This window comes from Mugil cephalus, chromosome 10 (genome assembly GCF_022458985.1).
Source record: "Mugil cephalus isolate CIBA_MC_2020 chromosome 10, CIBA_Mcephalus_1.1, whole genome shotgun sequence".
Classification (NCBI taxonomy): domain Eukaryota; kingdom Metazoa; phylum Chordata; class Actinopteri; order Mugiliformes; family Mugilidae; genus Mugil; species Mugil cephalus.
In genome coordinates, this window is record NC_061779.1 from 14,081,314 (window position 1) to 14,153,191 (window position 71,878).

Consider the following 71,878-nt stretch of genomic DNA (forward strand, 5'->3'; position numbering starts at 1 on the left):
ACAAAGACAGAGACTGATTTTTGTGTTTTTCTTTACGCCTTCAGATGTGTTCACTCATCCCTTGACTTCTAATCACCATCTCGTCTTGTCAAGATTTACCCTGGAATCTGTGGTCGTGACCTGGGGAGTCTGCTGTCCTCGGAAAATACGGTCTACCTCCCACAGGCCTTGGTTGACATAGAAATGCTGCCTTCAGGTACTGTCGGAAGTTAGTAAACTCCCAGTACATTGAATATATGTTCAGGTGTGAAATGTGAGAATTTAACTGGGAACACATACAGGACCATGAAATAATGCACTGCAAAACCATTGCGTTCTTTAAAAATAACATAACAGTGCATTTAAGACCAAATTTGAACTATCTATAACACAATTTTGATGTCTTTAAATGATGTCTGTTAAAGCGGGCTGTTACAAATTAAATCTGAACAGTTACGTGATTACAATATAAAGAAGAAAGCAACAAAAAATACATTTATTTATTAAAAATAAAGATTTATTTTGGTGGCAAGCCAAAACTTCAAGTAGGAAATCTGAAACATAATGTATAGCCACGAATTTAAATCAAAGTATTTGATTAAAGGTGTTGCTGCTTTAAAGACACTTTAAGGCAGATTAAAAAGTAAACAAGCACAAACCTAAAAACATGAACACAATTATAGATACAAGCATCCCAAAATAGATGCCACTTGAAAAAGCTACTATATAATTAATTACGCACGTGATAGTACCTATACTATATATAGTATAATACTTATTTCCGTAATATTGTATGTAAGGCACGTCCAACATTAGCCAAGCAACACACTCGACATAAAATGCAACATCCATTTCTAAATGGCGGCAGATTTGTTGGGATTAGGAAAATCCTAGATTGCCGTGAAGGCAGCACAAGCCCACATAATGCTGTTCTTCAGCACCGGGATCGCAGGGCCAGGCTGCAGAGCTCTTCCGGAGGCGGATAATCCCCCATCTCTACCGCGAAGCCCCGACACGATCAGGAAGGAGTCGCTCTCGCTCATCTCAGGAGAGACACGCGTTTTGGGAACAGATGCGAGATCCGACCGAGACGTCCACCTCCGAGAAAAGCCCGGACGAGTAGAGAAATGGATATTGGCGCATGTCGCTGTGTTTATTTTGCAAACAGGAAAGTCTGAGCATTGATAAGGCGACTCCGTATAATGTGACAGCTGCTGTCGCATCTCGTCTACTCGGGAGAAACTACTGAAGCTTGTGTTTTGATTATTCCAGCACCATGCTGACATACAGCCTGGCTTTAACTTTTATTGCTGCGGCTCTCTGGCGGGTCAGCGGCGAACCACTGACTCCTTCATCCGCGACGCAGTTAAACTCAACATCATTGTCATCATCATCATCATCATCCATCGTCAGCCAGGATGAACTGAGAAGTAATGAGACAGATGAGGCCGTGGGCTCCAGGATTTCGTCTCTCATGACGCATCTCCCAACTCTGAAAAACATTGTTATCCTCATCTGCGTGTTAACAGCTGCTCTCATCACATGCCTGGTCATCAAAGTGATCAGGTAGGTAGGCACACAGGCGAGCATATGTTTCTCTGGCACGGTTATGAAACGACACGGATTCACAAGTGTGTGTTGCTGTGTGAAATCTATTCTAAATTAAAGGGTAATAGGTGAGGAGAGTGTGGTGGTTGTCCAGGCTCCATGTGTCCTTCGAGGCCAGGAGGAAAGGTGCGGGGGGCCTATTAATCATTATCCTATAGGGATTTCTGAAGTGGAGGCACCTGACTAAGCGCTAGTCAAACATAATAGGCTATTGCTTCGTGCAGGCTATTTTTAATCACAGATGCCTGTGACCTGAATCTAATCAAGCCATTACAGATTCCCTTAAAATGTCCATATGTCACGGTGAAGTTGGTATATCTGCAACTAAACTCTGTTTCATTGGTGGCGTCTATTATTTTTCTTAGTGATCAAATTATTTATTCCATAGGTAAGTGGTGAGAAATTGCCACTATAGATTTTGCTGTCTACAAATTCCTTTACTGTGACTTAAACGTGAAAGACAGTGACACACATTTAACAAACTGGAACACTAAACACTGTAAATAAATCTGAAAACATAACCAGTTAGTATCTTCTCATTCTTAGCGTAAACCTCTAAATTTCCTCATCTGGGAAAACAAGAAGTAAGATAACAGCTACAGTTGAAGTGTGATTTTGTTTTCCCTCATGCAGATCTGGCAGACGAATCAGAAAAACCCGTAAATATGACATTATAACTACACCTGCGGAGCGAGTGGAGATGGCCCCCCTCAACGAGGAGAACGACGACGAGGACGACTCGACCCTCTTTGACGTCAAATACAGGTTGGTCGCCTTTTTTTTTTGGAGAACATGAGCAGTCAGTAGTTCATGCGGCACATATTCATTCAGCTTCGTCAATTTATTTCAGGCCGAATTAGAACGTACGGATGTCTAGACGGTACGCCGATAATAGTGGATACTGTGGAGATACTGACCACTGCCAAGTGCGATAAGGGCACTATAAACTACTCAAACAGTGGCCCTTTGTTTCTACGGGAGCGTATCTGCGCTGTACACGTCCCCAAAGAAAGATTCCAGTGTTTCTGTGTACTCTTTGGCTCTATGCAGCTTGGCAAATTTAAAAGATGAATGTCGTTTTGGTTATTTTTAAAACAGAAACCTCTTTTCAGTATTTTTGCTCGTTTTACCTTTCCCTCCGTGCCGCTGTTAACCTTATTTCTCACCACTTAGTCGTACGGTGTTTCATCCTTCATTTGCCTGTATGTAAAGCAACTTGTAACTCTCTTTTTTTTGGTTGTGAAAAGTTGTGGCAGCGATAAACGACCAGCTGTTACTGAAGCAGCTGTAGCTCTTCCTGCTTTTAATGGATATTTGCTCCACTTAATTTAAAGTACCCAGAGTATTTAATTACTGAGATGGCTTACCAAACCACAATGGAAGAACTGGACTATTTGAGTGTGCATGTAAAGGGGCTTGTTTGTCTAACAGAAACCTGCTGTTTTAGTCCAAATCCAATGTTGACATTAGGTTTCACCCTTCCGTGAATTCAATTGTTCTTTGACACACAACCACTTCCTTAAAGGAAGACGTGACGTGCTCTTAACCTGACATTCCTGACTTCCAAGTCCAACAGCATATTTCCCCACCGCCACTCAGTCAGATTAAACATTGTGAGATAACTCTGCGTTTCCTTTGCTTTCTTCGCAGGTGAATCCCAACCCGGATACTTTTTTATAGCTCCTGCGTTGCCCAGGACGACTCAAGTGATTTCCTGTATTTGTTGTGTTGCCAAGTCTTAGCATATCAGCAGCTGCTTGTGCATGGCGTTCAAACAATGGATTGAATATTATTATTTTCTGCTCCGCTGATGCCCAAATAACTTGAACAATTACTTCTAATATTAGACACGTGGAGCCACTCAACTCGGCGAGCGGTTGCACTTGGGTATAAAACGCGCTGCGGGGGTTAGGGAGTTGGTTGTAGGTCTGCTACAAAGCCAGGGCGTTCCATTATTATAATGCAGAGTACAACATGGATTCACTTGATACTTAAAATATCTGTGAGCAAGAAATATTGTGCAGGAGATTTTTATTTTTAAATGTAAAAGTGAAAAAAGTATATAAATTGTGAAAAACACTAAATCATATTTTTCAACTATACCAAATATCATCACTATCTACTAACCACTTTATTGTGCATATATACTGTTAAAGGCTTTCTACCCTTTTACCCTTTTACAGTGTGTATGAAGTGGCAGTGTATATATACACATATATATATATATATATTTGAACGTGTGTTTTATTTTTGCTGCTATCTCAGCTTCAAATCAGACTAAAATCTCAAAGGTTTTTATCAGGATTTTATTTGTAAGATATTTGCTATGAATGTGAGCGCTGTGGCCAAGTGCGTCGAAATCATGTGACAATTTAATTAAGTAACCACTGGGCGGCATCAGCAGCGGGGTCGAAGGAAGGCGGGAGTCATGCAGTTCATAGCGTCTTGTTTTTGAATCAAGGCCCAGTAACTTTGTTAAAGAAGTTCCAAAAATGGACGCCCCTTGCGTAACATAGAGAATCTACTCATACTGTAAAGTCTTCCACAATAATACACATTCATGGCAAGACGAATCCGTGCCAGCCAAGTGTCTTGATGTGTATTTCTCTTGGAGTAAAGGCAATTTTGTGCAAACACTGATGGGCCGAGTGGTAAAAAAAAAACAAAATCACCACTAAAGCAAGACAAAATCACTTGTTTTTTTTTTAAAATAATTTATTAATTTAAATAACAAATACACAATAATTTACCAAAAGTTGATGAAGTTAAAAGAAAAGGAACAGCGTAGAGATTTGTAAACCTTCCTTCCTTCTCTCCGTCTGCACAATAGCGGTAATTACAGTTTTGAGAAGAACGAGGCAGCGTGGACACGGACTAGGTTTCTGCAGCGAGTGTGGGGGGTTGTAGGTGACCTTCTGTTTTAATCCAAACTGTTATTCGATAGCGCACCGTGGCCCACAGGTGCAGCTGTTCCCAAATGACCTCCATCCATGGTTTAATAAGAAAAGAAAGAAAGAAAGAAAGAAAAAAACAACAACCAATCTTGTGCAACCTATTCAACATCTTCTTTCCAGGAGAAAGAACCTTGTACGTTTTATTTTTTCCTTTGTTAAAAGTTATTTTATTACACTGGAGGATGTAGGAGAGAGTGTGGATGTCTGATAGAACCGTTCTCTGAATCTTATGTGAATCAAACGTATTTTTATATGGTGTTATTTAGTACAGTGTTGGCTACTACACGTGTTTTCCACCAGACTGACTGACTAATTTCTGTACCATGTCACGTTTCACTGTAAATGCAGAAAGCAGCATATCTGTTTTTATGTCTCTGCTCACTTTGTCTCAGGCGAGTATATATGTCCCCCAGCTGACAATGTCTCTCATTTTATGTGTGTGTAAAGTTGCTAATTGTGGATTTTTATTAGAAGTGAATCATCCGCTGCAGAAAGCCACTGTTGTAAAATAAATCAAAGTGGCAGCTACGACGTCTCGACCTAATTTGTCTCATCCCACATTTTAAACCGAGAGATGCTCGAATCGTTTCGGGAGCTTATGGAAAACGAGCGCTCGCTTTGGTTTTGTGACGCAGATGTTATTTGTATCCACGTCTGTTTCCTCAGTTTCCACTTCTTTGAAACACTACTGAAATAAAACTGCTTCGTTTGAAGTGTTCAACTGTTTTAAGGGACGAATTTTTGTTTTTTTTGTGTGTTTTCCACTACATTCACACTGTCGTAACTGTAAAATGTAAGAGTCCAGTGGTCATACTAAGTATTTCAAAAACAAAAGTTTAAATACACTCAAGTTTATATGAGACGCGACAGACATGCAGGAGCTAGCAGTTGTTTGCTAGGTGTTTCGGACGGAAGTTAGCACACGTTACACATGAGCGAAATCTAAACCTACGCAACACAACCGTCTCCAGACCAGGAACGACATGTCGACGAGTCTTCGAAACGGTGGCAAATTCCTGGTTCTGGGTAAAATAACTTAATAGTGTTGGTCACAGAATGCTTCTATTTTTTGCCAGGCTCAGACGAGCCCTCACAAATAAACCCTTTCATTGCCTCAGACTGCTGACGTCTCTGGTACAACTTTCATGTCTATTCTTAACTTAATTGGCGGCGTGATAAGGCCGACATGCGAGTCAACATCCTGTCAGAACAACACTTTTATGGGCGAATCACATGGCTGGGAGCACATGAGAGGCTGCTTGTTTACCTGCGGAATATTTCAAATGCTTCTGTTAAATTTTGTTAACGGAGACATATTGAATTTTTTGAAAATTTTCTGAAAAATTACCCAGCCTGGCCTAACGCCCGGAGTCGACCGCTAAAATCACTTTTACTTGGAAGTATAAAAATATAATTGGTTGTAACCACTGGTACGCTATTGGCCTTAAAATTAATATTGAAAAAGTTTCTTCCCTGAACACTTATACTTAAAGACAAGTCTGCAGCCTAGTTTTTTTTTTTGTTTTTGTTTTTTTTTGCACATTCTGATTATACTGTATAGTGTTTACATCGTTTATAGTGTATAATTAATAACTGGTTTTCAGAAGTGACAACATTAAATCAAACCTGTCACTCTTATTCCATCGTTCTGGGCATGTGAACGGAGATTTATTAGGCACAAAATAGCATCGAATCCACTAATACTTCTCAATCTACTACATCGTTTTAATTCAAAAAAACTCCCTTTACAAGTACAATTCATACATCAGTTCAAGTTATAAAGGTGTAAGAGTTTCCAGCGCGTCCTCCTCTCAGAGTTGCTGCACTGAAACGGTTATTAATTGTGACCAGGAATTCGTTTAAAGCACATTACGAGGTGCATTTCACACAGCGTTTGTAAGAAAATCACCAGTACATTCATTTTAAAAAGAGCTTTTACAGCTGTCTGACCACAGAGCCGACATTTCCAGTGCAGAAACGGGGCTGGTGCTCTTTGAGGAAAGTCTGCAGAGTGAGTTTACCGTTGGCTGAGTCTGAGTAAACATTCGCATGTGAACAGCTGTCACACTCCTTTATCTTCACAGCCGTTAAAGTACAATCCAAAGCCCTCCCATTCCTTCATTTTGGTTCTCTAGGTGACCTCACAGGACGTTTTGAGTGTTTGCTTGTAAATGACCCGTCCTGGCGCGGCTTAAGGTACTTCACAAGAAAGCACAAAATGTTCTCCGTTACAGGATATGTCGAACATCCTATCACGTATGTTAGAAGCAAAAGTGTTTATCATTTTGAAAACAAATGTCGGTGAGCTTTTGTCATCAGTCTCCCTGATTAGTAAGTGCTTCCATCTTGTGGCACAACCAATGACTTGCAGGAGCCATGGATTCAGCAGCCCTTCATGTTGTCGGTTGATATTTTACAGCTTTAAAGGAGCCCTATTATGTGGGAATATTAACAATCCTCCCATTTCTAAAAAAAAAAAAAGTTTTAACCCTCTCTTGCCTCAATCATTGTTTTTATTATTAGTTTATTATTATTATTATTATTATTTTAATAGTGCTTTAATAACGGATCCTTCACTGTATATAAAAAATGTTAAATTGAGCACTGTAAGATGCGTACCACATTTTTTTTCAGCAGATTACAGATATTAAAAATGTAAAATGGGATTTCCCTTTTTTTCCCCCCCAACAGAAAAGTCTATGTGTTTGCTTCCCTCAAACCCGTAGCCTCAGGTAATAATGAGCCCAGAGGGTAAACAGTTGCCATAGAAATCTCATTAAGGTAAAACACACCAGTGAAATGACTCACTCTCAGAGCTTGAAATAGAAAACGTTCATTCCCGTCGCTGAAAATAAGTTAATTCAAGTTTCATGAAAGCAAAAAGAAAACTGTTTGTTCTAGGTCTGCTCAGTCAAGTATGCGGGTTTCCATGGAGATCTCCCAGCCAGCTATTTGCTCTGGAGATCCTCCCGCTTCGGTCTCTGCTCCGCTTCGCAGGTGCCAGTGTGGAGCCGGAGCGCCCCCTGTCTGTGCAACGTGCTCAATGTCCTGAACTCCAGGGGCATGGTGTGTGGACTGGAGCTGGACGTGTACTCGTACTTCAGAGTGTCGTAGTAGTGGTATTTGACGGGTTTGCCCTGCGGGTCGAGAGGGAAGGGCCAGAAGCCGTAAAGGTGGATCTCCTCACAGAAGCGAGTGGCCATCGTATACATGAGGAGGCCGGTGGTCGGACGCTTGATGTGGACGTTGTTCGTGAGCCAGTACCTGTTGGCGAAGACGCACAGCGTGCCATTAGATGCATTCAATGACACAGCAGCAGGCGCTCTGATTGTAAGTCGAGCCAAAAGGGGAGAATACTATCAAGGTGATCGTCAGCTCACGCTGAAGTTTAGTCAGTCTTCACGCGACAGCAGCAGATTTCCCCTTCAGTAAAACCTTCCTACTGCTGGGTTTTGACATCAAGCCAGATGTGTTGAAGCATACAGAGAGGGAAATAAGCCATGCCGTTAAAAAACAGAGCTTGCCAGATAAGCCTCTGTTCTGTGGCCCATTAAGAACTGTATTTTGGAAGCAGAAAAATGGATAAATAAGAACAAAAACACAGAGGACTCTCTGGTTACAGCTTCTCGGCAGCAGAATTTGCCACTTCTCTGTTTCGTATCTTTGTAAAAATGACTATTTTTGGATCCTCCGCTGCTTGCCGTACCAGATACAGAAACCGAGCACGCCGTTTTAGGAAGTAACAGGAAGGGGCATTTTCTAGCATTTAGATTTATATTTTTAACCTAATGACTAATCAACAGATTGATACTGAAATAATCACTTCTTCACAGTCGAACCATATTCTTCCCAGATTTATTTTAAAACAAACTGCCTTGATACCAGTGCCATCTGCAGAGGAAACAAATCATTTCCATGTGTTTGGAGACAATGACACTCCTAAAATAATAAACTATTACATTAATAACCAACTGCACTGTGGAAAACAGAGCATTTTCTCAGCGCAGTGACAGAGACTTCAGTCTGTGTTTTAAGTTGGACATGAAATCCCTTGCTCAGGGAGTGGCTGCTGAGCACATGTTGTTTTACTGCATCTTTAACACAGCTGTCCAACTGCACAACAGTCTTCCTCTTTCTCTTTAGGTGACCTGGGAGCTACTGTGACAGTGACACACCTCGAGAGAAGCTCCAGGGACAGACGGCCAGACGTTGCTTGCCCCTACTTCGTTTTCGTTTCCACTTACTGGCCGATTTGTCCGGCCTCGAGGCTACCACTTCCTCCTCTGACACCCTCCGCGGTTAATGTGGAAGGTTATGCCGAGATGCAGAGGTTGTGCTATTTAAAGCCGTTCCTTTGTGCCACGCGGTCCAGCAGGTGATGCGCAGGCAGGGAAGAGGGTCTAATTATCAATGAAATCTGAGGTGACATTTGGTTACAGTCAATGTGAACAGATCCTTTGTCCTCTACGTCACACTACTATGAGGATTTAAAGTTCAGCTTAACAGGGAAAAAGGTCAGAGGAAGAATTGTCAGAGCCCAAGTTAAAAAGACAAAGTCTACGTTTGATTTCAAATAAATGTTATGGCAAATGCTATTATTTTGTAACAGACTGATCTTACAAAAAAAAAAAAAAAAAAAAAGCATAGCCAGCTCTAACCCCTCTGCAATACCGAGAGTTTGTTGAGGCATACAAAATGGCATAATTTGGTCACTGACCAGCAGTGGTTGTTGGGCTTTTAACGAGGCAGAAAAGATCCAAGCGAGAGTCTGGATGAGATGAGAGAGGGGCGGACAGCCAAACAAATTGCACGGAGGGATTTTAAATAAGCCCCAAGGCAGCTGAGGATGTTTCTGACAGATATGCAAAAATAATTCTCCAAAATAAATCAATACAAATAAAATTATTATTTATAATATGATTACAAACACGCTAAAGAAGTTTTGTTGTGCCTCAGCTCAGCAGTTCTCCCCGATTATCTATGCAGCTCCAGAGCTCCTGCAAAGGCTCCTGCTAACATTTTGCACATAATTTAAGCAAAGCGATCTCTACACCAGCTCATATTTTCCACAAAAAAAAAAAAAAAACTCTGGAAAATACTGACTGTAAATCAGTGTCAGCACAGAGGAGCTAAGAATAAACACGGTGATGCGACTCTGACTAAAACCTCAATTAAAGGAGCAGCTCAACAAATCGGGATATGCGCTTGTTTGCTTTCTTGCCGAGAGGAGTGACATCAAGAGCAACATGAGGCCCGTCCACCCGTCACTTCTGTACAGCTGGTTGCCTGGCAATCTCCTGGTGAGGACAGGTCTCACCGCTCCCTGCTGTTTTCCGTCATAAAATCAAAGCGTGCGAGCGCTGAGACTCTAGGGAAATGTCAGTCTGTCCTTTGCCCCTCACGTTTGTCCAGACTGAAATATCACTACAAACGCTTGATTGATTTCCAAGACGTTTTTCACAGACTTTCATCTCCCTCAGAGGAAGCACCCTACTGACTCTAACTCCACGACTTTCCCCACTTAATTCCACCGTAAAGTTTATACCTGTCATTCCATTTGGACTGAAATTCAATTATTTCCCCCAGTACGTTGGTTTTACGACGAAACACATGCAAAACTACAACCAGTCCTGTCAACCTAGCACGCTTAGCTAAGATGGAATACACCTGCTAAACATCGGCATGTGACATTAAGGGTTGAATTTTTTAACGTCAACTAATATGTGGTGAAAGTCGAGTCGACGCCGACTAGTTGATGACATCACATATAAAAACACTGTAGAAAGTAATGCTTTGCAACAATCAAATCTATGTTCTGTGTTCATTCATATTGTAGCGTCTCACACAAAATAAGCTATGGAGGCTTGTTGTTATACTAAAGCATGAACGCAGGCTACTGTCAGTCATGGGCCACGTCAACACCATGAACACGTCATATGTGCAACTCTTGCTGGCAAACTCTCACTCTCGCATCATGGTGCATTAACTGACATCAAGGACAAAAAACGCACTCTCCAACCACAGCAACAACGTCAATGTTTAGTGTATATAAATCAGCACCACCATATAAGATAATATAATGTAGTCAGGATAAAAAAAAAAAAGTGGTTTATCTCCAAAGGCCGTTACAAGTATAACAGCAAATGGTCTAATCACTTTGGACAATGAAATTCACAATCAAGCTGTTGATTTTCAGCTTCCTTTGTCAGTTGTTAACTGACTGTTGTTGAGAGGATTTGGACCATTCCTCGGTTAGCATCAGCTTTGTACATTTGTTGTATTTCAGGACTGACTTACATATACTGCCTGCATGTCACTGTGAAATAGGCTTCATCTTTAGTGAAGTATTTCCACACACTTGATGAACCACTGCTAGTTTGCTGCAATGACCCACTGGGCTCCTCACCTCCCCTCACCTAGTGACCGGTGACTAGTCGACTTCATGCTTAAAGCGTCAAGGCACAGCAATAAAGTTGAGTAATCGGTACATCCCCTACGTGACACTGTATTGATGTCTAAATACAGCTGTAAAGTGTCAGTAGCACCTTTTGCAAACAAGTTACAGCATGTTAACCGCTCGGGGTTGAGATGTGTTGGCATGGTATATGTTTTGAGGTTGGACAGACACCGTGTGAGCTGGTCCCCTTTGCTCCAAGTCTTTAAGCTAATTGCCTTGTGGTTCCATCGATTTTCTCATCTAACTGTCAGCAAGAGAGAAAATTAGTGTGTTTTTCAACATGTCAGACGCTGTTTTCAAGTGGCAGAGACGTTAATAATTGAACCTAGAAAACAAATAAAACATTTCAGATAGGAAACTGTTTTTAAACCTAAATTTGATCATTAGACGCGAGGCATGCGCGAATGAATTGGGACAGAGTGTCGTTCTCACATAGACTGCCCACGGTGATCAGCTGTAATGCTCTGTTTAAAAATATCCCCCTGGGTAGCAGATTAGAGTTTGCCAACCCCTTGATTATGTTGCTCACAGGTGTCCCTGTGAGAAGCAGCGCACGATGAGCAGCAGCTGCGTCTTACCCTCTGACAGCGTGAAGAAGGCGCAGTGACGGGAAGGCGGTGCGTACGTCCACGGTGTGCAGCAGGATGAGGCGGAGAGCCCACTCCACGCGCTCCTCTCCCCCCTTGGCCATGAAGGCCGGGATCCACAGCACGCTGCCGCTGAGGCTTCGAAGGCGCTGCAGGAAGCGCTCCTTCCACTCGTCGCTGACCAGGTCCTGGAAGGCCCGCTGCACCACCGAAGGGTTCATGGTCACCAGGTTGGTCCGCCACCCGACATCCTGAGAGTAGCCCTCCACTGGCGCCAGGTTACACCTTAAATCAGGAGATGGGTCAATCAAATTTAGTCAAAATTAACCACTTGTCACGAAAATGAAGCAATTAAGTGTAATAACAGGATGAGCCTTTACAAGTATAAGTAAGGGAAAAGCCATTTATAAGAGCTAGTCACGTATAAAGCCAGGACTTCACAAATTGAACCTTCTTCTAAGGGGTTTCATTTTACTTAGACACATTGAAGAAGCCAGAGTCTGTAATATCTGTTTTTTTTTTTTTTTTTGGACTGCTTTTCTCATCTTCCACTACTGCTTATCCTCTCCACTAGGGTTACAGGGGCTGCTGGAGTCTATCCCAGCTGTCATCAGGCGAGAAGGGTAGACCCTGGACAGGTCGGCAGTCTACTGCCGGGCATGTGGACTGCTTTTAATAATTTAATTCTATATGCACACAGCGAATGGACCTTTAACAAATGGCTTCACTCGCAGCATGGTCAAAGATGTATAAAAGTCTGAGATGGCTATAGTGTGCACAAAGGATCCCAGAAGCAGTTCTGGTTGGACACAGCGTCCCGACACCTTACTGAGACATTTCTATTTTCCTAGTTTTCCTCCTGTAATTTATCACCCATCTGAATGTCCCCGAGGCTAGACAAACCGTTCTGCACTGCTGAGGAGTGAAACAGAGCAGAAATCAAAGTGGAATCCAGCGGGAAGGCAGGATGGCATTTTGTTTATTGGCGTTAACCTCCGCCTTTACGAAAATGCCATAAAACATAAAAATTGTAATTATCTTCACGTTGAAACCACCTCTGTTCTGCAAAGGGAAGCTGGTGAAAGCCATCAAGTGTGCCGTGTTGTTAATCATTTTCTTCTCCCAATTTACACGTTGGTAATGGTGTCCACCCAGTGCAGAGAGAGGTTAAATTGCAGTTAATTCTTCAGTTTATCACCAAAACACGAACTGTTTTTCAATTACTACTTTGTGGTGTGTCTGCCGCATATTTTAGGAAGAGATATTCATTCGTCCTCCGCTGCATTTATTTGACAGCTTTAGCTACCAGCTACTTAACTAATTAATAAAACTAAATATGATCAACAACAAAATTATTATGTTTTATCAGCATTTATGAATTTTTCATGAGTGAGTTCCCCAGCAGCAAATAAGCTCTGATTTATTCATTGAATTGGTTTAGGTATTATTCATAATGTATTATTTATATTAGTGATAACTCACTTAATTCTAATTACAGCTTGAAGAACTGGTCAGAGATAAGAGACGAAGATGAACTCATGAGGTAGGTTTGAATTATCTTTTCCTTTTTTTTTTTCCTCGCCTTCACTCCTGACTGTCATTTCACTGGGATATGCAGCACATGAAGTCGTTGTAAGGTGTATAATAATAAGTGCCCATCTTCCATAGATTCTTGATGACACTTATTCCCTCGGCGGAAACTGACACATAAGTGGGCTGAATGGAAAGGATGTGCGGGCTGGCAGACTGGCAGTTGAATAAAATCATGCTAATTAACCACTTTTGTAGTCATGTCAAGACAAAGTTAAATGCGGCAATATTTTCATGATTCCATATCCAGTCGCTTTTAATTGATTAGTTCGGAGACCAGTAGAGCAGAAGTGAAAAGCCAATTATTTCTGTTCCACTTCTAAATGTTTCCTCACTTGTCTAAGTTCCCCATGGTTTACCAGTCCTGTAATGCTGCCCACCACTCTGTTCTGTTCCACCAGAAAAGTCTTTCTTTCAGTGACATGTGCTGTGTACTACTTGTTCTACCCTCCCTCAATACGGCAGCTACTTCTCAATTTAATAGAAATAGGAGCGTCTATGAGAATGCCCTGGTTTATCGCTGAGCACAGTCTAAAATGAATAAATGACTTCATGAAACATTTATAGCATTGTGCACAAAGAGTACTTGTATTTTAGGTGCCTTAAAAGTGAACTTTTCAGTCCTGGTTGATTTTCCAGTGATAACAGCAAATGTCACTGGTCAGTGAATTCAGCCCATCACCTGCAGCTCTTCATCTAACAGCTCATCACTGCAGCTGCTCCTTTTTCTTCTATTACTCCCTGTTTGGAATTGATCCACAATCAAAACTATTATAATGAACTGTTTAAATACTGTAGTTAAAGCTGCAGGAGTAGAGAATATTCTGTTAGTGTCAGCAGAAATCTAACTAGTTATAATTTAGCTTAGGTTTTTGATTATATAGAGATTACAAAAAGAAATTCAAGTTCATAATATTGGTAACATACAAACGCTGCAGTACGTTCACCACTGTATTAACTCTTCGACTTTCATAAATGTTTATTTATATAAAAACCACATTAAATGCATTATTATGCTAATACTTTTGTATTTTTCTTTGCGGTATCACCAGATGTACTTAAGTAAAAGATCTGAACAGTGCACTAGGACACCGTGTCCTTTCACATTACTGCCAATTTGACATAACAGTTAATGTTCCCGCTCAGAGAACAGCTGGTACGCAAACATTGTTATAACGCTGGAGCTGAAAAATAAACTACACTTGGCACCCCAAACGCTGTCGACTGTGTCTACTTAGTGGGACCCCCTAAGTAGCAAACCAAGTGAGGGGCAGAGACTTATATTTAGGAGGCAATATCTCCCCGTCTGATACTTAAGTGCCGAAGCAAATTCTCCAGCTTCTCAAAATGAGACATTCCCAGTTCTCTGCCTTCAGCCAACCATTACTGCCATGCCCCGGCATTATTATCATGCTGCTGGCGTCTGGAAATCATGACCTCTTCCTCATCAGCATAACAACACAGCACTTAGAAAAGAGAACATACGCAGACAACTGAATCAATTTACCAATAAAAGGGACACACTGGATTCTGAGACCCATACGGCCATCGATTAGTCAACGCAATGAGGTGCAACTGCTGCTTCCTTTTAGCCTTTTACAACAACATTCTGCCACTGTCTTAAAAGAGGGTGTTTTTCACCAAAGATAACGCTGCATGTTTTGTTAGGCTGTGCTTTAGCTCTATACAGAATTTGAACAAGGACACCTTTTTTACATCCTCCACTACAATACAGCCCTAGATAGACTAATTTTCCAGTAGCAGGTATGAATAGAGATACACAAACCACTCAATGACTCCTTTTCCTGCACCCAAACACAAACAGAGCCTCACAAACGGCGTAGTCTGGTAAATGAGAGCAGGACCCAGAAGAGTGCCGGTGTTTCTCTGAAAAGCACAACGTGTTACTGCTGAATGCAAAAGCTTTTCAAAATGTCAATTTCACATATAATCACACATTTAATTGCTCTCAGCCTGGCCGTTCCAACTTTAAGTCATTAAAATGACTTTGACCAAAAAGTGTAATTAATATATTTCCAGCTGTGTTGGCAAGAGCTCAAAACCTAGAAGGGGGGAAAAAAAATCCTCCCGATGTGAATAATACTCACTGTAAAGTGAGATAAACCTAGAACTAAAACCAAATCCATTTCAAATATGGTCCACTCTAACTGGCATGTTTCACAGTTTTATTTCAAGCAGGGAGACTGAAACCGCTCGTGCCGTTACAACGGAAAACAAACTACCTGATAACAAAGTCGTGAGAGTCAATCTCAGGTCCACAGCTGCTGTTCAGCAGGATCCCAGAGTTTCCTACTATGGCGCAGCGCCTGTGATGTTGGTTCTTCATGGGAGACACAGTTGGCAAGAGACGGTAGAGATTTTCCGAGATGTTTGTGGTGCTGTGGCGATCAAACACGTAGTGGATGATATCTCCTGGTTTCAGCGTGCCCTTCAGAATCGAGATGTCTCTCTCCGGGTCAAGGAATCTCAGAATATTCTTTCTGCGAAAAACAGAAAATATACACTAGGCATGAAAGACTCAGTGGCTTAATGGAGGGGAAAACCTTGAGGAGATCATTGCGGAGAGCGGTGAAAATACCTGATGAGGCTGGAGAGGGTCTTATTGAAAGTCCAGCTGCTTGACGAGTGTTTGGCAGTGTTATTGCAGCTCGGGCGATCACGACCCGTCTCTACGCTCGGCCTCGTCAGTGCGGTGGGATCCACATGCACCACAGCCTTTCTAAAAGGAACGAAAAGTCACGTTACGGACACACACTGATGATGTTTAAAATTCCGATCAATAAGAAACAGACGTCTTGTTATCAGGTCCGTGAGTTGCATGAGTTTCTCCCTTTCAGTTCCAAATCAAAAGGTTTTCGCAGAGAGTTTCTCCTTCTTCAAACCGGTCCAAGAACAAAGAGGGGATTTAACAGTTACATAAACAACTGTGGGGTGTAAAGGAAGTATATTTACAGACCAAATTGTTCACTAGTCCCACTGCATTTTATAGATTACATTATGCAAAGCCGGAAATATTTCATTGCTTTGTTTGCTGCTTGAACTTTTCGCTTAAAAATATATAAAACTGAAAAATCTCACACACTTTAATTACCGTAAGTTCAAAATCAGAATGTATTTTTTTCTTTTAATTCCACAAAAGCATTTCAATAGTTTTTCTTCCTCTGTATTTAAACAAATTTGACCTCCTGGACTCGGTCTGAATGAGGATAGTCTCAACGCAATAAAGTGATGCAATTTGAAACACAGCAGCTTTTGAAAAAAGTTAGTTTAGCTTTATGTTTATGGCAGATGCTGCTTATTATCACACATATACCACCACGCTGATGAGGGTCTTTATGACAGCTGCTGTCTTGTCGTAAAGAAAAAAAAAAAAAAAACCTTGAGACACTCACTCAAGGCTGCAAGGTATTCAATGACCAATGGCAACTGAAAATTATATCACGTTATTAGACCGTATAACTCCGAACCACAGCTATAAACGTCTATGTGTGAAGATACTGTTTCAGACCTGTGGGGTTTAGGGATGAGCCGGTGTAAGTGCATCTTCTTTGAATGTCCATTATTTCTGCAGAAAAAAAACCACAACAATTCAGATTGAATTATGAGTCACTTAGCGCAGCCTGGATCCTTATATTTAACGTGCACAAACTGAATTCAGCAGCAGGCGCCCTGTACATCCTCCTTTCAAGACGGGATGAAGGTGAAAGACACACATCAAGGTATTTTTAGAGAAATCCACCGTGGGCCCATTTGCTGATGTAATGAGGAGAAATGTAGTCTTAATGGAGCCCCATTATACTGAAAGGAGGTTGTCTTTTCACAGGGAAGTGAGCGATTTCTTTACAAGGATGCTGAGCACGTCAGCCAAGATGCATTTACAGTAAATACGCTGCGTGTGCGTTCAGTTTTTTAGGGCCTCGAGCAATTTTTCATTCATGACCTTGGTCATGTCTGACAGAACTGTGACAAGCCGCCGTCTGAATGAAGAAGCGGGTGCTGAAACAGAAGAGAGCTGCCGGGCTTTTGTCACTCTTTTTTTTTTTTTCTTTAACAGTCCTGGTGGCTTTAAAATATACAGTTACAATTATATTAAGCCACATTTATGCAGAAGTGCAGCTGGTTCTGCTTTTTTATTTCTTTCCCACAGCAAATCACAAACCAATGTGACCTCGTTACAATGTGAGCCACAGCCGGGTAATTGCATTCAAAACAAAACGCTCCTGCTGAAAGGGGACAGCTTCACAGAGAAGAAGTGTTGTTGTCTTTTTCTTTTTTTTTTCTTTCTGCAAACCAGGTAACACAGCATCTTTGGAGCTGTGAAGGAGAAGACTAGAGAAAAACTAAACAGGGCTGGTTTGATTTTTCTTTTTTTTTTTTGGTGCTAAATTAAGAATGTATTTTCACTGAGCGGGTCACATTCAAGTGGGGCATGTGTGTGTGAAGATTTCTGCTGCACTGCTCAACATTTCAAAGTGTGAAAATGAAAAAGAAAAGAAAAAATAGGAGAGCCTCTTTTGTTTCCAATCTGTTGCCTCCCCCCATCCCCTCATCTGTCTCTCTCACTCCCTTTCTTTCTTGACACACGCACACACACACACACACACACACACGCACGTACGCAGGCACGCGCGCACACACGCACGCACGCACACACCATTTCTCTCCCTCTCTGCTCTCTCTTATAGTGTAAATGTATCCCATCCCGCATGCAGCCTGCTGCAAGACAAATAGCCAAATCCTTGGAGACCCGGGCAGCCAGGCTGCTGTCGGAACAGCTGCTACTGCTGCACCCAAGTGTTACAAATGTAGAAACAGAACCGCGCGCACTCCACGTACAACTCCAAACTTCAATTTCCATTCAAATAAACTCAATCATTTCACTCGTTTCTTCTTTTTCGTCCCCCTCACTGCTCAGATTAAATCTTCTCACACAGCCCGAAGAGAAATAACCTGAAGGAAAACAATGGGCTATCACTCACACACACACACGCGCGCGCGCGCGCACACAGATCTAATAATTGGACAGATTACGGCGGGCTACTTACGCAGTTTCTTCTTCCACTTCTGCAATATCATCAATTATCAAAAGCACAACCAGCAGCGTTACGAAGCCGAACAGCAGCGTGCGGAATACGAGAGGCATGGCTGAGGGGGGGGCAGGCTGCAGCCGGGAGTCCCTCCTTTTCAGCCAACACTGTGTTATATTAACCTTCTTGTGTTTTCCATTTATAAATCGGCAATCCGCTCAGTCATCTGTCGCTCTGTTCTTCTGGCCGGACACTCCCAGACGAGCCGCGGTCCTTTTCCCCTCCACCTCAGATGTTCAATGTGTGCGTCTTCCTCTCTTGTCTCACTCCCGGCGGGGCGATGCTGCCGCTGCCTCCTCCTCCTCCACCTTCTCCTCCTCCTCCTCCTCCACTGTTACCTCTATTCCCCAGTCAAACTTTGAAAGCGTGCACCCACAGAGCCTGCCATGGGAGCAGCGAGATGTGGACCACATGCAGTCTTAAAGGCGCAGGGGCCAACTCTCCATCTTCGCCGGAGCCAGTTTGATTTCACTCTCCAGGTGTTTGCTGGCTCCCCGAGAAGGAGGGAGAGCGAGGAGGCGTCAGACTGCGGCGTGGAGGCAGCTGTACAGGTGTAAGAGGCGGGTTTGCACCAAGTGGTCCAAGCGAGAGCGCACTGGATTCGTTGTTTTTCAAATGGGGATGTGCGGTCAGATGTGGTAGCCTACTTTACAAAATAAAGGTCAAAGCTTTAAGTGAACACCAATTTGTTTTTACATATATATAGTTTGTTAAAGCTGAGCCATGTGGAGTTATAAAGTAGCCTGTACTTAAAGTGGCAATTTCAATTATTTAAATTTCAATGAAAGTCTTTTAAATTACAATCTGGTGCCAAATGAGGTGCCTGTGCTGAAAATCACCAGCCAGACACATTTAGTGAAGCCTGATCCATTACCCACAAGTTATCCTTCTGCCAGAAACAACAGACTTCTAACTGGACAAGTTTGCCAAAAGGCAAGTGGGAGACTCCTCATATGCAGGTGCTCTGGTCAGATGAAACCAAAACCAAACCCTTCGGCCACCAAGGAGAACGTTATGTCTGGCGCAAACCCGGTGCACCTTTTTAAGAACACCATCCCCACAATGAAACATGGTGGTGGCAGTATCATGTTGGGGATGTTTTTTTCAGCAGCAGGAAACTGGAGAGAATCCAAGGTAAGACGGGTGCTGCTAAATACGGGGATATTCTTGGGCAAAACCTGTTACAATATGCCAGTGATTTGAGACTGGGATGGAGGTTCACTTTCCAGTGGAGCAAAAGCCCAGACCTCGATCCAAATGAGAATCTGTGGTCAAATTTGAAGACTGCTGTTCATCAGCGGAACCCATCCAACTTGAAAGAGCAGTTTTGCCTTGAGGAACGGGCAAAAATCCCAGTTGCAAGATGTGGCAAGCTCATAGAGACTCATCCAGCCCTCAAACTATTAATTTTGATTCCAGGTTGTAAGGCAACAAAAAAAGCCAAGGGGAGTGATATTATGTGTAATGATATTTCAGTACCAGTGGCCATATTTCTGAAAATATCCAAAAGTTTAAAAATATTATTTTTTTTGCCTTTTACTGTGAAATACGTTATGTTGAATCTGAATGTAAGGTCACATTTATCACCAGATCTTAGGATATACAGCGTATCATCATTGAATTTATATATTTATTATTTTTCCTACAGCTTATTTTTATTCTCAAAAAGCAAAGTGTGTTTGTTCATTTTTTATCAAATAAGTTGGAGCGAGGACAGACATCACTTAAAGCAACACGGTTTTATTATAGTCCACGTATTTCATACATAATTAAAATTGAGTTTTTACACTATACCACGATATAAGTGACAACAGATTACATTTCTTCATCGCTAGCATAAGCCTCACTGCTCATCCTACAAAGATGTCGATTGCTCTCCAGATACAGAAACATTTTCACTGATTGACCAGCAGTTAGTTGGTGTGTAATTCGAGCAAATAAAGGTTTAGGTGGTCAGAGCAAATTTTAAGTGAATGCACTGTCCCTTTTAAATTTTCACGCATACATTATCCACTGAAGTATATTTCACAGATGTGGATAAAGGTCTAATTTACATAAACTGAAAAGTGCAGCTAGACCCACGAGAGAACAAATATGACAAGACTCATAATGATATTTACCCAGGTAATAATATCGAATACTATCCACCGTGATTCATTCGCTGCATCTCCTGTGTTTTATGTATGTGATCAGACACTTGTCATATTTTCTGAAAGGCCACATGTATCTTATGTTTTCTATTGGGAAACAGGTGTCTATGTGTGTTGAACTCGGTCACCCCCCCCGGCAGATTAATGGCCACTGAAACATATAGTATGGGAAACACATAAGTCAAAGGGCCCCAGTGAGAATTTATGGCTTTATTGCAGCTGTTGTGTAACAGTTCATCTTACTAACGCACCCATTAGGCTAATTGACACCTCTTGACTGAAAGAAAAAACTCTGGCCTGCAGCAGCTTCTGTCTCAATTGGTATATATTTCTTATATTTTATGTGTATTTTGGCTTTCAACAAAGGACACTTTCCTGGAGACTCGAAGTCGTGTTTATTATTATTTTTTTTGCATCTGTATTTTGACGAGTATCGGGAGTGTGATGTGTATCAGGAACTTGTCGTGTTTTTTTAACTGATGCTGCTGATTCTGTACCTGTTGTCATGCACGACCATTTTTGTCTCATTGAATAGTACCTTTGAGCTATTGTTAGACTTGTTAGAAAACACAAACACAAAATGACACTCTACACCCTCTCTCATTTGTCAAAGCTTGTAACATTTACACTTGTGCATAGAAATTACGGTAATTATGACATTATGTATTCATAACATGCTGCTTCGGCACATGAGTCAAACATATTAGTTTTTTAACAAATGCTGAGATGTATTATTTACATGCCATCAAGTATTTAAGAGAGAGCTTTAATGAACAGTTTAATGAAAAATTGTAATGTATTCCTACCCAGCAGATGAAATTTGTCAAATTGTGACTGATTACACCTTACCTTGATAATGTTTGCCGCCTATGTGGGTGTTTCGCACACAAAAACAAGCTCGGCTCAGATGTTTTAAACTCCAGAAGGACCTCAGTTCTGGTGCTAAATTGTTGTTGTGATTCATTAACAAAATAAGCTCCAGCTTCTCTGATCAGTTTTCAGACTCACAGCATAAACTGTACACGGCGCAAGAAGCAACACAACACCCACGACAAACACCACACCGCCCCTTGACTCTTGCTGTGGTCACACACTCAGGTCAGCCTCTAATTGGCTGCATGCAGATGTGACAGTTTGTCTGATGAGGCCGGCAAGGTGACCTGCTGAAATATTTTGGGAATGCGACTGTTGGCTCTTATTATAACGCGCAACATGGCCAGTCACATCTTGGGCTTCGAGCAGGATTCAGAGCTGCCTTCAAACGGTGCCATGTTTACTGCAGAGAGAGTCCACATTAACGGTTGATGACAAGATAATATTTTGTAATTTAGTATATATTAAGCTTTTCTCTGAAATGTCATGGTCTCAATAGGTTCTAGTCGTCAACCACAGACTGTACAAAATATGTACAACGCATCCCCCACTTCCTTGCATCGGCCAAACTGATGCTATTTTCCCAGGGACATGGGCCACCAGAGTATGCGGAGCCAGGTTATCGTGCCCGCACTTCTGCTAGTCTCACTCATGTTTTTGTTTAATACTGCACTTTGCTCTGTATTCACCAATTTTTGTAGCGAGAGAGGCACAACATTAAGTGGAGACACATGACGGAGTCACAAAAATAAGGGTACAAAGAAAACAAAAAGACAACAGGTGAGCTTCCACATATATATATATATTATAATCTATATATATATATGTATATTATATACCAGTCTACCAGTCTATGTTGTCAACAGATGTGGCAGTGTCCACACAAGTTGTAAACACAAACTTAAAAATGCCATTTGAGTGGAAGCATGTGACAAGTGAAAATGTCTGCTGTGAAAAAGGTCTTTTTGTTTGCTTGTTGCCTTCAAACTGAACTCACCAGGTCGTGGTTATTAGTTGGGTAGTTGTGTGCACAAAATGCTTGTCATTGAAGAGGTAAGCTGTCTGTCTTCAGACAGGATTGTTTTCACTCTGTATTCATGGAAACAGTCCAGTCCAGATGACCGAAAATCTGATTAACAGGAAGTAGGTTTTCAAAGGTTTCAAGGGTTTTCAAAAAAAAAAAAAAGGTAAGTTATTGTTATAATTTAGTCGTACTGTGCTTTCTTTGTATTTTGAGGCCGTGAAATTATGATACTTACCTCATCTGTTTCGGTATTCCTCTGACGTTAACGTTACATTTCCTACACTGTGTTAACCGCTCGTTAGCTTTTGCTAACTTTTAGCCTCGGTGACTTCCAGATGCCAGCAGTTGCTTAGCGGCGGTCCTCATTAATTTAATGCGAAACAATTTGAATACCTGACATCCCGTGTCGTAACCATAGACTGTAGGTTGTGACAAGTTCACAAGTTCCGTTTGTTTTGAAGGCAGCAGTAACTAACTTTAACTGACTTTAGAAAACAGTTGCTAGGTAACGCGGCTAAGAAATGGCTAACTCCGTACCGGAAACTCAAAGGCCTACCAACAATTTTCCTCAAGCATATTATAAAACACAAAGTAAATCGTGATATATTAAATTACAATATTGATTTATATTTTCTTCTTATTTTCCTAAAAAAAAGAAAGAAAAAAAAAGAACGCATATCACAACCATTTGATGGCAGCAACCTAGTTAACCACAGGCATATTAATGACTGCTCAGTTCTATTAAGTCTCCCAGTGGCAATGAATTAAAGGATTATCTTATCATATCTTATCTTATAAAAGAAAAACCTCTAATAGGAATGCAGCCACCATTAATACACATGTGCTTTCCCCACTCATTGAGATTTATCTCCCCACACGTGTGTAATATGAATATCTATATCTTAGGATATGAACCATCAACTATTATTCTAATATGTATGAACGAAGACAGAGATTGCTGCAGCTGATTCAAAAATGTCACAGTCCTGACGAAAACCAGGGGGAAAGGACCGCATCAGTCCACCTCTCACATCTTGTGCAGACTTCCTGTGTGTGAAAGAACTGACTTTAAAATTCGACTGTGGTTTATGAAGTCCAAGGAATATATGATCCTCTCCAGACTGCTCACTGTCAATACTAAACATGGCTGCATTAAGTTTTAATGTGAAAAGTATCAGAAACCAAGTATGAAAAAAGACAAAGGCTGTTTGGACTTGGAGTTATTTTTTTTGTCCCTTCTCCCTCCACCAGTATTTGCTGTGACAGACCCATGTAGGTGTAACAATACACAAAACTGACAATATTCATCGTAGGCTACTTGGCAAGGTAAAGAAACATATGTAGGATTAAAAAAACATCGCACATGACACTTTAAAGACACGTTTACAGAAATATACTTTATTACCATCTTGATTTACTCAAGAATGACAACTCCTTACAGGATCCTTAGAGCTTTTGTGTGAGTGCTAATATCCAACAGGTGATCGAGAAACTCCAAATCTGCTGTAGAAGTTCAGATATGGAGCTCGTGTGCTCAATAACTTTCCAAACATCTTGCCCAACGAGCACTTAGTACAATATAGTGAACGTGTGAGTTGAGCTGTGAATATAAACTGGCAGCTAAGAACCTGGAAGCTTTCATCTTAATGGTGTTTAATAAGAATATCCGAAGAGAATTTAAATTTTTCTACAACACATCAAAGCCTTTGTTTGAGGATCTCCGATTAAAGTTTGAGTACAGCATGTGGGAACCCTATATTTGATGATAAATCCTTTTTATGTGATATGTGCATGAGGTGCAGTGCATCCATAATAAAACACTTTGTTTTACTTTCCTTCTGGAACATCTGCAGTGTAACAGGCACTAAGGGAAGGCCGCTAGTTCTGGACAATAGTGTTTTATCGCGTGTTATTATAATTTGTGACTATATCGTGTCGTTAATGGATCGTGAGAACATAAAACCAGACTGAGAAGCTCTCTCGGCCTGAAACGATAAAGCAATAAACAAAAGAAAAAGGCTCAAATTTGAATGAATTTTCTGAAAAATAATTTATTTCCAGAGTAAAATAAACGATATGGTGCCATACAAAAAGTGTAAGAAAAGGGACAATGTCCAAACTGTAACTGCAGAGAGATCAGTAGAGTAGCAAGTCATGTGTGCAGAGTCTCTTTGAGGAGTTCAAATAGGAATAAATTCAGTGCTCTTCACGTAGTTTGACCTTGCACGTACAGCCTCATGTAACGTTTCTGTAACCTTTATGTCAACTATTACCGGCCTAGCATGAAGACACGGATTGTTTCTTTTTGCCCCAGTATACTACTTTCATCATATGAATTCCAAAAAAAATCCCAAATCTTTTTGTGACTTCAGACACACACATATACCCCGGATAATTAGATTATATATATATAGAATTTATACTTTCCTTTCAAACACAATCTAATAAAACCATTTGGGACTAATGAAATACATTACCCATAACCTCTTTAACGCGAATGTCAAAACACATCAAAATATTACTTCTTACATTTTCTCTTTTGCCCTTCCACTCTGGGCAGAGGCCAAAAAAAAAAAAAAGAAAAAAAAAAGAAATTACAATTAACATTCTCATTTAATTACTCCCTTATTAAGACATGTTAGGTTGAATAAACGCTGCAGATGTGAAAACAAACATGGTAACTCCTATAACTAGTCGCACTAGTCATAAACATATCAAATATGAATTGCACCTATGTGACAAGACTTGACAGTCTAGTCTAAGCAGTATCAAAAACTGTGTCTACGATACAGCAAGAGAACAAGAACAGTGAAAACGTCTAATAGGCCACTATAAGAACCCAGCCAGGGGGCTTCAGTTCTCTTTATATGACAAACCCCTCCTGCATCGGAATAAAATGCAGTGACTGATTAACTATTAGTCTGTAAACACTTGGCAACTTTTAAATAACCAGGGAACCACCCAAAACGATCTCATTTTTGAGAGTGACAGACAGAACACACACAGTGAAAAGGAAACTGTCATTTTTCACTCAGATCACTGGAATCATGACAGACCTACAAACAATATGGCAACTCTAGATGTAGTAGCATCGTGTCCACTCGCTAAGAAACATCAAGGACTGAGCCCCACAGAACTGGGGTTGTCCTCTATCTCCAAGTCAACACAGGAATTCACTGGCAACACTTGAACACCAACTTCGCTGCTATGTAAACGACTACAATGGACCCTTTCGAAGATGTGGAACACGGTGGAGAGCAACATTTTCTGTGACCTGAACGGGCTGTTAAATAGAACCAAAACATTTTGTTTTATTCTTTCAAGGAAAGAAGAATGAAGTCCTAAAAGAAAATCTCTTGAATGTCCACATTGTCCTTTTAGTTTTCTTTGACTTGCAAACTATAAAACGGACTCCATATTTTCACAGAACTCATGGTTCTCTAGGTTATATATAAACTTTGTCCTGTCCACGAGTTTGGGGCCGTCAGTGAGGGACGGGTAAAACTCAGTGGGCGTCAGGAAGCCCTCGTGGGTTTTGATGTATTTCTTGTAGTTCCTACGCAGGCAATACCACGTGGTGGTGTAGAGGAGGAAGGCGACGCCTTTGAGTACGATGGCGAGGCTCACGTAGAGATGCCTGTAAGCTACGTTGTCGTACAGCAGGCAGGCGCCCTTATCGCCGCAGTCTGTACTCCAGAACAGGCAAGTAGAGTCGATCCCAGCACCAAAGATGAGGGGAGGTGGGATGAATCCTGCAAAACAGAAACACTCACAATGTCAATGCGTCAATGCCAGCGCCTGTGTTTCCAGTCTTCGCGCTAAGCTAGGCCAAGAGTGTGATATCAATCTTCAGTCCATAAAACATGGTGTTGGAAGAAGTATCATTACGGTATGTACAACACTCAGTTTCAAGTAGAAGCTACGCATGAAAAAAGTGAGTAAAAGTGTTTTAGTTGTTCCTAAACTGTATTTGTGTGTGTGTCTGTGTCAGGCTGCATCCTGCTCAGAATGGCTGCTGTCATCAAGTAGCGTGAGGCTTACTGAACGTCCATGGTCATGTTCATTGTGTCTTATAACAAAGATGGCTACACATAAGCATATAGTAGATCTATAATACTTTCTTAGCACATGCACAGCATACCTACAGAGTTATACTCTCCGTCTTTGTTACCCAACCATTGTGTAAAATATTTATAAAAGAACTAAATTGGTCATACAAATGTAGTGAAGTACAACATTAAAATACTCAAAGGTGTACTTTACAGTGCTGGAGAATTGCACTGAGTCACTTTCCACTACTTACCCAATGTGTTCCTTCCATTAAATAATAAGGTTATGTCTCTCTTATGCACAGTATGTCTGCATGCTCCCAGGTAACTTGATCTAGACTTTTGTAATTGCATTACTTCTCCCACCTCCTCAAAGTGAAATAGCTTTAACGGACTCATCAGCTGTAATTGCATATGGCTGATCTGATTTATTCGTTTTGTATATGGAACCGAATAAACAAACAAAACATGTGAGCTGACTCGAGGAAGCCTCCCCTCCCGTGCAGTCACGATGGGGACTGTGGAAAAGGCTGCAAGTGTGCGAGTAATGAGACGGGTCTATGGTATCTGAAATTAAAATGTTATCTGATAACAGTTCTTACCAAGGAGTCGTAGCAAAAGAAACAACACTCCAAGCGCGTATGATTTCAGTTCAGGGCTCACGGTCCTTCAAGAGAAGCAGATTGAAAAACATTTTTTAGAAATTACATTTTTTTTTTTCCGCCCCCCAAATTGAATCATTCAATATAATAATAAAACCACAGAAATACCTAATTAGGATGATGACAGAGGGCGTCTGGGCCATCGCTCCAACCAGGCTGCAGGCACAGATCACGCACAGAAAGATGAGGAATGACTCCCGGCAGCCGGGCATCGGGCATTTCCCCGGGATCGCCGTGGCCAGTTTACTGTCAGCAGATACACAAGTGCATCCGGTCAGGTTCTGTGAACAGAAAAAGAAGAGAAGATTCAGCCGAAATCCTTTTACGCATCAACACGCAATTCATATTACAGGGAATTATATATCTGCTCTGCAAATTTGGAGAAAATCCCCATGCCAGCGCAGCGTAAATAAATGATCTGTTCTTTGGATCTTGAAAGAATTAAAAATTACTTTGGTAGCTGCAGCAGTGTAGCAGCAGCAACAGGGATAGTTTGTGCTGCCAAGCTGAGAGTAATTCTCTCCACATGTGATTTGAATATAGAAGGCATTAATCTGCAGGCAGCATCTGATCTCGAAACAACGAGAGTGCCACTTGACTGGCCAGCATGTGCTTGCTGATGATAAAGCTATAAAAATACTGCGATTTTAGAATAAACTGCTCGGTAGAGAGAACATATAAAAAAAATAAAAAATGTTTAAGCATCTAATCAGTCAGGTGGACAACTATCCCTTCCAATTTCATTTTACTGTTACAGATCGCCTTCACGAAGCTTAGTTACGAGTTTAAGACCTGAGAGATGTTCGACGTGGCCTCTGAGATTCCCGACCGGCTGCAGCCGGCGAAGCAGGCGGACAGGTAGGTGATGCCGTTGGAGCCGCACACGGGGCTGATGGAGGAGGTGAAGCAGCTGCAGTGACTGTTGCACTGAGCCTCGGGTTTCTCGCCCACCCGGAGCGTCCTGAACCGAGACACGGAGACAAAAAGAGCGTGAGGAAAAAGGCAAGTGGAAAGTGCATCATCTTGTACGAGGCACAAGACAGAACCGTCGGTGATATTATGGATCTCTGGTAACATCTCTATGGAAACTGCGACGCACTAATGTGCTAAGTGTTCTGGAGCGGGCCCGGTTCAAGCTATTAAATGGAAAAGCAGTACCACAGGTCGAAAGTCAGCGTCTACACAGGACCACGGACGAATAGCACTTTACCTCTGATGTAAGAAGAAATAAAAGCAAAAGCACAGGAGTCAAATGTTTTTGGGTTTTTTTTTTTTTTACTGAAGCTGAATGAAATAACGAATGGACCTTGGACTGACATAGATCTAAAGAGCGTGTAGGAAGTGAAAGCTACTTATCTAAATACATCAATCCTTCTCAGTAACACGGTGGCACTCAGAGCCTTAGAGACTTCATCAGTGGATGACCTGAACAAATTAAACTATTTATTAATGTGTTAAAGATCATTATCAATTCTATTACCGTAGTGTTAATCTAACTTCACTGAGCACATTTGCTATTCTAACACTGCTGCTGTAAATTATCTTCTCCACATTAAATTAATTTAACTGTTGTTTATTTCGCATATCGGATACTCAAAGTCATAAATATTACAAAAAAACAATTAATTGACAAATGCTTAACAAAGCTGTTGCAAGTACTGTTTGCTTGTCCGCTGACTGATTGAGGTCACTGCAGCTCGTGGAGGACTGAGTAGTGCGGCTGCAGTGGAAGCTGACATGCGGAGCCTCCGGGCTCTGCGGGTTCTCTGGCTTCTCCCGACCGACTACAGACGTGCTCATTAGGTTAACTGGTGATTCTAAGTGTGAGTGGTTGTCTGTCTCTCTGGGATAGACTAGCGATCTGTCCAGGGTGTACTCTGACTCCAGCCCCCTCCCCCCACCCCCCCGAGAGAACAAGCGGTTACAGAAAATTAATGAATGAATGCATTTGTTGTGAAGACGAGACTGCGACAAATCCCCGATTTTCTTAATGACACAAAAGTCTCATTACATTAATTGGAAACACTTCTGAACAGATGGGCTTTAATCTGGCTTTAAAATTAACCTGTAATCTCTTGTAAGTCCAATATTTCTGTTTCGTTTGTTTGATCGGGTTTTTTTTAATGACGTCATTTTCATTCAGAAATCCAATTAATTTTAAGTGGCACTATAGGTGTTATTTGTTGATTAGACGCACAAATCAGGTTGAGGGGAGGGGCCTCTGTGGATCATACCACAGATACGTGATCAGTTTGGGATGTAGTGAATTTGGAGGTCGGGTCTGAGTCAAACCGTTTTGTGTGTGTGTGTCTGTGTCAGTCTGCTGTGGGGTGGGGGTGTCTGGTCTGGAATGAAGGCCATGTGCAGCAGTTTCCCAGCAGAACATTGTATTCTCACAACACTGTCTCCTGTCAGTGCTTTTAATGTTATGGCTGATCGTTGTGTCTTCAGTTTTAGGGTTCTTCTCTGTATACACAAACAGTATTTATTAGTTTGTGTTTGATTTCATTTTACATGTTGACATTGTTCCGTTCTAGTCAATTTAATTGTGTATTTATTAGAAATAGAGTGAGCTAGACAACAAAAGGATTCACTGATGAACTGATCTCAATAAAATACACCTTAACTTATCATAACTGAGACATAATACATAAAAAAAACATCTACCATGATTAATCAGTATATAAGTGAATGGCCTGTGGCATAATAGCTTTGCTCTTAACCTTTTTTATGTGATTTCTGTCTGATTCTGAGAAGTCCGTCGTATTCGGTCTGTGCAGCCCTCAGCAACACAAGGGCACTTTCTGAATAGAAAATATTTCTGTGGACTCCACGAAATGACACAAAGTTGTTTGAATATAAAATAAGCCCACTGTGCCCCAATGAGCAGCGAAGATAAGAATTTTTATTCACACATTTAAAACTCCCCGCAGTTCACTTGTCATAAAGTCATCATGACTTGGCAGCAAGGTTACTTTTCATTTTTTCACTGCCGCCATTTACGGCTTCTATCGGTTCGTTACAGTGACTGGGGCCCTCATGACAGGAACCAAATGTTAATCTGTTGTTCAAATATAGTTCATTTTAGCTCATTTAAAATGCTTTGAAATGGACCAAAAGATCTTGCACGTGCAGAGACTCTCGTAAGACCAGTTATTCAAGTTCAACTTTCTATAACTTCATAGGAACCACCAACGGTTGATGATTAGATCAGATCAGAAAGGACTAGAGGTAGGAATGCTAACAAGTTATCACTCGTTTGGTGTTTCTTTTAACACTTGAGTGAAAAATGAGCTCAAATCTTATCAGAATACAGTTAGGTAGTCCTCTAACCAATCAGAGCTAATTTGTCATAACTAAAATCAACTCAGATGACGTGTTTCTGTTTTGCTCTTACACATCTGTCCACCACTGCATAAAGGCTAAGTAAGCAGAGAGGGAAGTCAACTTCCATCAACTCGCAGCCTCACAAATCTCACTGTTAAATACAAAATCCAAATACTGAGGTTCTCTCTTACTCGTTGGGATATGGCACCGTCACTCCTGCAACTGGACCTGTGTCGCACCCAAGGAACAGGAAGGAGACGTAGCAGGCGGTGGAGATCAGGTTGACCAGCATGGCCATGCGGATGGCTCCCAGAGCCGAGAGGTTCAGCTTCTTCACCAGCAGACCGCCCATGAAGATCCCCAGACACGCACACGGAATGGCTGTCATACCTTAAAAAAAAAAACAAAAAAACAAAGTTGGTACAAAACGTGGTTGTTTAATGTTCCGGCATGTACGCAAATGCATGTATGACCGGACATGTGCTCTGCTCACAGACCTAACAGCTGGTTTGCTGAGGTGGTGGTGAGGTTGAACTGCTGTTCGAGGTATTTCCCCAGAAAGGCTGCAAAGCCAGCCACGACGGCGATCTCCATGCAGGCCGCCAGGATGATGCAGGTGAACACTGGGTTCGACAGGAGGTGCTTGGTAACCTTGGGGATCACTGGTTATGAAGAAACAAGTAGGGGTGAGCTTCACTGTGCCAGGCAGGACTATCTTCAATCTTCAATCGCCTTTGTTGTATCATATAGTTCTGATCCCACATCAATTATAAACCACTGATCTCCTGGACCTTTCAACTGGGCTCAACACAACAACAAAACAGACACATCTGAGACATTCCAGAGTCTGAAAACTAGTCTTTTAGTTCATGAGTTGCTTATGTAACAGAAACTTTTGAAACTTTAAAGCAGCTGCAGTGGTGGAATCTGCTGCAACTGCTGTTAAGTCCTGCATTTAAAGCACAGCTCTGAGGTGTGTGTGCTACTCTGATAACAGAAACTGCTTATACTTGGTATTGCTACTTTTAAATGATCTGAACACTTCCTCTACAGCTGAGTCGGTATAAATACATGACAAATTATGCAAACTTTTAAAAGTTTCCTTTTTAATATGCATTTCTTAAATACTCAACATTATTCCGTGTGTTTTGACACAATTTGCACGTGAGCGAATGTTGCATGGAGACTGAAATGAAGCAGGACTGGTGCAGGATTAAACTGGATGCTGCACACTCACCCCTGAGTTGCTGACAGCAGGTGGGGCTGTTGGCAGGCTCGTGGTTGAGCGTGACTCCATTGCTGGGCTTTGGAGCCTCGTACTCTGAGCTCTGAGAGGGAGGAAGCATAACCTGCTCGCTTTCTGCCCCCTCCTCTCTCTCCTTCGTCGGCAGCGACTGAGGGAAGCCGAACATGAAGAGAGCCGAGGTAAAGAGTAAGGCACCGCACAGGAGGAAGCCGGCCCACCAGGCCCCGATCCACCGCGGGTCGTCTGGTGTGATGCCCAAGTGACCTGCGGGGAGACAGAGCATGATTTTTTAAAAAAAGCTCAAAGCACATGAGAGAAAGAACAGAAACAATATCTCCTGAGGGGAAAACCTAACTCACTGGTGTCGATGAAGATAGCGTCGACGTAGAACTTAGTGCAGAGAGAGCCGAGGATGAAGCCGCAGGCCGGTCCGAACACCAGTGTAGAGAAGAGGATTCCTGCACAAAAAAAAAAATCACAACTTTAATGTTTGATTGGGTCACACTTCACTCATCTTGTACAGTTTTGCTGATCGGAAACCAAGCACTGGAATCATTAGATGCTCTGCACGGTACAGTCCATTGCTGCTAGATGGTGCTAAACACTTGTGGTGGCTGAAGGGACAAAACGCATCAAAGTGTGCACTGCAACAAAGTATTTTCAAAAACTGCATTTATTGGCTGTTTTCCCTTCACTTCAACACTGTTCTTAAGTGGCCTTTTTTCCAGAAGGTACAGTGTGAAGCATGACAGCAAACAGGGAAGTTTTGTGGCTGTCATAAAAGATCAGATCAGCCTGTTAAAACCACAGGGCAATTGCAGCAGTGCTGGTGACAGCAGCACCCGCAGTGACTGCGCTCGTTACGCTCACACGGCTCGGGCCTCCCAAACTCAGGCGAGTAACGCACCGAGCAAACAGACACAGGCAGCGCGCGCGCGCACACCTGACGACACAAACCAGTTGTTTTGTCCCAATCTGCTTCTAGCTGGCAGCTGGAAGTGAAATGTGGAGCTCGATCCAAAGTCCTCATTAGAGCTCTGTCAGCAGGGAGAGAGTCTGGCACTGTGACTCAGACTGCAGGCAGATAATGAAGACTCAAAGCTCAATTTGGGAGACAAAATTCTCCCCGACTGTATGTCGTGTGATCTGTGCTATTATTAGACGAGCGAGAGTGGAGAGATGGACTGTATCTAGAACACGGCGATAAACCAAATCTAAGTTTGTCCGCTGCTACGCGCAGGAACTGCCGGGCTAGTTTGAAATGGTTGGCAAATCCAAGTCAATGAAGTCATCCCTGCAAAGTCTGCTTCCTGCTCTTGCGTCCATTAATGACATTGCTTTACCGGCTGCAGGCCGCCCTGAACATTTCTTGCTATCAGCATGGCATCTCCAGTAAGATGTTGTTTGAATGCCAGGAGCGGCTACTTAATGAACACGAGCATGGAAACTGTGACTAAGCTTTGTACACTGTGTCTCTGTTAGTGCTGAGAGTGAATGCATGGTCCGCTTCCTGCCTTGACCACCCACATAGGAAGGGAGTCAACACATAAACGTAGCCTCACTCAACATCACAGTTTATTCTTCGCATAAAGGAAATGGCTCACAGATTTGTTAGGTGGGGCTCTGTACCTATTATGCTGTAGAACCGGGCTCTTGTCAGCAAGATGAGAAGTAAAACAAAAGAAAAGGGGTCTTTGATGTAGGAATGGGAACTTCTTTCTTTATAAGAATACAACTGAAACATTCTTGTGGTTAACAGTTAAACCAGCACGGAAATTGTACAAAGGCACAGAGGAGGCACCAAAGTATGACAGGTTTTTACCTCTTCCTTCTACAAATGCAGATTTTGTGCCAGATATATGGATGTGGATGAATATAGATATGAGCAATGAAAGTTGTTGTTTTTTTTGTTTTTTTTTTTAATCGGCGGTTGAACATATACAGACAGAGGTATTCCCGCAAACACATACAGGCACAGGGTAGAGTTGTTATAGCGTTCAGGGAATGTTTACTATTAACAAAAGTAGGCGTGTAACTTTGCAGTACTTTCGCACAAAAAAAAAGGGGGGTGGGGGGGGTTGCAGCCACAACGTGACAACCAAATTTGCCTGTGGTGTTGCAAATAAGGCCGGTGCACTGTTTCCTTAGAGATCGGGTGTTGTCTTCTCTTAGCAACAACATCACGATTGCTTTCAACACAGGAAACCTCAAAGAGGAAATTCAGTTAGCACAATCACCTTCCAGGAGATGATGGCTCTGTTAAACCGCAAGGCCACGACCACTGAGAGGATAAATGTTTCCAGAGTTCTCTGCCTACCCCCGGTTGATTTAAGAAGCCCTGTCTCCTCGCCGATAACATTGCGCCACAGCACGAGCATGTGGAGACGATCAGCGGTCCGCGAGAGAGCGCACCTCCTTATCAGTCTGCCGCTTCTGAGCAAGAAGCAAGGGAATGGGCTTCACTCAGAATAACTTTTACTCCAATTCTTCTTGCAAAGAATTACACGTAAAGATAAACAGCAGATTTATGTGCGACACTGGGCTGGTGGTAGCATAGCTCTGCATAAAACAACTAGCTCAGCACAGCCCAAAGTTAAACTAAAAACATTTTACATGTTATATCCTGTTTGTTTAATAATAACTCAAACTGAAATGCAGCTGTAGAGTTTCTGTATCTCCTCTGGTGGTTACCAGGAAACCTGAACAAAACAACCCTGAATGTCGTTTGCCACCAAATTTAGGCGACTCCTCCTAAAACCACCAATTTTCATCTAGCTCCAACACATCACCAGTGTTAATGCTAATATTGTGCTAGCTGACTCCACGCCTTGTACTGAAAAAAGTAGTTTTAAGATTGATCCCACCTCGCATGTCTTTATGCTGAATATGAAGCTACAGCTTGATTAGCTTAGCATAAAACAACAAGGACCCTGGCTCTGTCCAAAACTAACAAAACCTTTCAATCATACATGTTACATGTTGAGAGTAGAAGTGGATAAGACGGGATTTGGCACTAGCCCACGTAAAAGAGCAAACTGTCGATATGAATGAGAACTAACATAAATTAGCAAATGTAGCGAAACGTTTTCCTTTCATAAAGGCAGGTTGTGTCTTCCATTTTCTACACTGCAATTTTTTTTTTCGCACAATTGTCAACTTTAACCTTTGCGAGCAGATATTGTAATGTAAAGGAGCCGTTAACTCTCATAACTGAAGAAAATATCACACAATCCCCGACTGGTAACATCAGTAGCAGAGCAGAGGACATGAATGACCTTTAGCATAATTTAAGATCTAAATTTGATTTACCTTTGTCGCCTCAGTTCACAGTTATTCTTATTCTCTTGATCTTATTTCAAATAACCAACAGTACCCGGCGTCCCTTTGCTCTGAGGCCGCCGATAAAAAGACAAGTACAAGCGGCGGAGGGACATATTTCATTTTTTTTCATGACAGGATTGAGAAGGGGGAAAAAGAAAAAAACGGAAACCTAAGTTAAGCACATTAAATCTCCATGAAGGACAATACTCAACCACAGCCCTGCATAATCTTTGTAATACACTACTTTTGCAAATTGCCTCTAAATCCCTTTTCCCTTGCAGCGGTCCCCTTACAAGATAAGCACAAAACAAACTAATTTGTTCATGTTGTACTTCACTCAAGCCTTTTAGTACCCTGTGAATTATACTCTCCGGGGAGCATGTCAGATGTAATTCAATAACAAAGCTCGGGCCTAGTGTTTTTGTCTGCCTCTAATTTATTTAGAGACCAGTAGAAAAGACCACTGTCCATGATGCTTGTCCTTTCCCAGATATTAATTAACCCACGGATGAAACCCATGACCCGTGCGCCACGTTTGATGAGTGAATGCGAAATGCATCCAAAAAATAACAAAAAAAATGATGATGACGATAAAAAATACAGAGGGTTGTTCTTCAGAATCAGTATTTCGTAGGTAGCTCTCGTGGTTAAGTAAGTGGTCACTGATCTCACGCTGTGTATCACAGCATTTCTTACACCTGTGCTTTCGCACAACTTTTCAACCACATAGTAGAAGCGTTTCCATCGTTATACACGTTCATGCAACCAACAAGTTAACCCATAACCAAAAATAGGATGGTTATGACAGGCTGGGCTGTGCTCTTTATCAAATCACTCCCGAGACTATACTGTGGCACCATTTAATGCTGTGTGACACAGATATTAGTCCTCCACAAAGCTAATGGGTCTTTGTTTCTTTAGACAATTAAAAAAAAATGAATAACACCGCACTGAGGTTAAACACAAACGTTAATTGAAATATCAGACAGAACTAAGCCACACTCTACTTGATGTGGGTTTTGTCATGTGTGCAGCCCAAACTGCGCGACTACGTGAACCGTAGGTAACGTAAGTCTGCTAACTGTGCTTTTGCCAAGACAACTGCTTGTTTTGAGGAGGACTGACACTAATCACTACTCACCGACACCGCGCTAACTAGCTGTTACACTCTGCTGCAAAGATCCTGTAGTCAAAAAGCAGCACCACAGAAGCGCTGTGTGCTTTTCCTGCGCTCACTGTAAGTGGCAGTCTCAATAATAAATAATTACCTATCTGTGTAGCAGGTCGATGCGCACGCTGAATTGTAGCATGAAACTGATTCGCGTCCGCTACCCACTGAAAACATAAATTGGCCTTGAGTATCTTTGCTGCTCTGACTGTACAAAAAGGAATTCCTCCTTCCTCCGCCATTAATCCTGCTCAAGTTGGCTCAGTAATCCCCTTAGCTAAATAAGAGCAAGGGACGCTGCAATGTAGGAGGCCAAACAATAGCTTGTGCCACTTTCACGAGGGGCCACGCTGAAACCGAGACTGACCTAAATGAGTAAGAGAGAGACTCTCAACTCTGGGGTTCAAGTCAGAAAATGAATCAAGAGCACTGGGAAGAAAAAAAAGAAAGAAAAAAAAAGAAAAAGTCCACACACAAGGGCTGCACAAAGCAGACACAAGATTTTAAGGTTACATTTAAAGTTGAGGCAAAGCCCTGGCCTCGTCTGCCGTACATCACGGCGCTGAAATCCTCTCTGTGGAAGCACAAAGACATTTTTAAGATGGAAGAGCTGCTGGAGAAATAGGCCAGAGGTGTCAAGCTGAGCTCAGGCTATTTCGTGCACGTCCCACTGAAAAAAAAAAAAAAGCTGACGGCATTCACACTGACAGACACAAAAGACTCAGACGACCGTCTTAACTCACGGCCAGCAGATGTCCTCTGCATCCTCTGCTGAGCACAATGAGCATGCAGGTGTTGACGGCAACTGTAAAATATTCAGTCATCAGCAAACTCTGAAAAAGCGCAAATTTGACTCGCATGTTTGTGTCCACAGTGTCTCTCGTTTAGGATTTGGTAGCTGCAAAATTTCATTTAAGTGGCACCATTTTGCACAGCTATATAGCATTTTATGTACTACATTCTTGTTAGCTGATGGATGAAAAAGTGAAGCAATGGAGGAAGAGAGTTTCTGGGCTGAGCTGCATTAAGGAAAACATAATGGTTAGATACTAGCATGGGGATAGCAAAAACATGTTAGCGTAACACTGGCGTAAAAAGCATCAGCGAATTGCTTTGGAGGACCATGGTGAATGAGTGTGAGGAGCTTGGTGCTCTTTGGTCCCAGCTTTCATAGCTCCTCACGACTACTTCAACCTCGCACTCAGCTCCGTAGCCAGAACCACTGACTACAAGGTAAAATGGCACAAAAGTGTGTGGACCAGATTGATTGCAAGCTGAAGTAACGGCCTATGTTGAAACAGTGTCAAGCAACCCATCACTTTTTATCTCCTTTTTCTAATTTATCGTCGCTGGAAAACCTTTCCAAACCACTCCAGGATTTACAAGTTCTACATGCAATCAGAATGATTGGTCGATGGTGAAGATTGAATGTTGCTGGGCGAGGGCGGGGTGAGAGCGTAATTAAGTTATCAGCACTGATGATGCAGCAGAAAACCTTCTTGCTTACATGTATCACCTTTTTTAATAGGACATAAGCGCATCGCCTGCCCGGTTATTGATCTCATTACTGTTTCTGCTAATCCCTTCCACGTCCCTGACTGATTCCTGATCAGTTTTCTGTGGGGCGGGGGGGCTGATTAAAGCGGAGCCGGCTGTAGAACCGAGGGCTATATTTGCAAAGCGTTTACGTTCATCTGGAATTTCTCAGCCAAAGAAAATAATAAAATCTGTCTGTGCGACGTTAATGCTACATAACATACAGCACAGGAAATTTACGCTCAGCCATCGACGTTCTGCCCTGCGAAGATATCCAGCGTATTCCTGAGGTTTCCATTCTTACATGTAATCTGCGTTTAATAGATTAGAAGGAGGCATTGTTGCCGCCTTTCTTCGTGAAACAAAGCCGCGTTTTGGCCCGTTGACTCCTTTCCGCCGTGATTGCATGTTCCCAGCGGCGTAGATGAAGGAGTATGAGTTGCTAGCATCTGATAAACTCAGAGGTAAACAACCCGGCTGGACTGTGCGGATCAGTTCTTAACTAGAACCCAAATCTGATTTCCATCCCTGCACCGCGCAGACTGTGTGCTGCTTTCATTTAAGTGATAAACTGAATCTTGTCAATCAGTGGCTTTATTTAATCAGTGCATTATACCCAGTGTATAATCTTTTTAAATTATCTACACACAACTTTCGTTTTTATCTGCCCTTTTATAAGTAAATGTGAAAGTAGGTATCAGGTCATCAAAAGTTACTCCAGCATGTTTCGTAAATCTGCTAATAACACAGACTAATAACGCAGACAGATGAACTAACTACGTGAGACCACGTGATTAGTCCACAAGTACAAACTGTAATTCAAGAAATAATTGAATTTATCTGTGTGTCTAGTAAAAGTTTCATCTTCTGGTGTCTTTTTTTTTTGTCGGCGTCAAATCTGATCTCAGACACAAAGGCCTCAGCTCACTGTGAATCCACAGTCGCTCTGTGGGGAACTGACCAAATTCTTATCAGCACGATCCAAACATTCTCATTTTCAGAGAATATCTGAACCACTCCCACTTCTATTTTTGTATTGTACCATGAACGTGTTAATTCTGCTCAGCCACATGACGCGTGGCTGACGCCTAAGAGAAAAAAAAAAGACACAAACTAATTCACGAGAAATATTCAGACAAGAATAAAAACCATTTTCCTGACATAAAATACGACTTAAATTCCGTAAACACAAAAGCCAACATGTCAGACGACGACTCCAGAGTTACGTAAACGGCGACAGGATTACAGAAGACAGGTAAAAGTCAGAGTCGCCTCTAAGGTGAAGTCTATTTTGATGAGGTACAGTGGAGATTAATGGCCGCCAAATCTTCTAACAGCATTAGACGGCAGCTTTCGCCGCAGGAACGACCCGCCTGAGTGGCTTTTCGTATCAGCGTCAAACATTATTCTCAATGAAGACGGGAAGTCTCGCTGACGCTTCTTCTTTAGCAACTTCCACGTCCAGCAAAACCACAGATTTCTCAAATGTTCTAGTCAAAGCGTTAATGGTCGTTTTTTTGTTTTGTTTGTTTGGTTTGTTTTTTCAGAAAATCCAATAGTTGTTTTTAGATACCGTCCCACATAGATCGCCTGTTTCTCACTTTAATGTTCGAGCTCTAAACAAATGTGGTTGTTGGTCAGCTGTAGCCTATAGTAACCCTCCACACCGCCATGACCTAAATAACAAGCCGAAGCTTAAAGTAGGCTCTCAACTCACATTCGAATGCCATTACACCGGGATCATCCTACTTTAACTTCTGTTTGCGTCAAACCACCTCAAATTTTAAGCCACACGTCCAGCGTGATGTGGTTTTCAGTGGAACCAGAGCAGACGCGTGTTTAAATCAACCGATGCCATAGAGCTGCTATATTAACATGTGAAACTGCAGCCTGAGGTCCGGCTTAATACTATTAGCATTTTGACCCTGAGGATGAGCGGTGGGGTCACTGCAGAGCGCCCTCTGGCCCTTTTTCTCGCCGCCCTGCCGCGTTAAGCCGAACCGCCGCTCGGTTTAAGCCCGCAGAGGTCGCAGCCTGACATGGGAGGTCGACGTCGGGCCTTCGCCGGCTCTTATCAGCCGCCTCCTGATATGAGTCTAGACTGCCGATGACTTCCACCAGGTTTACTGTACACACACTCGTGCAGTGGTGTTTATCTTACTCAGTCGTCGGATAATTCGACGCAAAACACACAGCAGCTTTACACAGACGCCGGCATTTCTCACGTTTTATCTCCCGATGACATAAGCCTGTTACTTTTACATATACTGTGAGTTACAGCACAAATATCTGAGGCACGATGCATAAAATCCATAAAGTAGATGCCAGTGAGCTTGAACTGGTTTGAAGAAGTTATATACACCAGCCACAACATTATGACTACTCACAGGAGAAATGAGTAACATTTACCATTTTGTGGTAACTCTGTGTTCTATTGGGAAACGTTTATACCTGGTATTCGTGTGGTTGTTACTTAGACATGTACCACCCACCTAGACCAGACCAGACCAGACCAGACCAGACCTCCCCACCCCATAGCAATGACACTCCAGCAGGATGTAGCCTGACACAGACACACCCACGAAAACGATTTAGGAACAACTCCAAAAACATGAAAAACAGCACAAAGTGTTGACCTGGTCTCCAAAGTATCCGTGGGATGTAGTGGAACAAGTCTGATCCACAGTGGCCTCTCCCCTCAACCCACAGGACCCAAAGACCCCCAGGGAGGTGGTCATAATGTTATGCAAGATCGATTTATATCTAAGTATAAATGTAAAATAAAACATCTAATGTACATATGTATCTTTTGTTACTAAAATATAAATTGAAGCAATTGTCGATGATTCAATTAACAGCAATAATTTAAATTATTTAGTTATTCTTTAATTTTAATTAAAGCTTCTAAATGAAAGTCTATTAGTTTTTGGCCAAAATGTTCCTTTTTTTAAGATAAAATTAGTCTTTTTGTAAATTAAATAACTAAAAGAATCCTTACTCCCAGTCACTGTTTTATTGCATTCATGGCAATTCTTTTTTTTTCTTCTTCTTTTTTTTAATACATAAGGGGTAAAAATAAAGATCATCTGCGCCCAACAGTCCTTCTTTATAATTCAGAGGCTGTGACAGCTGAGCGGCCACATCTCTTTGGATGACAATACAGAGAAAAATCACTTAAGTGAAACACTCTGCAGCGGGACGGAAAAAGAAAAAGGTTTTATCGAGTGAGATACAAGACAGAGGTGGAACAGCGACGGCCTGTCGTGGAAGTAAATGCGTTTTTAATCTGGAAAAAATCCTCATCTGGCCCTCATGCATTATATAAGACGGGGTGAAGCCATCATATTAAACTTTGGGGAGAGAACACACTCCGTTCGCCCGAGTGTTCATATCCTGTGTGTTTGTGTCTCCTTACAGACGAAACACTGGATCCTGATGATAAACGATCAGAAAAGGCCAAGTCAACAAAGGAAAGGAAATTAAAAACGTGAAGGATTGGAAAGTATTTATTGTAACACTTGTAACGGGATGTGAAACGGTGCGGTGGGAGACCTGGCCACTCAGCCGTAACACAAAAGTCTGGAAAACTGTAATACTGTGCGAACGTAAATATCATCCTCACATTTCTGAGAACATTTTTAGTGAGTTACCGATGAACCAGCGGACCCTACTCTTTTACAGGCGACAGTGATTTCATTTGAATAGTTTACTCGCATGGAACCGAGCTCATGTTTAATTATGAGTCACACACACACACACACTTTCTCTTCTTTTACAAGGAAGCGCTGAAGGCTTTCTCGTGTGCCTTTATGCACGCTTGTAATCCATCTCTTTTTCCACCTTGTAGGTCAGTGGCATTAGTGGCACTCTAACCTGACGTGCAGTGAGTTAATCTTTGAGTCCAATTAACCCCATGTCATCAAAGTATTCCAGGAATCAGTAAAAGCCTTCATTAACCTAAATGGCGTCGGCATTAGACGACTCCGACTGGAGGTCCGTTTGTTTTTGTCTCATGTGCTGTGGGTTTAAATCCAAACCTAATTAAAGAAACAAGGATCGCTGCTGGTAACCCGGAGGTGAACAAGCACACGTCATTAAAATGATCAATAGTTTTTAAATCGCCGTTTCTGTCCGGCCTTTTTTCAGCACCAGCAATTTCAAATATTACAGCGACGCAAGTGTCGACCGCCGTCTGAATAATAATGATGGTCTTTCCGCGCAAAAGCGTTACATAAACAGGCCTGGGCATGTTTTCAAACGGGGCACTGATGTGAGGGCTCGGCCAGACCGGCCGGGCTCTGTGATCGGTCGGGGTCAGCAGAGGAGGAGACGCCAACAAAGAGACAGAGGGAGAGGACAACGCATAGACGGTGTGTAGGAGTTAATGCAACAGAGCAAAGCCTTGTCGCACAGTGATCTGTTTGTAATCAGCTTCACATGTTGGAGCAGAGACGGAGCGGCACACAGCCTCCATTGTTGAAGGCAAACAGGTTTGGGAGGATGAAGGCAAAGGGCAAGAGTCCAGTGCAGATACGCTCTCTGCTGGAGAGCTGCAGCTGCTCCATTGAAGACTAAGGAGCGCGGAGAGGTTTGGGACTCTCCGGCAGCAGCTGCTAACAGCTTCTTCAGCAGGTGCTTTGGCTTAATTATCAGGATAGAGATGCCAGCAGCTCGTTTCCCCCCTTTTTTCCTCCAGGAACGTGGGAGAAGCAGGCGCAGAACATGGGGCCGATTGTACAACAACATGTCTGCCACCAATTAAAATTCAAGCGCTGATTGTGCCACATCCTGAGGAAGGGGAGAATCGATGGGACGTGATGAGGAGGTGTTTTGAGGGGATAAATAGACAGAAGTGGCTGACAATCATTCATCGGAATGACAAGACAGATGCAGAAATGGGCAGATGTTGCAATGTGGCCAATATTATGGCTTCAGATGCCTCAGCCATGGTTACCAGTCAGTACTTTCTTGCTGCAGCTGTTGGTACATTACATCGTGTGGAACTCCTCACTCTAATGTTTAGGTGACCGATGCCCTGACATGAATGAATGAATGAATGGACTATAATTATATATGTTGGTGCTTTAACTAATTTGTCAATAATGGACCTTGAAGATTCATTGGAGATGTGAGCTAATCCTTTTTTGTTATTGTGCATTTTGTTTCGTTTGTTTAGGGAAACAATTTGTTCCCAACTAAAGTGTTAACATGAGAAAAATCCACAACAACTAGAAGTGAAAACTCAAGACAAATCAGCACGTTAAGAAGTGAATGTGAAAGTTATGAGTGAGGGAAAAAGTGAAGTCCTGCTGCTTGTGCTTCATTTTTTATTCATTTTGTTTTCTCGCAGAACTTGATGTTGGTCAGCACTGATGCCTCCCAGCGGGAAGGTCCGGGTTGTGAGTTTTCTCCGGGTACTCCAGTTTCCGCCTCCAAAGATTTTAGGCTAACTGGTGACCCTGAATTGACCCTAGAGTGCGTTAGCCCTGCGATAAACTGGCGATCTGTCCAGGGTGTACCCCACTTCTCACACGATGACAGTTGGGATAGACTCCAGAAACCCCCGCAATCCTAGTGAGGACAAGCCGTAGTAGAAGATGAGATGAGAACTTGTTGTACATCTTATACTGTCACAGTTGGACAGTTTGAGGTAGGGACGCACCAAAATGACATCAGAGATCTACTGGCAATGGAGGCTGACTGTCAGATCACCTCATGGCGCATGTGTCTAGACCAAAACCTTGCACTTGAACACATGCCACAGCCTCCAGCCGACGCCCAGCTAGCACACATGTTCTGCACCTGCGTGAAAGCAAACAACTCTTCCTGGAAACCAGAGGAGCTACTAGTAAGGCTGGGAAGCAAGAAAGAGCAACAAACTAACTGTGGCACCTCACAGCACACACTTCAGTCTGCAGTAAATCAACTGAAAATATACACCGACCAGGCATTACATTATGACCACCTGCCTTACAACACTGTGTTGTTAGTGGGGTGCATCCCACAACAACAACACAAGTTCTGTTTTTCATGTTTTTTTTAGTTGTTCCGAAAGCTTGTGTGTGTGTCTGTGTCAGGCTGCATCCTGCTGCCATGCAGTGTCATTGCTATAGGGCGGGGGTGTTTGCTCTGGTCCATGTGGGTGTTACATGTCTAAGTAACATCCACATGAATGCCAGGTCCAAAGGTTTCCCAGCAGATCACTGAACTGTCACATGATGCTCAACGTTATTTATTCCTCCTGTCAGTGGTTTTAATGTTGTGGCTGATCGGCCTATGTGTATCTGAACGTGTGCCTTTAAAAGTTTTTGTTTACTTTTGTCATTTCCGATTTCCTTCTTGTGCACTGGTTCCCTGAGCTGACCAGAGAGTCGCTGATGTAACACTATGAATCAGCAGAAAAACAGTCGCCCAACCACAGGCAACACTGTGAGGCACCACCAGAAAAGCCACAGATGCTCACCAATGGCCCGACGCCAGAAATCAGCCAAACATCGACCCTGTGTGCCGTGCTCTGCAGACCATAAAACCTTGTGAGACTTTTCAACACGAACGCCGACTAGAGCCCATCTGTTCACTGACCTGCATTAAACTCCTGAACTCCAAGAAGTCACATTTCTTCCATTAGTCTGTTGCTAATTTTCTGGAATATTTAATTTAACATTTAAACCTCTGCTTAAGCTAATCACATTCTCCTCTAAATAAAAAAATAAAAATAAATAAATTAAATTAAATGATACATGAAAAGACCAGTGACTCTTTGGCATTTAATTTAAATTCATTTTAACTGAAAATAATGCATTTTTAATTATGGAGCGCAGAATACGATAACCAGACGTGACCAGAGAATCACAGCGAAAGTCAGTGGATAATTTTGACTTTTTTATTTATTTTTTTACTTCCTACACAGCACTACAAACCCGCACTATTAATAAAATTTTGATTTATCACCTGTCAATGTAAATAAAGCTGCAGAGTGGCGGGGAAAACGTCTGACCCAACACTTACCAAATGGAGCACAATGTGTGGGGACCGGGGAGAAACAGTGAATACGTTTTACTGAATCAAACTTTATTTATAATTAGTTTCCACCTATTGATCAGAGTCCATTTAATTAGGCGCCGTTATCCTTCACTCTCTGCCATCACTGATACGGGGGATTAAGTGCTGACAAAGCATCTGAGTGATGCTTGGAGCCCACGCGGTAACCACTTACACACCACTCAGTCAATGAGGCTTGGGATTTGCGGCAAAGCCACGAGTCCAGTGAGAAACTGTATTTACTAAGTGAAGTCCTTGACCAAGGTCAGGATTTACCATAGACTTTAAAAAAAAAAAAAAAAAGAGCAGTTAAGTGTATGCTACGTCCAAGGTGGGAGCTGTCCATCAGAAGCGTCTCCACGTCTTTGATTTGTAAACACTCTTTGTAGTTTAAACCAGAAGCTGTATCCTCCACAGCAGGAGCAGAGAGACAACTGAGCATCTCAATCCCATTGTGAAAAAAACAACAACAAAAAAAAACAAACAGAAAAAAAAAGCCTATCAACCGTTTCTGTGGCAACAGCGTGCTTCTGCTGCTGTGTTTATGATACGTCTCCTCCCACCTCTTATCCCTGAGCTCCTCCCCTCAGTGGATGACAAAAAAAATCCCCTTTTTAATCAGCAGTGACACAGCCTGACCCAGATTGCGTCAAGAAGACTGGCTCGGCATCGTGAGCTCCGCAGACTCTGCAGGGAGCCGTGACGATGAGATGAAAAGGTGAAACGGGCATTTTCGGGCCAAATCAATAGGTGTGATCAGGCAGGATGCTACACGGAACACCTTTCAGGCTACTGAGCTAATTCTCTGAGGATGCAGATGGTAACCCGGCACAGAAAAACAAAACAACAAAACAAACAAAAAAAATCAAACGTGTTCTTGTCAATAGCCAGAAGCTGCAGCATACGGTTCAGAAAGCTCTGATGATACGGCCTGAGGTTTCATATCTGTCACCCGTTTCGACAGAGCGCTGCCCTATTTACTGACCAAACTCCCATTTTTTCCCCTCAATCCCCTGATGCTCCAACCGGCAGATCAAAGATTCACCAGACCAGAAAAGTTGTCCATCATCTGCGGAACAGTAAAAACAATCCTAAAAGGGTCAAACTCTCCGCACTTGCACTGCGAGCTCACTCGAGGCGGCGTGATTAACGACTCCTAATGACGCAACAGGCAGCCGTGAGCGATGCCACCTCAACGTAAATTATTGGAATCATCACTCAGGTACCCCCCGCCGAGTCAATGCAGCTGAGTCACCGCATCGTTGTGTCTTTTATTTCGCCCACTGCGCTGTAAAGGGCGCGAGGTACGGCATGGCACGGCCGTGTGGTGAATACAAATAATACTGTATATGTCTGATGTCTGTACGTAAGCAGAAGTTGAACCTAAAAACATCAGCATTTGAGCTGATCGTGAAGTGAAGTTGCTTAACTGATAAATATGACGAAACGGCACATTTCTACTCACCGACTACTCATTAAACTGAATGATAATTGTTAATCTTTGTTCCTGTTTTTCACAATGATTCATTGTAACAGCAGTAACCACAAACAACTAAAATGTCACAAAAAATGCCTCTGCGACACTGAATAATTTCTACACTGCAGCAACAAGATGAAAAGGCAAATCTACCCAAAAACCGGTTTCTATCTTAACAGATCAGTGTTGCTCCTGTGTGTTTTTCTGCCACTGCTTGTCAAAACCAAAAGCACACAGGGATTTGCGTGATACTCTAGTTGTTTATATATGACCTGAGCGGCCAGACAGACAACAGAGATGACCGGACAGACTGTAGCGACACATGCGATGGCACAATTACGGCCCCGCTGCAAAAACCATCCCACAAAAACAGCAGACTGACAGAGGGAGGCGATTCACATGAGAGAGGTCCGTCTGAGGCTACGCTCCGCGGCCTGACTGAACAGCAGGAACCGGGAAAATTAACCTTGCACCGAGTTAGCTCCGATCTGATGTTAATTTAACCAGATCTGCACATAAACTTTAATCAGCCCTCATCATCTGATGCTGCTCCCGATAAATCTCACATTATTAACAGTGGACAAATTCGCTCGGTATGTTATGCCTCATCACTGCTCGGGACTGAGAGACGACCTCATTAGACACGAGGAAGAACAGCAGACCTGCATCAATTAACTCCTTCTGCTCAAATTTAATGAACCTTTCACTTGGGGCAAGTTCCTAATCAATCACGGCGACTTCCAATTAACCAAAAGGGGAGCTCTGTGAAGTCTGCAGTCTCCCTCTGCTCAGCAGTATGTCAGCTTTCTTCTTCTATTTTACATGATGTGATACTCAAGAGTGTTTGGGGATAATTAGTGATTAGCTCCGAGACAACATGTTGTTGACTGGTTAGATACAAGATAATCTCCTGTTCACTGCCCCCTCTCCCCCCTGGGACCAGACTGACAGTAACTGAGCAGGGGGGTGGTCCTCGCGTACAGGCCTCCAGCTCAGTGCAGAAAGCTCTGGGTCACTCAGCTCATAGCACAGCAGACAGTTGCATCCTGCCACACAGGCCCACACAGTTCATTACAGCGGTGCAGAGGAGCAGCGCCGGGGTTGAAGGTTTGCTGCAACGCCATTTATCATCTTGAGATAAACCAAACTGGTGTTGCTAGGCAAACGCAGCATGCAGCTTATGGCAGGGACGGAAAAACCCATTTAGAATCTAATCCTTCAAGATGACATTAACATGCGCTGAGTTTAAGTAGCTTATATAAACGCCCTGCTGCAGCAACTGTTTGGAGTCGCAGCGTTTTAGCAGGAATGTTGACAAGTCTCTCGAGGATCCCTCCGAGACCTTTGTCACTGCAACTATTGCGTTCCGTTTCCCTGACAATACCCCGGCTAAAATTACTCCCGCAGAGCTCAAACGAACATGAAATGACGAAATATAGCACAAGAAAATAAGCCGGACGTGCCAGTTTGACAAAAGATACGGCAACTGTGGAAAACAGCAAAAAAAAAAAAAAAACAGGAGTTTTTTTGGACTCTCCCGACGGAGGCCTGTTTCCATCCGGCATGCAAATAAAAACAGACCATCATGGTTTTGCGTAGCTCCTAGTTTGGTAGTTTGCCTCGGCAGAAGAGAGACAGAGACAGAGACAGAGACAGAGAGGGAGGCTTAGAGCACATGCCTGCTGCAGTCGCTCAGTGTTTACCAATACAAGTCAGAGGCATTTCACACTCGTTAGCTCTTTCATATTTTGTGCTGACCGCTTTCTGTTACTGAACCTGTAAAATCCATGTGAAATGTGTTTTTAATAGTGGTCTTAAAAATGAGGACCACTGCATTTAGTAGCTAAACAGCACGACTGTAAGAGGTATGTTATGAGTCGTTTAATGTGCTACAGCTAGCCGCATAGCAAATAGCTAGGTCAATAGCTTGGACATCAGCATGTTAGCAAGCGGACGTAGCATTTAGCTTAATATATATTATCTTGTAGTGTTGTTAGTACGGGTGGTTGTCGTCATTAGTCATACTATCCCAAATGTCAGCATATGGCACATAACTTAGCAGTAACAGTAACAGAAATAGCAAAACACACTTTTATTTAGTTGCAAAGATGCTAAACATGAAGCTACATTTGGCAGCTGCTTTAATAAGCTTAGCATTTAACTCAGAACATGAATCCTGGCTCTGTCCAAAGCTAACGAAACAACCATTACACACGCTGCTGTCAAATGGGGTCGCTATCACAACAAACCTTCACATGAACGGCGCCATCTTGTGGTATCTACAACCTTGTAAGTGGCAGCAGAGTTAGCGGATGCCAAGTTAATATACTGCAATTTTAAGTGTGAGGGAAACGCTGCTATTCCCACGGCCTCGTGCTCTCATTAGGCCTTTGAGTTGTCTACGTAATCCAGTCATTAGCTTACTAAGCGTTAGCCTCAGTGGCCTCGCAGCGGTGTTCTCACGACCTAAGGCTGATGTTAGCATTTTGTGCGCACGACTTTCCAAGTACAACTGATACTGAGCACAGTTCAGACTTAAAACCTCTTTGTTACAATGTCGGCACCGCTTTATTACAGTTTGAAAAACTGTAAATTTGAATCTGTGCAAATACTTGCCATATTTATTATGCATGAACCACGTTTAAAGGGTTAGGGTTAGATGCCATACGCTCAGTCTACTCATATATGTGCTATACTGCAGGCGCTATACATTACATTATAGTTTAATGAGGAAACTCTGGGAAGCCTAAAAGCTTCTCAAACCTAGGGAGGAAGTTGAGTGACAGGTTTGTGGAGTACAGAACACAACGTTGGCTCTAAACTCTTCTATGTGTGTCCTCGACAGTATATTTATGCAGGCGGGGGTCCTGTGGGAAGAGACAGAATTAGCAGTGGATAGTGAAAGGTCATAGAGCAGTGGGAATGGAGATCCTGTTGACGCAATCTGTCCAATCATATTTGTTTCCGTTGGCCAGCAATGAGTGCCTACGTCTAGACTTGGAAATCAAAACAATATCGTCCAAAAAAAAAAAAAAAAATTTACATATACGTGTTGATGTTTGACTTTGAACGTTTGGCAGTGAGATTCGAGCTGGTTTCTTGAGACCACTCAAGTGCTTCCTTTAAAAAAGAACATTTAACAATACAGGCTCCAAAAATTGTAAACAATAGACGGTGGACACGTCTGAACCACACAAAAAGCGATACAAAGAGTCAGAGGAGACATTGCTCCCGTGTGTTTTACGGCAAAGCGGCAGTAAGGCATGCCGGCTGCAGCACACTCGCATTAAAGCAGTAAAAGCAGCCAGTCGGAGCCTCTGGAGGAGTTGTTTTTCACAGGCCTGTGTGGTATGCGTGTGCGTCCCGGCCCACTCAGACCCACCTCATGGCTGGCTGGTTGGCATTCCTGCCTCACTCTGTAATTATGGCTCTCCTCCAGGCCTCTCTGCTATGCTCTCCCTGCACCGCCGCACTGTTACAGGCCTGCACGGGGCCTCCTCCTAAGCCGTCCACTTTTCACCTATCTGTTTATCTCAGCGTCTAATTTTAACAATAACTCATCACTGGGAAAAAATGTGCGCAAGGCAACAGTTGTGCTTTTCGCGCCGCTCACGCCGGGCGTCGCGTACCATCAATCATGGTTAACCGTGACGTTTTTAACCCCGAGCTGAACTTGCAGCTCTGTGATATGTCGAAATAGCTGAAGGGAATTAATTAATACAGGAAATCTACCATGCTCCAAAACCTGAAGGTGTGGAAGAGTGGCGACAGGCTTGACGCGCGGCGCATGTTGACGCACAGCTTTCGCGCTCTCAAGGTGTTTCCCTCTCTTACGTATGTGTTAACGGTTTCTTCACAGCAATTGAAAATTCCCCGTCGAAACTTGCCTGAACCTCTCGGCAGAAATGAAACAACCCCCAGAGACGGCGCAGAGGTAACGAAAAACAAATATTTTTTTGAGATAATCCCGAAGTGTCAAATGACTTCATGATGTTATCGTGAAAACTCAAATGTGAAACTGAAGGCAAAGACAAATCCAACAGAACCTGTTCATAAACCTGCAGGAAATACGTTTTTGACAGCCGCAACAAATAGTTCCCAAGAAAACTTGGTGTCGACGCTAACGCAATGCTAATGCTGACGTAAACTGACGGATAATCAAAATGCGCTACAGTATATGAAGGGAAATCACTCAGAATTTCAGACAATCTGCACCATTCATGCAGCTGAGGGCGCATGACGTGCCCGCAAGCAGAAGGATTAGGACGATCAGCTGAGCACGACTCAATACCACATTGTTCCCCGCTGCTCACCGCTTGTTTTTTCCTCCAACTCTCCTTGCAGCTTATCAGACGAGGACAGAACCAAATCCACCCCCCTCCCTCCCCCCCAACCACCACCACCACCGTCACCCCCCCCCCACACCTCTCCCTTACGCTATGCCAAACTTCAATCATCCACAGTCCACCTCCCACCGTAAACCGCTAACAAGCTGCTACACAGCGGTGCGAAAATGTCAGAGCCGCTTGTTGTACTTCGTCGGGATCTTTATTGTTTCAGACGGAGCTCGGGGTGCTTTTCTGCGAAAACAGCTCGTGTTCGAGACAAATAAACACAAAGGAGCGGCAATTAAGAAAATCAGCTTTGGGGCCGAGAGATTACAAGAGCACACTGCTGCCTTTGTTTTCGCGGGTCACATCTGTATTTGGGTGACAAAAGGCTGCCACACAGCATGAAGGGTGTGTGCCAGCCTGAACTCATCCTACATTCAGGCCCTCATTGTCTCTGCGCCACACTGATAACAAACATCACGCACCATGCGGACACATCGCCTCCACTCTATCAAAGGCCGATGTGGCCGTCTGGACAACAAATTACAGGCACGGTCAAAACAAGGAAAGATACTATTACGTGGATTTGTGGCTGTGGCTTCACAGGTGAGAGAAAAAAACGTGGAAACATTAGCCTCTGAAAGTCAAAAGAATCACTTATACCAGTAATATTTTTTTATGGCACATGCTGAGCAGCAGCCGGTAAGATTGATAAATGATTTGCCTAAAGGTCAAACAAAGGTATCTCGTATGCCATAACGCCACCTGTCCAAACTGCCAAACTGCTGATACACTTCCATTTTAGTTATTATTAAACTAAATGTAAATCAGGAAGGTTTGAGGCTATGACAGGTGGATTTCATTCGCATTCAGTCAACGCTCGGCAAAGTATTAAAGCAGCCTTCTGTAAACCAAAGTATACGTATCCCAGCAAATGCATAAACAGCCACTGTGGATGCAGAATTTTGCACGGAAAGCACTTCGAACGCACCCCGAAAACCCCCACATCAGCAGCATCTCGGCTTAAAGAGACGGGCTGAGCAAAGCAGGCGCGTTTCACCCGCATCTGGCCTCTTTGGCTCTTAAACCGCAGGAAATGGAGATTAAAAAAAAAGCAAGACCAAGACTTGCTCACCTGGCGGGCACGTGAAAGGGCCCGATGGACGTCGGAACAAAGAGACAAAGCGTGCAGCGGAAGAGCACACATGTACGCCGTGTTGACTCGAGCTACGCAAACATTGCCCCTGATGGCGACGAACAAACACCATTTTCCGCTGGACCAGTTTTGGCTGCCTTGGGAAATAAGCGTTTTGGCACAAATAGGTTTTTAATTTCCAGTGTAATAATCATCTGTATCCTGCACTTTAACTGTGACTTCATCAACCAAAACATCCTTGTAATTGCATCTTACATAACCCATGTGTCTTCCGGACGTGTTTTTGGCTCACCTATATAGAGGGAAGAGTCTTTCTTCTTCACGTGATCGTCGATATAAGAAACTCCCAGGGGCTGCACCGGCGTCGCTCCGATCCCCAGCAGGACCTGGGCCCCGATCAGCAGCAGGTACATCATGTTGGTGTTGGCCCTGTTGGCGCACACGAGGTCCTCGGCCTGTTGGGCCTCCCTGCCGGTGGTGTTGGAGCAAACGTCCCGGCCCGCGTCGGTCCTCCACATCTCCCCTATCTCGTACTGGTTCGTCAGAAACTCCGGCAGGGCGGAGAGGAGGGCGCCGAGCGCCATGACGATGCCCCCGCAGCCGATCAGCCGGGGGCGGTGAGCTTTCGCCCCGAAGTAGCTGACGAACAGGATCAGCGCCAGGTTGCCTATCTCGAAGCTGCTGGCTATCACTCCGACGTCGGCGCTCTGCAGGTTGAACCGCCGCTCCAGGGTCGTCAGCACGCTCACCTGAAATCGACGGGACAGACGAGTTAAGCCGGGATCAACAGGGTGAAAGACATGACATACATGATGATTTCAAACAAAATGCACAGGAAAACTCAACAGAGGGAAGATCAGTGCACCTATGATGTATAGATATATACACCCACCTAGACCAGACCAGGCACCCCCACCCCATAGTAATGAGGACAGTTGTGAGGACACCCTCAGAAGGCCCACGGCCATTCTCTGATGAGTCACAGCTAAACAATATTCGGCCATAATGTTATGGCTGATTGCTGTATAGAGATCTTATACAGATAAGACAGAGACCTAGAAATACCAGGTGTTAATGTAAAGGGAAGATCCTCAGATAACTTTAGTGGGTGCACAGGGGTCGTGTATTTGATTCTTGCAGACGAGCCTCTGGACAGATCATGCGTGTTTTCATCATCATCATCATCCTCGGCCACGCTCTTTTTCCACTGGAATAACTAGCTGTTCAGATGTTCCACACATGCGGCTCCTCCCTACCCACAGTCCTCCCGTCTCTGATGCGCGGCAACGCTCGCTCCCGCGGCTCGACGGCTCATAACAAACGTCTATGTTCCGCCAGCTGTCATCCGCAAAGGAGTCAGAAACCTACCAGTAACTTCTAACTGAAGCAAAACGCAGCAGAGTGCTTGTAAACGCTAAGTTAGTTTGAGGTTTGCCAGATGTGATGCGGAAACACCGCAAAGTCACGTTCTTTGTCAGGATATACAAACGGAGACGATGAGATTTTGTTAAATCACGATGGCCTTGCTGGAAAGTGGAGCACGCAGGGCACGTTTGCTTGTGATTTGTGGGAACGGTCCCTCGGCTCCCTCAGATGTGAGCCACTGTGTCGCATTTGAACAGTGAAAAATGCTATTTATAAATTTGGCACAAACTGTCCTTGAAAGGGCACTGCAATTTTCCGTTTCCCAACTGGTCTGTGTTCAAAGGTTTTGACTGAGCTCTAAAAAAAGAGAGGGATCCCACCAACACAAACATCCTTCTCTCAACTGAGGGTTTTTATTGCAGCACCAGCCAACGTGAGGTTCTGTGCAGCCGGGAGCATTTATTTATTTATTTTTTTCTCTCATTTATTGCCCAATTATGGTAATTTAATATAAAACAGCTGATTTAGATTGACCTTTGCGGAGCTGAGAGACTTGTGATTTCAGGTCAAATGTGCAACCGGCTCTTTCATTTTCAAATTTACAAATACAGCCTACATGCATCGTTTAAAGCGGTTGAAAACCAAAAGTTTAAAACAAACACGACCTGACTGACGACATGTCAATCACGTTGGTCCGACGTTAAGGGCTGGGAAGCACCAAGCTGTAGATTTTCCATTGGCGGACCCCATGTTACTCACATTTCAGCTGATGCGACATGTTAAATCGGCAGAAAGAGTCGATCAGCGATTCAGCTTAGAGAACCAGTGCACGGGGAGAAAAAAGTAAACAAAACGACAAAGCCCACAGGGCGCAAACAGAAGGATTTTCATCTAATCTGAGTATTCAATCACACAAATATTTTCCTAACAACACGATCACCTAGAATGACTGGGCTGCAGACTACGTAAGCCAGCTCTGTTTCTCGTTCTCGTTCTCCCTGGCTTCACTGACTCCCAGCTCATTTTCTTTCATGCAAATGCTGGCGCCGAACGCAGGTGTCTGCCGGTGGCGCTCAAGTGCGACTCTCTGGTCCAGACTAAAGCGACGTGAGGCGACAGCCACCCTTCCTTTCCTGTAGTGTTTTGACTTTTGACATCCGTTAGTACACGTGCGTAGACGTGTGGTCTCGCGACGACTAGCGGCGTCTGAACACGGACGGGTGACATCCTGAAAAAGACCTATGAATGACCGCCTCTCCTTTAACAGGAGAAGAAACTTCCTTTGTCACGTCCTCTCACTTCTTCTTTCTTTTGAATTTGAGGAAGTGAGAGAACCGCAAAATCATCCTCACTGCTCAACGCGTCTGTTTTGTCCTGTGCTGTGTATTTTTCATTAAGGTTAATAATAAAACTCTTCAACAAATTGTATCGCAGGACAGGTTAAAGAAGAAATAAACATATAAAAATTAACAGCAAAATGGATTTAGTTGACAGTAATTCACTACAGTTAGAATATAATGTCGTATATAATGTACTGAGCCCCACAGTGTTATTATATTATTATCATAAATTACATGATGGTATTATTTTTCTTCCTCTGTCGCACGCAACTCCCATCAACATAACGATTTTACTTTATTCTTAGACTGTGACAGAAACGTAACCCTTCTACTGAATTATCTAAACTCTGTCCTCATATAGACAAGACCTAATGCACAGCTGCTGAGTATACCGTCACTGTCAACAAAAGAAATATAATATTTATACATCCGAGAGTCTATTTGAGTGTCATGTGAGTTTAACGTTGACGAGTGACAGCGGGTCAGTCTCGCAGCTGCTCTCCACTGCATCGACTCCATCGCCGCACATCCCCGAAGTTCGGCGGATGGAAAACTTCTGAATGAGTCATGACGCTTCTGCTCCACGGGCGGCTTTTTCTCACAAATGCGATCACACCATGCGCCAAATATACGCCCGGCCGGCTCCGCCCAGCTGGGATTTGATCCCAACATTGTCTCATCCGGCTCTTAAGAGATCATGCCAAGCTCCAGCAACCTGTTGACACTACGGCTTGAGCCGCACACGGGCGTCAACACAGCAGCGGGGGGAATGAGGCAATTATCCAATCAGATCCATTGCTGCCACAGAAAGCCTGAGCGTATGTGACTGGCAGCTTCTGCAGCGGAAAGAAAACACTGCGCACGAGTCTCGTCCGCAGGTCGAACATGTTTGCGCTACTCCACCCTGACTTAAACAGGCCGCCTTCCAGGAGGATTAAAACCGGCGTAATTATATAGGAAAAACTGAGTGGAAAACACACTGGTTAGAGGTCCCAACTCAGGCTGTGGAAAAGCTCAACCTGTTGCACGGCAACAAAACAAACCTCATCGCGCTGTGTGACATCCCATAACTTAACAAGAGGAGACGGTCTTGTCTGAGGACACGGAGTCCCAACTTCCACAGAGTTTTGTCAGGACATACTGACAAATAAAATAAAAATAAAAAAAACCCTCCTCACATCGGACCTTTACTTCAGCACATTAAGATTCAGTACTGAATGTGCTGAGAAGGTGCTATGTGTGGCTGCTGTTTATAAGTGGGGCTGGGGCTATTTAGAATAATTTCCACCGTGTTTTATGAGGTGTAACTTACTGAAAGTTGGCCAAAGGTTAGCTAAAGTTACTGCTACTGCACTAAAAAAATGCTTTTTTTAACAGTTGCGTTAGTTATTTGTGTCTTAAGATGCTACATGCACAGTCTTAAGCCACGTGTATGTAACCTTTTCATGACTTTTTACAACATTTCTGAGCTCATGGCTTTTATCGGAACATTAATTTCTTGCTGTCTCTTAAATTTTTAGCAACGTAGATTTTGCAAAAACAGATCACTTAGCTCACAGATCCCACGGTTTACATAATTCAAGACATTTCTCACAGTCTGTCATAAACATTTACAACTTCCTTGGTGGTGATGACCGGATGTCAGGTGAGAAACACACGAAATCAAGAAGAGAGCATTTCTCATTGTTTTGATTTATCATTTGACAACGCAGCAAGAAAATGATCTAACAGTGATGTTTAATAAATACTATCTCACCTAAAACGTATATTCAAATTAAAGCTACAGAAGTTGAACACTCAGGTAAGAGTTCGGGTTTCTTCCTCCTTCCGACAGACGCCTCAGTTTGTACTGGTCTGAGGAGCTACGAGAAACACACTTCAGGTGTTGGCTGCACTTTGTAGCTCAAGCTCCGAAGTGACGGATTTGGTTGTTGTCAGAGCGGCCTTTACGATAACTAACCCATCTTAGGTCCTCGTGTGCTGCACACTCGAGCTTCCCTGGGATTAACATATATATCATCCAGAGCTGCAAATTAAAATCGGCTCGAACGAACGGCAGAAAGGTGGCGGCCAGGAGCAGCACCGCTGCCTCGTTTCGTAGAAACAGAAACGACAAAATACGCGCAAGTATAGTTTTTAATGTGGTAAACTAAGACAGCTTCAGCAAATCTACAAATATTCACATAGGCTGTTCACATATTATGCTGCCAAGCCATGAAACTTGGTCAGGGCATTAGTGATCTCCTGGCTTCTGTAACGTTCCCTGACAATGATGAAAGATTTATGTCCATTAGAGTTGAAATGACTGGTCCATAAATCCATTAATAAAAAACAACAAAAACAAATGGCAGTCGATTAATCGATTACCACAGTGTGGGGAAATGCTTCCATTAATCCGGTTGCATCCACTCATGTACGTTTTTCTACTTCTCTTGAGTCTTATTTTTATTACCTATTTGAATTGTGTTATTGGAATATTAACTCTGTATTCAAATTGACATCCCAACGCATTATCATAATCATCATAATGGCTGGTTTCACTTACACTTAAATCACCCAAGTGATTTCTGAAAGATCTGCTAACTCTGATGTGCATCTGTGATTCTGGTTTCACTGTTCTGCCGTCGAGCCGCTAAATCAGGACACGCCGCATGTTGCTGAATGTCTTGTCCAGTAAGCAGCTCACGGAAAGAAAGAGGGCCATGATAGCTGAGTTTTGCCGCTTCGCTGGCAGTAAACACTCTTAAGTACTTTCATCCAATTAGAGATACCACTGTAGCTCATGCAGGTCGTCACCAGTTCATCAGGCTCTCTCTGAGCCAAGTTCCTAATGTCCTCTCCCTGCGGATAAAGTCCATGTAAATCATCCCCGCTGGACTCACGGACAGGAGCAGGACGAAGAAGCCACGCATGTTTATCTAAGTAAATGATTCCAAACCTCGCCTCAGTCTGCGGGTTTATGGCACGCTCGCTGAACGGACAGGTGTTCAAAACGAACGTGCCATAAAAGGCAACTGCAATTCCCGTTTTATCAGAACCAGTGGAGGTGAACATCCTCTTTTTTTTCCTTTTTTTTTTTTTATCATGAATGACTCAGAGTGGCACCACTGTGCTCCTTCGCTGTTCTGAACCGCAGGATGCCTGATACTCAGCAGGTCCACCAACAAGAAAGATAAGATGTTCCACTCCAAATATGGCCACGGCATCTAGGGTTTAGTCTATTAATTGGGAGCGGGCTGAGGAAATCAGTGAGATTCTTGGAGAATAAACATGGCTAATGTCGAAACTAAACGTTCTCAGCGCTGGCCTGAGGCTGCCGAGCTCCTCCGGGATGCTTTGAGGAACATTTTGGTGCACTTCAGGGGGCTTTGGTTCACAAATTCTATATTGGGAGTTCCCATGTGGTTTCAAATGTTTCTGTGACACTAATAAAGAAAAATTACTTTCTAAAGTTTTAATAGTTTGAGGCATTTAAATACCTCTTTTTGTGATAGTAGTCTGATCTCTTGTTGTAAAAGTGAAAGAGGGAGTAAAACCGAAAATGACATTTCGATGACATTTTGGGTCAAATCAGCTAATTACTGCCTTTCTGAACACGTTAGGAATGTTATTATTATTCATAGGAAGCAGAGCTTTAAACCCACGCCTTAGGCAACTGCTGCTTGGTTGGATAAAATGTCCCCCTGCAGTTAGTTGTGTTGCATTATAGATAAATTAGACATAATGACAAACAAGCAGCCGGCAATTTTCTGACAATAAAAAAAACAACAATGAACAGCAGCGTGGAATCTGTCCTGCAGGCTGTACTTCACTGAGCAGGAGCCAGGTTTCTCTGTCCTGTCATTACTCTGCTGCATGTTTTTTAATCTAACTCGTGCAGAGCAGCAGAGACCCCCAAACACAAACCCACTTAACACACGACCCGCAGCAGCGGGGTCCCAGTCCACAGTAACAGCGAGGGGGCTTGTGTTGCACTCACCAGGTATGCTCCGACGGTGCCCTGTGCCAACATGAGAGCGCATTCTGATATCAAGAATATCTTGATATTTGAGAAGCACGAGGGGCTCTTGCGGAGGCCGTCCCCCTCCAGCATGTCCCCTCCGCTCCGGTCCGAGTCGCGGTGCTTCTTCACCTGCATCCTACTGCTACGTTTACCCACACAGCACTCGCGAGAGACTGAACGCTGGCAGGAGGGACGAGCGCAGGAAGACGCCGCCGGCAGGTACAGTGTTTCGACTTCCCCCAGAAGGCTACATTCGCTCCGGCGCTGCTCGCCGCTGTTTCTCCTGAGCCGAACAACAGTTCTCTTTCATCTGACAGGCCAACGTTACGAAACGCACATCCAAACTCCGCGGGGCTCCGTCGCTCGTCTGCGCCTAAACATTGCCTCCCCGACGACGCGCAGGAACATGTGAACTCCCCGTAGGTGTTAGCGAAGGCACAAGTGAAGCACGGGCGCGCACATTTCTGCCGAATCGCATGCTTGCGCCGCGGTGGCGTCTTCGTGGGTTTTTCGTGACAGGTGAAGCTCCCGCTCGGCGGCTTCTTTTTTTTCCTCCTCCTAACTCCGGCCACTCCGGTCTGTCATAGTCCTCCACGCACAGCGACTGCTCCGTGTGTCTCTGCGCTCCCACCTCTCTCTACTACTCTCCTCCTCTGTAAGCACATGCACGGCCCTAGAGGCGCTGTGTAGCAGCATCACAACTCTGACTCTGAACTTGCCTCTGACTTTGAAAAAAACAGAATCACTGTAGTAGGTCCAACAGTATGTATTTCTATGGTGTTTCACGTAAAGTTTTCAATTTTTTTGTGTTTACGGTGCCAAATAGTAACTCCACCCACATAGGGGCTGCGAATAAGGATTGATAAAAGACAGATCCGAGGCAATCGGATAAATGAATTAGTATATTATTTAGACTTTTACGGAATAAAAGATATTTTTAAGGCCGCCCGTCTTTTCCAGAGAGATGCAGGACTTTACGAACAACAGAAGTGGAGCAAACCCCAACAGTTAAGCTTAAGTCTACAACAGGGGATCTGAGACCCCTACAGGTCCGGGGTGGTACTGCAGGGCGGTCGCAAAATATTTGGCTGATTAGACATTTTTTTATATATTTTTTTATATATATCTTTAAATACACATTAACATGAATCCAATATATTTTAGTAAAGGAAGTGGAGGTAAAGTAAATGGAGAGGATCTGAGACCCCTACAGGTCCGGGGTGGTACTGCAGGAGGGGGCGCAAAATCTTTGGTTGATTAAATTTTTTTGTTTATATATCTTTAAATACACATTAACATGAATATTTTAGTAAAGGAAGTGGACGTAAAGTAAATGGAGGCGTTATCTTTCAGTCACCATCCTACTGTTGCACATGTTTGAAATTACAAAAATAATAATATTTGAACCTGTGTAGTATTTCAATAACTTAAAATTTTGATAGTGTTGTATATTTATAAATAGCACTAGGCCACGTTTAATCTTAATCTCGCCATCATTGCGGGGGTCCTTGGCCTGAAAAAGTGGTGGTGGTGTGCAATCTTGGCATAGTGGCCAAAACATATAATTACGGTACACATTCACCACTCTGAAGATAGATAGTTCCTGCTGTTTGACTCATCCATTTGTTCGCAGTGGTGTACTGTACAATTGGGGCAGTGGGCTGCAGCCTCAAGTAAATGGCGCCCTGGGAGCAAATTAAGTGTTAGGTGCTCGGTCAAGGCAACACAACCATAGACGGAGCCTGAGGCAATTTGTTTCTTCTGTTCTGAATGAAGTTATTTATTTTGAACATCTGTGGGCGTTGCTCATCTGAGACTCTAGATGACGAAGATCTGTTGGTAACACACATAAATATGTATCTCTGGGCGGTGCTATGTTATTAGAGGAACAAACACACACACCACCCAGGTAATTCTGAACAAATATCAGGTGAGTGCAAGTTGAGCATCTCTGAAGTGGAAGTAACCAGTTTATGCTCATGTTCAGACAACAGTAGCATTCAAGGCTGACACCTCTGAACTGTGATCCAAGAAGTAATCCGTAACCTTTCTATAAAACTGAAACGGACTGTCTTGACAATTTTGTACAGAATAACACAGAACATGTTCGCACTAGATAGTGCTTGGCAGACTCTGTTGCTGTTGGACAGAGCCACAGCATTCAAGTCTGAATGCTAAGCTAAACCAATTGCCAACTTCTGACTATTCACACGTACGTGGTATCAGTCTTCTCATCCAACTCGTTGCAACTAATTCTTCTACAAAATTCTCAGCTCTCAAAATATCTTTGTCACAAATAAAATCTATTGCTGGAACGGTGACGTAACCAGCTAATCCTTGCATATTTCTCTTTTACAACTTTGCATGCATATGTATTCATGCAGCAGGAGGTGTGATGTTTGCACATGGTTCCAGCATTTATTATTGGATTACCGTGTTGACAGCATGTCTGGAATGAGGTATTGCAGTGGCGGTGATGTAATACAACCACATAATGTGATGGTGATGAGTTGAAACCCAACAGGATGGTAAACAAATGTTGTGTAAAAGGCTGTGGGGCTTTTCTGCACAGCTGTGAGGACGTTTCAGGACGCAGCAGCAGCAGCAGCAGCAGCGCAGGGACGTGGAAAGGTCAAGGAGATGAGCTGATGAACTGTGAAATAGGATTTTTGAAACAAACTAAATAGCCAGCATTTTATTAGGTTATGATTAGACATAGAAAATGTTCTTACTTTTATTTGTTTATTTATTTATGAGCTTTTTTTTTACTGTTGGTTCGCAAAACAAAAAAAATAACTGAACATTTAACTCTTGGAAACTGAATGTATTTAAAGCTTTACCTGTAACACATTCAACTGCATTGTTTAAACGTGACCCACAGTTCCACAACAAAGAGGACCTGAAACTGCCTCTGTCTCACTTCTTTATGGACCAACGCGGAGCCACAGCACAATGAAAACTATAAATGACCAGTGCCAGTTTTAAATGTCGCCTGTGATTCAGCTCAGCCCCCTCATCCTCAGACCGAGCTCTGGCAGGTGTCCAAAGCGAAGCGATCATGAATCGTAGACGCTCCTGACCAGCACACAAACACCATTCCTTCCCACACTCCTCCTGCAAGTTGCTTCCTACGTTCAGCCTGCCGGGGAAGAAGAGCAGAAAGTAGACTGACACCTGCGGTGTCAGAACTGAGACAGGTGTGTAAATACTCAGAGCTGAACGAATGGCGTTGTGAGAAATGTAAATCACACGTACAGAAAGGCCACATGTTAGTTTCAGAAGTAAAGATCTGAAAGGTTCTCAGGATCGTTGAAGGCTTTGAACACCACAGAATAACACGAGGTGACCCAGATCCTCAAATATTTTACAGATTAGTTTTAATTGAAAAATTAAATCACACAGTTTCTATCTTATTTGTTACACTGGTCAGATTTATTATTATAATTAGAGGTAATACTGAAACCGAAAGAGAGAGTTAAACCAGGACATGGGAAACAGGAAGGATGGGAGGGGATTCTTGGCCTTAAAATTACATTTTGACTCAGCTAATTACTGCCTCCCTAAGATTCAGATAAGATTATTCTACTATTAAGTCTATCAGAGTCATGGTTTGTTGGGGGAGCGGAGCCAGCAAAGAGGACGTCAGCAGGATCGACGAGCTGATTGGAAAGGCTGGACACGTTATTGGCAGTGAGTCGGAGACGTCTCTGTCGCTGAGGGACAGGAGGACGCTGGATTAACATCTCTCCATCGTAGACAATCCTTCACTTCTCTGGACTATAGAAGGTCAGAGGACCTCAGGATATCATTCATACCATACAGAAACAGTTGAACGGATAACTCCATCTTATTCATGTCAATGCTCCTACATCCCAATTACTGCATCTTTTTTTATCCTATGTACATAATTTATATTTATTTCTGTCTCTATTTCTTGTTGTAGAAATTTTGTGCATTTTTTTCTTATACTATTATATATATATATATATATTTTTTTTTTATTAATTAATATTATTTTTTGCACCTATTTTTCTTTCTACTTGTGTTTTTTTTTCCCTTTATTTTTTCTTTTTGTTTTGATTCATGTGCAACTAAGAGACTGTGACCAAGCAGTTCCCCTTGTGGATCCATAAAGTCTGTGTAACTCTAACCGCTTCATGGCTTGTTAAATAAAATATTTTAGCTTGAGGGGGGACGCTTTAAAGACAAGTCGGATATAATGGCAGACATGCGGCTGGTTATTTTCCTCACAAAAGAAGCGAATAACGGCCCGCGGCCTCAAATCTGTCCTGTTGTTTACTGAGGAGGCAGGTTTCTGTTTCTCGTCAATGCTCCGCTGTATGTTTTTAATCTGAAACATGCAGAGCGGCAACAGACATGGGGCGTGATGAGGCAGCTGTGGATTAGTGCTTGTGGCTGGAGGAGTCGTTCCAGCTCCTTCCATGTTTGCAGACTGAGGTGCCTACGGCAAATACCTCCAAACTGGTCCCTGTCTGCTGCACGTGTCAACCCACAGATCAGTGTCAGAGTCAGAGAGTCATTACATTACCACTTCCTGCCCAAAAAGGAAAGCCCGAACATGTATACTCTTATGTTTACCATTCGGTTCACATTAATTTTGTTTGTTGAAGAGTACTTTTTTTGTTGTTGTTAAGCACTGATCTTAAAAACTGTTCTTATTTTCACCCCTTTAATTATCTTGTGATCTTTTAGATTTATATTGACTCAGGATTGGCCCAGTCTTCAGTTATTGTTGTGTGACCTTTGGACGTCCACCGTCTTAAAAAGCCACATCAGAAATCTGCTTTTTTCGATTTGTCTTTTTGATTCATTGAAGATCATTTATATTTCATTGAAGTTCATTTATAGAAGTAATGTTCTGCACTTGTGCTGAAAAAAAGATGGGTGGGAAAAACTGTTGATGTTCACAATAAAACATACCGAGATGATTCAGATCAGTATTAACAGCTGGCTTGCGGAGTTAGATCCTCTTCTTGCAGCTGTGTGTGTGTGTGTGTTTGTGTGCGCGCTTTCATAAAAGTGTCAGCGCGTCTGTGCACCACTGTTTACATACAGTGGACGTGCAGGGACATGAGTCAGGTAGTAACAGGCAGAGGGTGGAGACGGATCGGCCCCGTGCCAGGAATGTATGAATGGAAAAGCCTGCAGAGTATTGTTCCCCGTACTAAAACAGCTTCTATTTATAGGATTTGGAGAAGGGTGTACTGTGGAAAAGAGGCCCAACCCATCGGCTGGGAGACACTGGGAAAATTGGAGAAGTCTGAGAAATGACAGGGGACTATAAACAATACTGGACTGTAACGTTTCCTGTTTGAGAAGTGCATGCCTGTGCTACCTGTTATTTTACAATGTTTACCAGATGAAAAGGAAAAGTTGCTAAAAAAAACAAAAAACGTGTAGCTGTCTTCGACTTCTTGATTTTTTTTATTATGGTTTATTATGTAGAGAGATCGTCGTGATTGACATCCGATGTTAAACAGCAAAATAGCTGAACATTTACTCACACGCTATTTAATTGGGAGGGATAAAAAAAACACAATAGGAGTTAAACATTTAGTGTGACGCAGCCGGTCTGGTAGCACGCCACAGGGATTTCATTATTGCACGTGTTTTCGACCCAAAGAGAACAAATACCTGCACACGCGACTCTATAGTCTCAGAAACAATCGGAGCAGTTACGTGGTGTTTTGTTCTTAACACTTGGCCTTTTGAAGGGATTTCAGCAGACGCGACAGTGGAATCTAAACATGTGGCGTCTCCGGCTCGAGACTCAGATGTTGTGTATTTCTGCGCCGCTGTTACTCCTCTGTTCATCGCCCGGAAAAAATCCTGCACAGATGATTTGATTGATCCAGTAGATCTTTTCCGGAGCTTTAACCAGTTGTCAACCGAGTGACTCCAGACCAAAATCCCCATATAGCATAAAATAAAGGATGTGTATTTTTATTTTATTTGCACATGGCAATGAATGTGCTTCATTATTAAGCCTCAGCCACAACATTAAAACCAGTGACAGGAGAAGTGAACTGCTGGGAAACTTCTGAACCTGACGTTCATGTGTATGTTACTTAGACATGTACCACCCACCCAGACCAGACCAGACACCCCCACCCCGTAGCAATGACGCTCCTTGATGGCAGCAGGATGTAGCCTGACACACACACACAAAAGTGGGTTAGGAACAACTAAAAGAAACAAGAAAAACACTCGATCCCAAACTGATCAAGTATATGTGGAATCCAGTGGAACAAGCCTGATCCCCAGAGGCCCCTCCCCTCAACCCAGAGGACACAAAGGTCCCCAATAACAACAATCTGTTACCAGACACCACACAACACCCTCGGGAGACCCAAGTCTATTCTGTGATGAGTCACAACTGTTTTAGAGACACAAGGAAGACCTATATGATATTAGGTGCATGGACGTACGGATTTGTGACTAAACCTGTTTATTAAAGTTTTCTCCCCAGATGTTTTAGTTGTGTCTGATCTCTTTTTGACACGTCAGTTCCTATTTTCAGCCCAAATCAGGAATCTGAACATCTCATGCCTTTCACATAATGTTCGCAGCATGAGCAGTCTGTGGAAACTCTGACTGGGACACAGATTGGGCTTGTAATTTTTTTTTTCTTTGTAATTGTTTCCTTCATGCACAGTATTTTTCCTCCTATGTGGGATGAGCCATAAAACATGACTTTCACACAGCAACGCCGTCTCCAACGTTTCACGGTTTGCTGCACTCTTTTGTCCCACACAGGTTTTCACCTCCAGTAAAAAAAAAGACGGGACAGTCTCTGTTTGTCTGTTACTGTCTCTGTTACCCGCCGCTGTCAGAAGTAGTTTTTGTCTCTGTGTTATGACTGTAGCCTCAAACATTAATTCAGCCACGATATAAACACCGTCAGCTCTCTGTTGTTATTTGGCTCAGTGCTCACTCAAGACCGAACCAAAGAGTTGTGCGTTAGTTTAACTCAAAAAGTCAAACAGTCGTTCGTTTTTATCTGTCATTGGATCTCTGAAAATGTTCAGCCTTTCTCTTACGCCTCTCCGGTTGCTATGGAAACCGTTCCTGTAGGATATGGGCAGCAGGCACAGTGCGGAGGGACTCGGTGCTGATGCCGTGAACTTATCAGCAGATTAATTGGAGATGAGATGTGACTTGTAGTAAAACACAGCAATAGTTATGGGTAAATGTTGATGCAGAGTCCAGCAGCGTTCTCCTCTTACAACTTGAACATTTGTTGGCAGTATTTTAGGTGGAATTGGTTGTGTTATAAGAAACTGATTCCATCAGGATGACCGGTGTAGACGTAGTCTGCAGAATACATAAAGATGTGAAATAATAAAATTATTAATGACACTTAGCTTAGCAGTTAGCCTGGTGTAGCATTAAAGGGGAGAAAAATGCTACGCTGGGGCTGTCCAAAACACAAAACACTAAATACCACAACTAGCTTCTCCAAAACTCACTAATAATAATATTCTTGTTGATTTAAAAATGAAAAGTATTTGTGAAGTTACATGCTTTAACTATGTCTAGGCGAGTTTAGCAACATAACGTCCTGTCAGAATTGTGAGGTCGCCATTGTTAATTTGCACTTTAGGTTTTGTAAGATGCAAATAAACACAATATAGCATCTTAATTAGTGAGCTAGTGACATGCTGTAGACGGCTTCATGACAGAGCCAGGCTAGTTTTTCCTTGTCAAAATTATTAATGACACTTAGCCTAGCAGTTAGCTTGGTGTAGATTTAAAGGGGAGAAAAACGCTACTCTGGGGCTGTCCAAAACACAAAACACTAAATACCACAACTAGCTCCTCTAAAACTCACTAATAACAATCTCTTGTTGGTTTAAAAATCAAAAGTTAAGTTTTTATTTGTGGAGTTACAAGCTCTAACATCATATCTTAGCGAGTTTAGCAACATAACGTCCTGTCAGAATCGTGAGATTGCCATTGTTAATTCGCATTTTAAGTTTTGTAAGATGCATCTTAATTAGTTAGCTAGTGACTTGCTATAGGCAGCTTCATGACAAAGCCAGGCTAGTTTTTCCTTGTCAAAATTATTAATTAAGTTAGCTTGGTGTAGCATTAAACAGGAGAAAAGCACTACTCTGGTGCTGTATAAAGCACTAAATATCCCAACTAGCTCCTCTAAAACTCACTAATAATAATTTTTTTGTTGGTTTAAAAATGTAAAGTTAAGTTTTTATTTGTGAAGTTACATGCTCTGAGGTCGCCATTGTTAATTTGCATTTTAGGTTCTGTAAGATTCAAATAAACACAATATAGCATCTTAATTAGTTAGCTAGTGACATGCTGTAGACGGCTTCATGACGGAGCCAGGCTGGTTTTCCCCTTCTTTTTGTTAAGTTTACTGGTGCCTGCCTCCTGTACTTAACCCATATTAAGAAATGTTTCCAAAAATTGAAAACTATTTGATTACAGCATCATCTGTGTTTCATAAGTGCAGACTACTAGCTTCAAGTCAAGGAGTTGGACAAACATATCTCATTAATTGTTTAGGAAATACAACATTTTTATTCAGTTGCTCTTTTTTTGCATGTAATGACGACCTGAAGTCTCGAACCCATGAAAAACAAATGAGTTTCGTACTTTGTGATGCTTTCCTTCACTGCGGTTGCCTTCAGTTGTGTTTTTTTTTTTTACGTTCAGCCAGAGAAATGCATGCTTGATCAGGCTGAAATCAGCTGACTGACACAGCCACTGCAGACTTTCCCAGACAGTACAAACACTTCAGATCTTGCCCGACTGCTTCTGTCTTCTGCCACATTGTCAAACACTAGACTGACCTGGCGGCGCTGGAAGCCCACACATGCCCATGCCAGTGTACTGAAACTAAAATAGACTGTCTGCACTATCACCCAGACAATCAGCGGATGAGCGGGAATTTCTTTGGAAAATCCCAGACAAGATTGCCTGCATTCATAAATCTGTTAGTGTGATCATAATCACCCTCTATCACGCCCCAGAAAATACAGTAAACTGGGATAGGCCATGTACAGTAGCAGCACTAATACTGAAGACAAAAAGACAAACTACAAAGGAACACGTGTTGAATTATTTAATAAATGGAGTTAAACCAACCAGAATATGTTTTATATTTTAGATTCTTGTTAGTAGCCATATTTTGCTTTAGTGGCAGCTTTGCACATTCTTGGTGTGTCTGGCCAGGGGTGAATCTGTGGAATTTCTTGCCTCCTTAATGTGTTTGTTGTGTGCAGTTCTCCACAGTGACTACCCACACTGGACTGCGGTTTTAATTCTTTAATATTGTGTCAAGAACCACTCGACTAAGAGAAGAGAAGTGAAACCAGACCCCATGAATACTTAAAGCCGTGGAAGGTGAGTCAGTAAGTCTGGAAATATTCAAGAACTTTGAATGTTATCCTGAAGCGCAGTCAACCAAAAAACCATCTAATGCTATGATTAAACTGACTCTCATGAGGAGAGGAAGTCTGAGAGTTAACCCTGATGCAACAAATATAAAAGCACCTCAGAGAAGAGCTCTTGTAAATGCTTCAGTGCTCAAATGGCAGACGCATCTCAGCCCCAGCTGATCAGAGGAGGCTGCGTGAATCAGGTCTTCATGGTCAAATTGCTGGAATTAAGTCCATTACTGAGGAACCAGGAGACGTAGAGAAACAATGAATGCACATTAGACTAGTAGAGATTCTGCCTCCACCACCTCCATGTCTTGAGCGGATGGTTTCTTTATGTGTGGTTCCCACTGCGAAGCATGGAGGCGGTGGAGGTGTCATGGTGATGCTGTTCAAATTCGAGGCAGCATTCTGCAGCCACATCCCATCAGGTTTAAACTTAACCTAAACTTAAGCCCAGCTGAGACAGCTTGGGATGAGTTGGACCACAGAGCGAAAGAAGAACATGCTGAACACGTCTGGGAGCACCTTCAAGACTGTTGGAAAACCAGTCCAGGGAACGACCGCATGAAGCTCACTGAGAGAATAGAATAAGAGTATGAATAAATGGTGGACTGGTGCTCAAAGTAGGAGTCTTGAATTAATATACGTTATTATGACCATTTTGCATTCAATATTAAGCTATTCAAATAATACACAGGTTCAAATATGATTTTTTTTATGTCAAACATGTGCAACAGTAGGGTGGCCGTGACGGACAAATTCTGGGGGAAAATTAAAAGAAAAAAAATGTATAAAAAATGCCTAATCAACTAAAGACTGATTAGAGAACTAAAGATCCTGCAGTACCTCCACAGACCCCCTAGGGGCCTATGTTTGAGGATTTACTTCTAAATGGATTTATATTGGGGGTTTTTAAATTTTATAGCACACAACAACAATTTCATTTACTCAGTTTCTATCCCCTATTCCTTGTAGCATTGGAAGATTATTTGGGAGTGGGATTAGTACTGTGGAGATTTAACCGTCAGTGCCACAGTCCATTTGCTTGCAGTCACACAGGGAACTGAGCGGAAGTGAAGTTACACCTCCAGCCCAATTTTCTCCTCAGACATCGTCAGAGATCTTCAGGGCACATAAATACTGCATGGATATAAGGACAGTCAAATGGGGTAAGTTAGTAAAATGTCACGGGGCACTTTGGGCGATTGTGTCACTTTCTAAATATAGCACGTTGCCATACATTTTAAAATATTTCATGATTCTCTGCTACCCTCTATTTTTACACCGGTATCAATAGAGACTGTGGGTTTTAAATAGCGTGATGTCATCTGTGAGGCTTCCAACGGAGAGGGTTTCAAATGTGTACATAAAGTAAAAGGCAACGTGGTCCTGTTTCTCCCCACAGGGTAAATAAAGCCTGTGGATAGATGCATATATTTCTAAGTGTAACTGTGCTTCATAGAGCTAGATAGCCTGTTAGCCCTGTCAGCTTTCATCCAGATGATCTTTCCTGGAACATTTGATGTTAAAAACATATTAAGATTCAGAGGAAAAATGACTCCACCGCGTGGAAGTGGCATTCTTCGTGGGGACAATATAGTCACCAACCAAACACGCTTCGTGCAAACTGAAAACACTCCCAAAAAGATAAAGCGCAAAGCTCCTAAAACCAGACAGGCGAGTTGGATGGCATTCACACAAAGAGCGAGGAAAGAAGAATCTCTGTGAGCCAGCTGAGCAGGGGGAAAAATGCACATAAAAAGTTTTAAGTTACAAGTGAAGCGACGTGGAAACAATGGCAGGACAGGACAGATCGCCCGAGGGAGACTCAGAGAAGACATTTCAGGGACTTCGACCGGGCACAGTTTGGTTTTGTTTTTTTTTTCCCCCACATAAGTGCCTGTTTGTCTGGCAAAAAAAAACTTGCAAACACGAACAACTGGCTCGGAAAGCGACAAACTTCAAACTCGACCTGCAGGAATGTCATGTCATCAGCGTTGTGTCATATCTGAACATCTGTGACCTGAACCAGAAATGCACAAAATGCCACCTGAAAAAATGCCAAAGGCCTCTTACTGCCACGGGATAATCCCGTGTTTGCCATACAAAGCGCTCTAAGGGTGCACAATCACTTTGGGACGGTCACCAAAAATTCTCTTTGTTAAATAGCTTATAATAAGAATGATTTTATGGCTTATCTTAAGAAGTTTGAGAAAAACACCTTATGTAACCTCGAACAGCAGTCACGGGGATCCGGATGTCTTTCTCACCACAGTGAGCTACAGCAGTACGTTACTGTATGTGACGCTTGTTGGAACAGAGAAACATTTTCATTTAATCATATGATACAATCAGCTACTTCTGTTTTGGTTTCATTCGCATTTGCTTTATTATCAGCTGACTGTTGGGCCTTTGCTGCATGTAATCTTAAAGGTTTTTGAAGGATTTTTAGAAAAAGTTTCACAATATCCGCTCTTAATTTTCGCAATAATAGACGTAATACTTTACTGTCAACATTGTAGCCTCTGCCGTTTATGTAGGCCTATTTTTTAGGCTTAGGTTTTGTAGGTTTATTATCTATCTATCTATCTATCTATCTAGAAAACACTCCTCTCATCAGTCAGCAGCTTAAGAGCATATGGTTGACGGTAGAAAGGCTTTGAGCGCAACCACTACACATTTTGTCATGTGACCATTTTTCGATATGTGAATTACCACAGGCCTATAATCCATTTAATTAAAGCCTTCTCGCTATAGCTCAGCAACAACTACAGAGGAACAGGCTCGCAAATCAGATGTCACCCTTCTGAACTGAAGGGAAGAAGTCAGAGCAAAGCTTTGTTTAAGATGGGTGGAGTAACCCGCACGGCGAGATCTGACAGCCGCCCTCGTGAGAAAACAGGAGCCGGCGCTCTGCAGCGCGGCCTTAAAACGTGAAGCGCTCCGCAGTAAACAGCCAAGCAGTTTTGGAGGCTTCATCGACCTCACTCAGCAGATTTCATTGCTCGTTTTGCAAGGGAGATATTTTAGCGGCTGACGTTTTGATTGTCTGCGTTTGGCATGTGCTGGGCTGATAATTCACGGTGAAAAGCTGACTAATTGGACGCCACATCCAAAGTACTCACTGGAGGCTCTCCAGAATTAAGATGATTTCATGCAGCTGGGGAGATAATTCACTTGCACATTTCTCTGGGAACAGCACAAGATGTGCACGTGATTTAATGCACATGGTCTCTGTGGTTGCCCCCCCGCCCATCCTCAATTCTCGCTTTTCATGCAAACGTCTCATATGCACATCAACATTTGTTCTAGTCCACCAACAATATCAAATTATATTGTCAACACAACCAATAAGTCTTGCTGAAAGTAATGAATGTGTCGTCCCGGTCAGCTTCAGCTCCATTTACATACAGTGACCACGTTTAAATAAACAGGAATCTGCTGCAGAAACCCTTCTGCCTCCACAAACTGCATAAACAAAAACGTAATCTGATCCTCTCCTGGTCCACAGCAGCCGTCTGACACAGTGACAAAGAACTACTGTATCGAGAACGACAAATGTTAGCCTGTTTCATTGACAGCACCAACCTTGTAAAGTTTGGATTCATTCGGAGTATTATTTCTAGCTACCAGATGAGTGCAGTATTTATTACCCTCTCGCTCTGTTTTGGTTCTTACCTCATGAGGGAAATATGCGCCCGCATCGCTGGTAGATGTGTCACTGTTTGCATCAGCTAATCGCTAACAAAGCTGCTGGTCAGGTAGTGCACAGGGGAGCACCTGTTCTGAAAACAGCTGAGTGCTATGAGAAACACTGTTGACAATTGATTGCGTTACAGTAAAGATACGGGCCAAGACACCAAGACAGAGAACGCTCTGTTGAGAAAGATGTTTGCAGCTTTAATGTCACACCAGGATGCAGTTTATTAAGATTTTAACAAATGTTTTGATTCATCTGCAATGCAAGTAATCCAGATCTGGTTCCTCCCTTATTTATTCCTTAATTATCTTTTATGCTTGGAAACAATGACTGATGGATAATGTGCTAAGCATCGTGTATTTCTATATGCACTTTAAAAACAGCATCATCAAACAATAAAA

At 42.8% G+C, this 71,878-nt stretch overlaps 3 protein-coding genes across 6 annotated transcripts; 1 reads left to right on the forward strand and 2 right to left on the reverse strand.

Moving 5' to 3' along the window:
* Positions 1-894: 894 nt before the first annotated feature.
* fam174b (family with sequence similarity 174 member B) lies at positions 895-5,275 on the forward strand. Its single transcript, XM_047595961.1, has 3 exons — positions 895-1,545; positions 2,221-2,352; positions 3,238-5,275. The coding sequence occupies exons 1-3, from the start codon at positions 1,256-1,258 to the stop codon at positions 3,239-3,241; spliced, it is 426 nt and encodes a 141-aa protein (XP_047451917.1). The 5' UTR covers positions 895-1,255; the 3' UTR covers positions 3,242-5,275.
* On the reverse strand, positions 4,506-22,775 carry st8sia2 (ST8 alpha-N-acetyl-neuraminide alpha-2,8-sialyltransferase 2). 4 transcript variants are annotated; one of them, XM_047595960.1, is made up of 7 exons: positions 22,566-22,775; positions 22,304-22,435; positions 16,705-16,761; positions 15,775-15,915; positions 15,419-15,676; positions 11,577-11,870; positions 4,506-7,805 (listed from the first exon to the last, which is right to left on the reverse strand). In XM_047595960.1, exons 3-7 carry the CDS (start codon positions 16,737-16,739, stop codon positions 7,490-7,492), a joined length of 1,044 nt encoding a protein of 347 aa, XP_047451916.1. In that variant the 5' UTR covers positions 16,740-16,761; positions 22,304-22,435; positions 22,566-22,775; the 3' UTR covers positions 4,506-7,489. The 4 variants fall into 4 exon arrangements, with proteins under 4 accessions (XP_047451916.1, XP_047451915.1, XP_047451913.1 ...); XM_047595959.1 differs by lacking the exon at positions 22,304-22,435; XM_047595957.1 differs by lacking the exons at positions 22,304-22,435; positions 22,566-22,775 and adding an exon at positions 18,242-18,821.
* Positions 22,776-24,361: 1,586 nt separating this feature from the next.
* On the reverse strand, positions 24,362-59,031 carry slco3a1a (solute carrier organic anion transporter family member 3A1a). Its single transcript, XM_047596129.1, has 10 exons — positions 58,329-59,031; positions 51,937-52,393; positions 31,974-32,072; positions 31,606-31,878; positions 30,866-31,030; positions 30,560-30,758; positions 27,834-28,002; positions 27,150-27,322; positions 26,982-27,046; positions 24,362-26,082 (listed from the first exon to the last, which is right to left on the reverse strand). The coding sequence occupies exons 1-10, from the start codon at positions 58,485-58,487 to the stop codon at positions 25,730-25,732; spliced, it is 2,112 nt and encodes a 703-aa protein (XP_047452085.1). The 5' UTR covers positions 58,488-59,031; the 3' UTR covers positions 24,362-25,729.
* Positions 59,032-71,878: the final 12,847 nt, after the last annotated feature.

Coding starts and splice junctions, on each gene's coding strand:
- fam174b (XM_047595961.1), top strand. CDS start 1,256: ATGCTGACATACAGCCTGGCTTTAACTTTTATTGCTGCGGCTCTCTGG. Junction 1,546..2,220: donor CTGGTCATCAAAGTGATCAG/GTAGGTAGGCAC, acceptor TCCCTCATGCAG/ATCTGGCAGACGAATCAGAA.
- st8sia2 (XM_047595957.1), bottom strand. CDS start 18,339: ATGCCTCTCGTATTCCGCACGCTGCTGTTCGGCTTCGTAACGCTGCTG. Junction 11,871..15,418: donor TCTCACGACTTTGTTATCAG/GTAGTTTGTTTT, acceptor TCCTGATTTAAG/GTGTAACCTGGCGCCAGTGG. Junction 7,806..11,576: donor CTTCTTCACGCTGTCAGAGG/GTAAGACGCAGC, acceptor CTTCGCCAACAG/GTACTGGCTCACGAACAACG.
- slco3a1a (XM_047596129.1), bottom strand. CDS start 58,487: ATGCAGGTGAAGAAGCACCGCGACTCGGACCGGAGCGGAGGGGACATG. Junction 31,879..31,973: donor CGCTATCTTCATCGACACCA/GTGAGTTAGGTT, acceptor GTCTCCCCGCAG/GTCACTTGGGCATCACACCA. Junction 28,003..30,559: donor ACGGTGCCATATCCCAACGA/GTAAGAGAGAAC, acceptor GTCTCGGTTCAG/GACGCTCCGGGTGGGCGAGA.